General features: G+C 39.7%; 1 protein-coding gene across 1 annotated transcript; it reads right to left on the reverse strand.

Moving 5' to 3' along the window:
- Positions 1 to 5,910: 5,910 nt before the first annotated feature.
- Positions 5,911 to 55,038, reverse strand: ATP6V1H (ATPase, H+ transporting, lysosomal 50/57kDa, V1 subunit H). Its single transcript, XM_014937018.1, has 14 exons — positions 54,900 to 55,038; positions 53,395 to 53,521; positions 43,032 to 43,134; positions 41,926 to 42,015; positions 37,559 to 37,672; positions 33,859 to 33,963; positions 32,741 to 32,785; positions 29,919 to 30,016; positions 28,281 to 28,473; positions 25,380 to 25,558; positions 24,594 to 24,719; positions 22,931 to 23,032; positions 17,523 to 17,636; positions 5,911 to 6,269 (listed from the first exon to the last, which is right to left on the reverse strand). Exons 2-14 carry the CDS (start codon positions 53,496 to 53,498, stop codon positions 6,209 to 6,211), a joined length of 1,434 nt encoding a protein of 477 aa, XP_014792504.1. The 5' UTR covers positions 53,499 to 53,521; positions 54,900 to 55,038; the 3' UTR covers positions 5,911 to 6,208.
- Positions 55,039 to 72,089: the final 17,051 nt, after the last annotated feature.

The raw sequence follows: 72,089 nt of genomic DNA on the forward strand, positions 1-72,089 counted from the left end.
CTTTAGAAATAGTATTTGACAGAATTTGAAGTGGAATGTATACAGAAAACAGGTAAAATAAAATGAGACAGAAGAGATATAAATAACTCTCTCTCACCAGAGAAAGAGACTAAGTTTTTCTAAAATATTTCCCTTATTTTGAGTCTCATCCAGCGTTTACTTGCCATAGTACCACAATGCATTTAAATTGGGAAATACTTCCAATTCTAAGAGGGATTAGACTATAACACGGAAATAATTAGCATTTCAGTTCTTAGTGCCACCTGAGAGAGGAGTGACATTCAGAAATACAATGGAAGGCACAATTTGTGCACTTTGCACTAAGAATTTCTTCTGTAAAAGGACTTCACCAATTGAAGACATCCGAGATGGATGATGGTATCTCCCCAGTGGTCTCATGCCTGTATATATGGATAGGAAAGGATCGGCTCAGTTCACGTGAGCTGGCTGAGGAACAAATACAAAGTGATTCTTTGTAAATGCTTTGAGAGTAAAATATCCTGTGATCTAGTCAAAAGAAAAAAAAAAAATGTTGCAGCACAAAAAAAAAATCTTAAAAGCAAAAAAAAACATTTCTAAAGGTTATTTTTCAACTCAGTAAATGTCACGTCAAAATTATTTCATCTTTTTAATTGATGACCAAAGTCTCTTGCCCTGTGTTTGCGTGCTTCCAAACCCATTCACTGTGATCCCCACACTGCCAGACTCATAATCCCAAACTGTATTTCAGCCACCTGAACCTGACAGAATGGGCTTATTTCACACACCTCCTTTTCATGAAAGTTATCTAGAGAACAAAGACCTCCAAGTCTCCAATTTCTCATGTTTTCTTGCTACAAAATAATCTGTTACTGTAGCAGTTCTGTGATTTCTGAACCAATAGGTTTTAACTGTCATCACCACAACTGGGTACCCAATTTCTTCACCCATTTTTTGGCAGAGCTGCATGTGTTCAGTCTTTTTTAAATAGCTTATGACGACACTGAAAAAAATTATTTAAATTTTCAGCTTGACGCTTTTGTCTCTACACACAATCCAGACAAGGCAAACTGACTGAAGAACCTTGAAAAAAATTATATCATGAATATGCAGATAAAGGCACCAAAGATGACTCATGAAAAACTTAATTGTTCCCTTCTGCTGATTTAGTTTTCACAGAGAAACAAATTGTGCACTTCTGGGAAAATCTGTAAGATTATCAGATTAAAAAAAAAAATATTATTTTCCCACTGCCCACTTTTATATAAAGAAGGCTTTTTTTTTTTTTTTTTCCCCTTTTTAAGTTTTCCCCCAGGAAAATTTAAGTTCCCATAGCACAGAAATATTCTTGGATACAACCAAGTAAGAGAAACAGACACTGTGCATAGCAGTCAGCCATTATTCCATTTCTGGTTTTTATCATGCTCCTTATTATACAGTGATTTAACTTACAAGCAGCAGTAAGACAAGGGGCAGGTCATGACAAATATCCTTAAAGGACACTGACAGTTTTTAGCACATCATTAGTGTTCAGCAATGGCTGATGCACCTCAGAAGCGGCTGTACCGATGCAATACGTACACCCCAAGGTAAGAGGGCTTCCCAGGTAACTCCCCAAATAGAGTCATAGAGTTGTCCAGGCCGGAAGGGACCTCCAAAGGTCATCTACTCCGACCTCCCCGCAGTCAGCAGGGACACCCCCAACTAGACCAGGTTGCCCAGGGCCTCGTCGAGCCTCTCCTTGAATATCTCCAGGGATGGGGCCTCAACCACCTCCCTGGGCAACCTGTTCCAGTGCTCCACCACCCTCACAGTGAAGAACCCTCTCCTAATCTCCAGTCTAAATCTGTTCCCCTCCAGCTTAAAGCCATTGCTACACCTAACATTTGCAAGTGAGACTGCTGCTTTCTGGGGTATTGGAATGATGATACCCTTGGCCATTTGAAAATTTCAGCAGCAGTTCAGATTTTTTGAATAATCGTTTTAGAGTCTAAGGGGAAGGAAATAGAACCATCAGATCAAGTAATAACATACCTGATCATCGTGACAGTGCTGGCTCCATTTCTCAACTTTGATGCACCACCTGGTTCTAAAAAGACAACTCCCAACTACTCTGCAGAAGCCACCGAAGGAGAAATTAAAAGCTTTAGGACACAGATGAGTCCAAAGGATTTCTTTGGACCCTGTCATTTACTGGGCTAAAATTAGCACATCATATTCACCGAAGAAAACATTGACCCAGCAGATCAAGCATTAGAAACTGTTGGCAATCATCATTTGATCGTGCAGGGACACAAAGACACTTCTGCAGCTCTGGTGAGCTACTGAGGAGAGGTTGGATGCAGCATGGTACGTCCAGGGCCCTGGCAGCCCATCTCCAGCTCAGCCCTGGTTTCCTCCTACAGGAGTAGTTCACACTGGCCAAGACCAAGATCTGGGCTCCTCTTCATCCAGCTGCAGGCCTGAAGGTCTCAAATGCCTTGTGGGAATAACAAACAGGGACTAAGCATACCATTAAAGTATTTTCCTGCTTTAGTTCTAGATGTCAGAACTGTTCTTTGTCGCGTTTCCCCTCCATCCCTCCTGCATTAAATTGTGACAGGTTTAAATTCTTTTCACAGTTGCTGCATCTTGCAAACGTATTCAAATTTATTTTCATTTAGATTTCAGACCGAGACCAAAGTTTGAAGGAAATCACTTAAGCAGATGCATCATGAAAAACAAAAGAAACAAAGAAGCCTCAAACACAAAACTTTAGCCAGCTTCAAAAGATTTCAAAGACTCAGTTACTTTCATTACAGGAAAATAAACAGAGTTTGTTTATTCCTGGATGCAGCCAAAGAGTGAAAACAAAAATTAGGAAAAATGAGAAAAAAATCATAAAGATTGATTACCGTAATTTGGAGGAAGGTAACTATCTCCTCACTTTAGAAGGAAGTTAGTCATCATGGCAGCCAGTCTCCAGTCATCTCTCAATCTTCATGTCACCAGAGGGAAGGAAGGAAGCTGCTGGCACACGCTTCTCCTAACACCAAGCTCTGCCCACGCTGTCATCACATGCCCCGAGGCGTTCAATCTGCCACCATGGAACCTGCTCACCTGCCCCATGCCAGATTTTGGGAGAACGAGTAGAAATGGTGCTCAGTTGCAAAAGCTAAAGCTGATTATAACTTGTCAGACAAAAACCAAATGCAGCAAGAAGTTTTATGAAATAGTTCAAATTCAACAAAAGCTTTTGGCTGAGTTTCCCCGATTTCAGAGGTTAAAAGTTCCAGGACAGCTCTGCACCTAGAGGTAGAGACCAGCCATAGGACAGGAGATGGAGAACCTACAGCTACAAACCGGTCTGCAGCTCCCTGCTGTGCCAAGATTCCCCAGGACCTTTCAACTCCTGCAGAATTCTCAGCTCTGGCAACTTCACAGTCCAAATTACCAGCTGCACAGAAAGATCCTTCATAACCCCACCACCCCGAGTTCTTACTGAGGCTTCTTACTGTTCAATTGTTGGCATGAACTCCCTGAGATCACAACCCTTGAGCCACCTGAATGTTACCATCAGGAGCTGGAAATCTCCAGAGTACCAATACTGCAATCTGATATAAGCAAAAAATCATCTTCATTTCTTTAAATAGTTTTTTCCACCTCCAACGGATTTCTATAAAACTGATACAAGCAAAAAATCATCTTCATTTCTTTAAATAGTTTTTTCCACCTCCAACGGATTTCTAACTAAATGGAGGAGAACGCGAGGTATCACATAGCTTGGAAACAGAGCCCATAATGAAGAATTAAACTATGCACAGAGTAATTCTAGCAAAGCAACAGAGAGGAGAATTTATTTGTATAATACACAAACACATTTAGATGTTTTGGGACAACCCAACCCCCGCAAGCAATTTTGATTCGTGTTATGGATAGCTTGGTTATTTCTAGATCCCAAAAAAACTGGAGGGGTTGCCATTGGTAGCATTCGTTGTCTGTACTCATACAACTCAACCCCAAATGCCCTTACCACACACTGCTTCAGTGTTCCCTTCAGAGAAGGAAATACCACCCTGTCATGGTTCTTGTGCCCAACATTACAGCTGTAACCATAGGACCACCCTTTTAGAGCACCTTCAAGATAAGTCAAGTCTTAGGCTATGTCTACATCAGCAAGTGTGATGTGAGAATCTGACTTGTAGGGCAAGACATTTGGCCCACACTGCTTCAGTGTTCCCTTCAGACAAGGAAATACCACATTAAAGCCCTGTCATGGTTCTTGTGCCCAACGTTACAGCCGTAACCATAGGACCAACCTTTTAGAGCACCTTCAAGACAAGTCAAGTCTTAGGCTATGTTCACATCAGCAAGAATCTGACTTGTAGGGCAAGACATTTGGCACTAAGAATCCAGCTGTCACTCTGCTGTGGGGGCCATATTTCAAGCAAAATCTTACCTGGTCCAGCAGACTGAACACTTGCCAAGCAGCCAACACACAGAGGACACATCCTGTGGTTTAGAGAAGAACCTCCCTGCCCATGGCAGGGGGGCTGGAACTTGACACAGAGGACACGTCCTGCAGTTTAGCCTTATCAGAGAAGAACCTCCCTGCCCGTGGCAGGGGGGTTGGAACTTGATGATCTTTAAGATCCCTTCTAACACAAACCATTTTATGATTCATGCACCGACACCACTGTGTGATTCAAACTCAAGTGTGAAAAGCAGGGAAGACTCAGAGATTTACTCCAAGAGCATTCATCTGACCCAAGATAAAAATGGCAGCGTAGGTGCAACTTGTTCTCCCAGCAGCTTCCCACACCACCAGCATCCCTCACCACATGGGGAACGTGCAGCGCTGAGATAAGAGCCATTCAATAACCCTCACTCCAATGAAAGTCAGTTTAATTCTTTTCAGGCTTCAGCATCTATCCTCCCATATGCATAAGTAAGCAACAGTCATTAATTTACACAATCCAATTTTAGTTAAGCAGGCCAAGATATCATCAAACTATCACCCCCTAAAAGGCTTCTCTCTCTCCATTGCAAAAGTAATCAAATTTCAGTTATATATGATGAAAATCCAGACTGGGTAAGAAAAGTTTTCCCTAATTTGTTTTTTCACTTGATGACAAAGTACCCTAAGCTTCCTTGGAGACTTGAACCACACAAGTCTACTGAAGTACTGAAGAGAATAAGCCATGTTTCCTCATTTATTTATTTTTTTTCCATTCTAAAAACGAATCACAAGAATATTAACTGCTTAGTGTTGTACGTGCCTGGAGTCACATTCCTATATATGCAACAAGCCTGTTTTCGCGTGCCAATCCAATATAATCTTAGATTTATTGATGCTTACATCATTTTTACTACCAGCAGCTACAAAACACAGGAAAGATTTATACTAAGCCAAATAATTTGGCTGTTAAGAAAATACAATGGATTTTCGAGTGACACCAGGACCCCAACATTTACAAGCATTTTCAATAATGAAAACACTCCATGAACTTTGAATTTCATAAGTTACTACGCGTTTGTTATTAAAAAAAAAAACTACCACCAAAAAAGATCAACTTGATCTCTGAGCTACAGCCTTAACACTGATGTTATCCAGCTCAACTAATTATCTTAAGTGTATCAACTTTCATTAGAGGACCGTTCATTTTCTTTTCCTCTTCTCATGTCCAGATTTTTTAAAGTAGTCTCTGACAAGAAAGAAGCCCTTCACCTCCCAAGAGAACCACACAATTGCTTTTATAAACACAATTTTAACACTGTTTTGAGACCTGGTATATATTTTAGTACTGATAATCAGCATTTCTCAGGCTATTGCATTTCCCACAGAACACCAAGTCAAAACTTTATTAATTTGTCTGGAGACATATTTGCTTTTCTTGAAAAGCAACAAGACTGATAACTCTCTTAAAGAAAAGAACAATTTTTCTAGGCTAATTATAACATGGAATGAATATCCTTTATTAACATTCTTTATTATGAGAATAAATACATTAAACAAATGCAATATATTAGCCACATTTCCTCATATACATTCAGAATAGAACAGGAAGCTAAGAGCCATAATCATCAGAACTAGTTGAACAAAGAAATTGGTACTAAGCCAACAACACTGGAGGAAAGCTGGAAAGTTTATGCACTAACATCAGGCAAAGAACATGTGATTTCAGTGTTTCCTTGACAGTAATTTAAAGACAAACATACTGTAGTTATAAGTATGAACTGATGGAAGTGTTCAGCTCCGGGCGGTGGCCGTTTGAGGTTGTTCTGACTGCAACTGCTTTCCAAGGTATTCCCTGAAATACAACAAAAAAAATTGGATTGAGAAACACTCTGGAGTGTGGGGAGTAGGACAGCGGTGGGAAGTATGAAGTAGAGAAAGAAGAAAAAGCTTTAAGTTTAAAATTATTCCTTCAAATAATGTCTACTAATAGTTGATAGTCAACTGGAGCTACAAGGAGAGTACCTAAGCTTTAGGTATCTGTCATCTATCTCCCTGAAAATAAAGTATAAACTGAACATCAAACTGTCTGGAAAAAGAAAAAGCCCAGTGGTAATATTTAGAAGTCTTGGCAGCTGTTACAGAACACCCACAAAGTCCACAGATTTTTCTTGCTGAATATACATATTAGGAACTATGGTATTTAAAAGGATCTCTTCCTATAACCCAGCTGCATGAGCACGAGTAATAGCGATGGACACACTGGCAATTCAACCCACAGGCTAAAAAACAGACACTGACTGAAGTTTAAGTTGGAAGAAAGAAAAGATGCCCAAGCCAGGCCCACTGTGCACCAAGGCTTTCTTCTTGAAGTGTTTTCCTCATCTGTATTTTGAAGTGCACTACGTAAATTCTATGGAAAAACAGCACACAATTCTTCTGGATGTTCCCATCGTTCACTGTCTCATGTGGAAGCAGCTCAACACTTCACAGAAACGCAAAGAAGCTGAAAGAGGCCTTTAGTAATAGCTGGGTTGGTGCTTTTTATAGCAAATAAACTTCAAGAATTGTATCAGGGTATCGGGTGAAAGAGGTTTTAGGCCCTGTGAAATATAAACATTCTTTTTCCATTGCTGATCATACACTTAGCACTACAGCTTTTCCTCACTACACAGGTATTTCAGCCTACACAGGTTAAATGTTAGAAGCAGTTCGCAGAAATCATGTTTAGAATGAAGTCTTTTAAAAAAGAAAACCCTAACTCAAGGGCATGCACTTTTGCTTTATTTAGAAAGAAAAAAAATCAGTTCTAATTACACATTTCAAAAATGTGTAAGTTTTCAGCTTAGTATCTTGTTGAACAGCTATTCCCTATGCATTTTATTTCCTATCACACAATGAAGATTAGCATCACAACTGAACCACTCAACAGAACTTTCCTCAATTTTATAGGGAAGTTGCTAAAGAAGCAAAATTCCTATAAAGTATAATGCTAACTTTGAGCTCCACTAGCAAAGAAAATAACAAATCTTTTTATATGCTGAGCTATACATTATGGTTTAGCACCTTCCATTCAGAGCTTTATCAGGTGTTGCTGCAGGATCACAGTATTTTAACACTTGGGCTGCACTCAGTAGGTAAAACTCCTGATTATAATAGGTACATCACCACCCTCAAAGCAGAGACACCTGATGGCAAAGGAGGAAATGAGCTGCTCTCTTGTGGTTTTGCAGGACTCAAAATGTTCCACCAAAATAAACAAGATTTGACAGACATCCAAAAAACAGGCAGCAACTACAGAAAAGCTTCCAAGCTCAAACCTCCTTCTGCTCCCTCAGTGGTTTGTGTTTGGGTTGTTTTTTTTCCCTTGTTTCATGCCTATTTTCATGTACTGATTGTAGGGTTTCTTGTCTAACATCCAGCCTTGAAGGCAACTGATGCTGCATACACAGCTGTGTTCACAGTATCACAAGCCTGCAAAGTTATTCTTAAACCACACGTGAACCATTTTGAATGTGAAATTCCTATGGTATTACTTAGAAGTAGTAAAGTTAATCAAGCCAGCAATCCATAACAGTACAAGTATTGCACAGCTTACACTGGTTCAGACCCATGCTCAAGGCTTACTGAAATCCAACCATAATACAGTGTATTCAGCAAAAATCTGAGAAGGCACAGCTGTAGCATATTTTGTAGGTATAGTGCCTTAACAGATACATTCCACTTCTAAGGTGATACAGGAGATAGGACTGTACCTTCCCTACGAAACCTTTTATTTTAGTCATTCATTTGGAGGTGTGACGTTTAAGTCCAGCTCTTATCCTGATCCCCCCCCGAGTGAGTATCCAGTATTAATAACCAAGATGTAAAGTTCATTGAGCAAAGGCTCAAGTAACTTGGAAGTTCAAATTTGCAAGTTTTGCTCTTCGGAACAAGAAGTTCCACTTTGACCGTCTTCCTCACCCTGGAACAGAAAGACCTTTATAAAGGTCAGTTTTAGCCCCCTTCTGACTTCCTTCAACATAAAACCAGCCTTATTACAAAGCAGACGAAGTTGGTCCAGACAGGTTTGCATTTACAGTTAACTGCATTCAAACATGAAACGACTGATTCAGTGTAAATTTACAGGAGCACAAACTATCACTGCTGTGCTGCGGAAAAGCATCAAAACATGCAAGTGTAGTACATCACTTTGGAGAGTAAATACAAAATCCTCCATTTCTCAGATCAACAAAACTTGAAACACCGCATTTTCTCACTTCCTTCGTCATTTAGAAGTCTGATGGTGAGGCATAAGTAATTTCCATATGCAAATTAATCTTTTCATTCATATTAGAATAATCAAGTGAGATTCCTTCCACACTAGCAATTTCCCCTTTTCAGGCCTAATCTTTAAACACACATTTTCTGTGGTATCCAAAAGGCTTTTTCCAGGAAGAAAAGGAAACTTAGATGTGAATACACAAATTTGTTTCATCTCAAATTCTTATTCCAATTTGTTGCTTCATTCAGTTTAATTTAATTGATTGTGCTGGCATATGAAAGACACTGACACCCCCAAGCTGAGATATACTTAAGTGTCACAGTAATTGCAACAAACGCTTAAAGGTCATTTAGGAAAAGGCACAAGAAACTGATCCAACACACAAGCCATCCAATTTGGCGAGCACGGAATAAGGAGATAATTGCAACCTGGCTCAAGACCCTATCTGAAAACGTTATACTAATTTTCAGCTTGAGCAAAGGACAATTGTAAACAACAATCTATGACAGATGGGAAAGTTTTAAGGTTTCAACAGAATTTCTAGAGGTCATGTACTTAAAGGAACAAGCTTTGCAGTTTAAGCTTTTATTGTTATACTCCGAATTCTAGATTTACCTACCCTTTAAGGAAAACTGAAAATAATTCTTTTTGGCAGGCAAGGGAAGAGAGGTAGATAAAGCATAGAAGAAATAAAGGATGAAATTTTCCTATTCTCTCTTTTCTAAGAACCAGAGGGCAAGGGAAGAGAGGTAGATAAAGCACAGAAGAAAGGACGAAATTTTCCTATTCTCTCTTTTCTAAGAACATTTATCTTAAATCTTGCTTAAATCAAATTTATTAAAGATTTACGTTATCCAAAAAAATATTTGACCATCTTGAACATCCGTAATTTCTAGCTTATTTTAGCAGACTGAAGTTCCCAAGAGACAGAATGCTTTCCTTTGACAAGGAACAATATAAAAGTATTGATTTTATTTTTCTCTATTTAAACATAAACCTAGAGTCCCATGCTTTTGAAAGTGAAAATGAAAAGCTAGTTCTAAAGAAATTCTTCCCTTTATGAAAGAGTACTAAAGTGCAGCACAGCTACAATAAGAAGACTCAAGCAACTCAAAAGACATTGCCAACACACATTGTTACAGACAAATCATAAAGATACAATTTAGATTAGATATTAGGAAGAATTTTTTCACTCTGAGGGCGGTGAGGCACTGGAACAGGTTACTCAGAGAAGTTGTGGATGCCCCATCCCAGGAGGTGTTCAAGGCCAGGCTGGATGGGGCTTTGAGCAACCGTCTTTACGTTGTATTTCGACTATGGGTCTAATAACCTGGATTTGTTGACAGAGACACTGCAAGAACCTCCCTTTTCATTCAGCAGTTTCCCTTCAGAGAGATTTTTGTCCATTTGTTGGAAGATTAATTCTAGTCTTCTAGTTCACAATTTTACATGCAAGCTATAAAGAAACAGCCGATCAATGAGCTCCTATTACAAGGCCATTACTCAAACATTTTATTAGATTTTAAAAGAAAAATCTATAAAATTCAATTCAATATATGCCTTTATATTAGGGAGACAATGTATAAGTCATTTTTGCTTATAAGATGCACTATGAGCTAACACAGCCACTCTATGAATTAAAAAGAACCAACTTGACTGAACCATGCCACTTGGTTTGAAAGTGGTTTTATATTAAATCAGAAGATTTAGTCGCCACAATGAACAGCAAGCAAAAATGCTTTCAACACCTGAGAGCTTTAATTTTGCACAAAATATTTCAGAACGACTGACATCGATCACGATTAACTGCATTCTCTTACCAGGAAATCCAATCTCTAAAGTAACGCTAATCAGAAGTATGAAGTTAATTCTTTGGTGACGTGCATAGCACAAGAAAATGAACAATTCATTTGAAAAAAAAGAAAATGCAGACTGAGCAGGACGTTTGATATTTGCAAAATATTTGCTCCACATTAACAGAAGCTGTAGAAATATTAAAGTGTGTTTTACGAACACTGCAGATCTCAAGACAGATAACATGATCGGAGCGTGGAATCCCGGAGAGCACATGCACGATACAAACCACAGTCCTTACCTGAATGGAATGAAGCCTTACAAGAATACATATTTATGTTCAAATAAAAAGATGGAACGCTCATACTAGATACCAAGCATGCCTATAACTAATTGGATTTTTGCCTAACTTGTCTCATCCTAGCCAGGAACTGTCCTCTTAAAAAGAATATTTTTTTTCAGAGACATACTTTATCTCCTCAGACTTCTCATTTTGTTAACTTCTGTTAAGTACTAAAAAGGAATTGTATTGACGATGGAGGCTAAGAAACAGGATAAATACATACAGTGGACTGCATTATCATGTAGACATTTTTTCCTAGATTTATGTCTACTCTATTAAGCATTACATGTCTGAGTGTTGGGATGGGAAAAAAAAGGCTGGGGGGACAGCAAACTTCATGGGTGCAAGTTAACTTATCATTACACCTTCACTTCCCACTACCAAAAGCAAGCAATATACAGAAGCTATCTTAGGAGATACATGGACACAAATTTGTTTCATCTCAAATTCTTATTCCAATTTGTTGCTTCATTCAGTTTAATTTAATTGATTGTGCTGGCATATGAAAGACACTGACACCCCCAAGCTGAGATATACTTAAGTGTCACAGTAATTGCAACAAACGCTTAAAGGTCATTTAGGAAAAGGCACAAGAAACTGATCCAACACACAAGCCATCCAATTTGGCGAGCACGGAATACGGAGATAATTGCAACCTGGCTCAAGACCCTATCTGAAAACGTTATACTAATTTTCAGCTTGAGCAAAGGACAATTGTAAACAACAATCTATGACAGATGGGAAAGTTTTAAGGTTTCAACAGAATTTCTAGAGGTCATGTACTTAAAGGAACAAGCTTTGCAGTTTAAGCTTTTATTGTTATACTCCGAATTCTAGATTTACCTACCCTTTAAGGAAAACTGAAAATAATTCTTTTCAGAGGGCAAGGGAAGAGAGGTAGATAAAGCACAGAAGAAAGGACGAAATTTTCCTATTCTCTCTTTTCTAAGAACGTTTATCCTAAATCTTGCTTAAATCAAATTTATTAAAGATTTACGTTATCCAAAAAAATATTTGACCATCTTGAACATCTGTAATTTCTAGCTTATTTTAGCAGACTGAAGTTCCCAAGAGGCAGAATGCTTTCCTTTGACAAGGAACAATATAAAAGTATTGATTTTATTTTTCTCTATTTAAACATAAACCTAGAGTCCCATGCTTTTGAAAGTGAAAATGAAAAGCTAGTTCTAAAGAAATTCTTCCCTTTATGAAAGAGTACTAAAGTGCAGCACAGCTACAATAAGAAGACTCAAGCAACTCAAAAGACATTGCCAACACACATTGTTACAGACAAATCATAAAGATACAATTTAGATTAGATATTAGGAAGAATTTTTTCACTCTGAGGGCGGTGAGGCACTGGAACAGGTTACTCAGAGAAGCTGTGGATGCCCCATCCCAGGAGGTGTTCAAGGCCAGGCTGGATGGGGCTTTGAGCAACCGTCTTTACGTTGTATTTCGACTATGGGTCTAATAACCTGGATTTGTTGACAGAGACACTGCAAGAACCTCCCTTTTCATTCAGCAGTTTCCCTTCAGAGAGATTTTTGTCCATTTGTTGGAAGATTAATTCTAGTCTTCTAGTTCACAATTTTACATGCAAGCTATAAAGAAACAGCCGATCAATGAGCTCCTATTACAAGGCCATTACTCAAACATTTTATTAGATTTTAAAAGAAAAATCTATAAAATTCAATTCAATATATGCCTTTATATTAGGGAGACAATGTATAAGTCATTTTTGCTTATAAGATGCACTATGAGCTAACACACAGCCACTCTGAATTAAAAAGAACCAACTTGACTGAACCATGCCACTTGGTTTGAAAGTGGTTTTATATTAAATCAGAAGATTTAGTCGCCACAATGAACAGCAAGCAAAAATGCTTTCAACACCTGAGAGCTTTAATTTTGCACAAAATATTTCAGAACGACTGACATCGATCACGATTAACTGCATTCTCTTATCAGGAAATCCAATCTCTAAAGTAATGCCAATCAGAAGTATGAAGTTAATTCTTTGGTGACGTGCATAGCACAGGAAAATGAACAATTCATTTGAAAAAAAGAAAATGCAGACTGAGCAGGACGTTTGATATTTGCAAAATATTTGCTCCACATTAACAGAAGCTGTAGAAATATTAAAGTGTGTTTTACGAACACTGCAGATCTCAAGACAGATAACATGATCGGAGCGTGGAATCCCGGAGAGCACATGCACGATACAAACCACAGTCCTTACCTGAATGGAATGAAGCCTTACAAGAATACATATTTATGTTCAAATAAAAAGATGGAACGCTCATACTAGATACCAAGCATGCCTATAACTAATTGGATTTTTGCCTAACTTGTCTCATCCTAGCCAGGAACTGTCCTCTTAAAAAGAATATTTTTTTTCAGAGACATACTTTATCTCCTCAGACTTCTCATTTTGTTAACTTCTGTTAAGTACTAAAAAGGAATTGTATTGACGATGGAGGCTAAGAAACGGGATAAATACATACAGTGGACTGCATTATCATGTAGACATTTTTTCCTAGATTTATGTCTACTCTATTAAGCATTACATGTCTGAGTGTTGGGATGGGAAAAAAAAGGCTGGGGGGACAGCAAACTTCATGGGTGCAAGTTAACTTATCATTACACCTTCACTTCCCACTACCAAAAGCAAGCAATATACAGAAGCTATCTTAGGAGATACATGGGCTTTGGAGAACATATTTTATACCAAAGAAGAATAGTGACAAGTGCTGAATATTCCATGCTAACTCTATAGAGCAACAGGTTCTAAATATAGCATACTGCACATCCTAAGCAGTTGCAGATTTTTTTAATGTCTCTCTGCATTACTTGTCATTTTAAGAGACAAAAGACAAGTCATTTTGTCTGGGATGGGCGCTCTGAAAATCATATATGAATCTGTTGCATAATCCAAGCTTATCTGAATGTGTTGCTTCATTCAGTATGCTGTTTATCAATTTTACTTACAATACCATACTTGATTGTGCATCAACGATGCATCCTGACTCCTGACGTTTAGCATCCTCCAACTAGGTGATCTTTAAGGTCCCTTCTAACCCCAACCATTCTATGACTTGTAGAAGGAACTCAGGCTTCTAACTGTGGGTGCTCCGAGTCACAACACCCCACTCCCGAAGTTCAGTAAAATTTTGTGCCATGAAGCACATGAAAGGCATGATTCATCTGCAGAGATTAACATATTGAGTTTCTTTAAATTGATGTAAATGCTGTCAGCTTAGAACTTTGATTTTTTTTATTTTTGATTCTTTTAAAGTCTGCATCATTAAAAACATCACTGGAACCTGCATTACATTCCTAAAACCAATTACTCATATTAAAGTGATATTAAAACGAGGGTATTGCCTCTGAACACCAGCAACGACAAAGAATAAGGAGATGATGTTTCTCATACATAGCTAAGGCACAAATTAAACAGGACACACAAAAATCTGCACCATCACTGCCATGCCAAACTCCCCCATCTGCCAATAACAGATTTTTACCATCAGCACGGGGTGCCACAACTAATACGGTTAGTTCAAGTGAGATTAAAACACCGGATAAATTACCATTTAAAGACTTTAAGTGATACTAAAAAAATACCTTCACTCCCTGCTTCATCAAGTGCATGATCGTTTAACATGCAAATGTTACTGGAATATTTCACCTGAACTTACCTCATCTGAAAAGCTGACAGCAGTAACTGCTTTTGCCAACCTATTTCACCACTGAACGGAATGCCTGACAGTCTGATTCCCCCTCATTTATCCCTGACTTTAAAACCCCTAAGGAGAAGCCAGCGGAGCAGCCTGTAATGAACTATTCAAATTACTTAGGAGTTAATTGTCTCCAAGTTGAGTTATTAGTAGTCTAATGATACAGGTGTGTTTTAAACAGAATACCACTTCAGCTGCCCCGTGGCTCTCCCTCAGTTCGGGTACCAGAAGTTTTCCTTGCTCTGTTGCTTCAGGCACAGCACTTGGACCAAGGAAGCTCTCATCTTCTCACCCTCCTCTCCCTCAGCCTCCAGATCCAGGAAAAGCCTGACTACCTCTGTCATGCACGTGTCACAGATACTAATGCAGAGATGTCAATTAAATTCAAGGGAAAAAAAAAACACAAACAATTGCTTTGAGTGAAATAACTGGAATTCCAGAACACGTGGAAGCAAGGAGGGGAAGTGCTTATTGTTTCTCCAGCTCTGGAGAGCAGCAAAACCTTGAAACAGGTGAGTAATCCATCTTATGGCACAGCAAAGCTAAACAAGCAGGCACTTGAACTGCAGCGTGCAGCAGCCAGGGGACTGCTTTCTCTTCTCCCCACACACACTATGAAACAGAAGAGCTCCTGACACACATCAAAAGCCAGATCCATACAGAGACAAATCGAGCTTCCCACACACAAAGGCTATGTCATTTCCTTAGCTCAAGCTATCTGATGTCCATTCCAGGGGGAACGCTGCTTTGGCAAATACGAGCCAAGGACAATGTGTCCCAGAGGCTTGTTCCAATAAGAATTAAACAGGAACATATTCCCTGAAGACAGTATGAATCTGAAAATGGCACTAACTTAAACAGATCCTTTAAACTGCCATCCCTGAATCTAGATATAATTGCAATCTCTCTCTCAAGTCTAAAGGTTCACAAACTGTGAAAACCAGGCACAGAAACGTTCATGACATTAAAAGAACAAGACAAATCTAGAAGATGTGATGTTTTTAAAATTAGTACACTTAAGTTGAAAATGAGAAAAAGCAAAGTTAGGCATCCAAGAAAACTTTTGCTACCAGTGAGGTTTCTGCTGGAGAAAGACTGGACTTTTATATTTTTATTACCACATTTTCAAGACATCAGAACACACATGAAGTAAGACCTGTCCCCCCAGCAGAATGTAAATTCAGCAACTAAGCCTTCCACACTGTAATCCCTATTTAGCTATAGCCAGTTTATAATACTCAGGATGCTTCAAATATATCAGAACCGCATTGCAAGAAAAGAAGCATATCACCAAACTGAGAAGCAGGGTGAAGCCCAACATACAATACTGCCCCAAAATTAGTTTGCACATCACCACACACTCAGAAATTCAAGTCCAAAGTCCTCCTTACAGGTGGAGAATGTTAACTCTGGATTTGTCACAGCAGGTTATTTAAACATGTAAGTTTTTCTCTGCTATAGAAGGTTTCCACAGTCTGAGAAGGGGAGGAAGCAGGATAAAATTAACATTATAATGTGCACAAGAGTTAAAACCCATATTCTTCAGGAGAAAAGGGAGGAAACCAGATTTGTTTTACAGAAGATACACTGCAGAGAGAGGAGACAGGAGTTTTTTTAATCAGCCTTGCTAGTCTGTCTTTTACAGCAAGTGACTTAAAGAACCTGTAAGCATGATAAACCTTGTTCCCCTACTACTTTCACACTGTTCGCATCAGTACTACTCAGCATTTCAAAAAGATGACAATCTGTCAGAAGCAAAAAAAAACAAAACAAAACAAAAACCCACTGACAAAAGTCACAATCTGTCAGAAGCAAAAAAAACCAAAACAAAACAAAAACCCACTGACAAAAGTTACAGGCACTTCCAAGCACCAAGCTTTTCAGAAATAGAAGGCTGTTTTAAGTTCATAATAAAAGTAGTTGTTTGTACCTCAACATCTACGTTCCAAATTACTCAGATGTAGTACTGTATTTTATCTTTCTCTAATGCCAAATTGGAAACACAAGCTTTAGTGAAATCATCATTAATAATCAGACTAAGAATTCCTAATTAGTATTTTTAGCTCTCCGTGCTTAGCATACCTAATTTGTTCGGCAAATTATACAAACTTGTGTTCACATAACAAGTTTTTTACAACTTCAGCCCTTCAATGCTTCCCTATAAAGACTCTGTCAGAAAGGCAGCATCATCCACCAGCCAGTTCTGTGGCAGAACACACCAGGACTTCAGGGGTTTTGGAACTTTATTAGAGAAATAATTAGAGAGCTGGTCAACAAAAAATGAAAGAAAAAACCTAATTTCAAATGCTATTCTCAGCAATTGATGAAAGAAACACCAGTGAGCAATTTTCAACTTCATCTAACCTGCCAGCCCATAAGCTTCTGCTACTCCAGGAGCAAGAAAAGAAGCTCAAGAAAAATTATACTTGGAACACTTGAAACAGCAACAGAAAAATAACAGCATAGAGTGGGGGAAAGGTCTAAAAGAACAGTGCAAAAGAATGGTCAGGCACACCCTTTGCAAGGCAACTGCCAATTAAATATGTGAAACATCAACTCTTACAGCTCCATCCAGCTACCGATTCCTTCAGCTGAGATTAAGTAAGCTTGCTAAAATACCTACACACATCCTTAGCATTTTGAAGACTGCAGTTTTGCAAGCCCAAATTACAGCTTGTATTAAATACTAAGCAGTCCAAGTAAGTTAAAAATATATTGTTGGAGTGAATTGCTCATGTGACATTCAATCATGTAAGGTCAAGCTGCTCGGTTCAACTGCAACAAGAACATACAGAAAATCCAGCTAAGATCTTACACATCAGCATCATACTGCTCCATCATTTACCAACTGCAGTCTTGCCACATTAAAATATTAATCCCCCCTTAAAGAAATCTACTGCCTTGAATCCTCCCTCCACACCCCAATATTTTTTACTGTTAGTAGTATGTTAAATAATCTTCACATACCAGTTATGAACCATCAGCTTCTGCACAGCCAGTAGTGCATTATAACGAACTTGCTGGTCTTCATGATGCATGTGGTTCATTACCAGCTGTTTACCACCAAGTTGTTCAATCACTCTGAAAGAGAGGAGGGGAGGAGGGGTTTTTTTTGACATTGCTTCAGCTTCTGGGTAGTTATCCTAGCCAACCACTTCACATTCAAGACCATTAGAAGGCTAAGTCAAAGAATATTTATTTGATTGAAAGTCCTTATTTCCTAGCATGTACAGCTTATTTGACATGTTGCAAATGCAAATCTTTCATTCTACCTACTGAATTTATTATTTTTTTTAAATTCACAACATCAGAAAGTGTTTGTACTGGATTCCGCTGTTTGGTACTCACTACCTACTTCCATAAATTTTTAATTAAACAACCATCAAGGAAGGAGTCCTTTTCAGAGAGGGTTATTTGTTTTACGCAGCTCGCTAAAGAACTCAGTATTGGCTTGAGAGGATTAGTAGGGTACAGCACGATCAATTATTACTTAGGAGGTAGTGTCCTCCCCTCCATAAATTGATGATAACCAGGTCACTCCATTTTTTTGCAAGATTAAAGCCCCAATCCAGTCCAGAACAGCAAAAAAATGCTATTAAACCAGCCACTTTGTACTCTTCATTGTGTGTTTTGCTATTCAAACTGTTGTAAAGCCACAGCTATTCTTGCACGGGATGCAGAACTGGCTGCTCAGTTACCATTTACAGAAAAACAGTATGGTTGAGCTGCATCTTTCACTACAAACTTCACCATAGTAGTCAGCCATAGCTTTTAATAGCTATACCAAATCCCACACAAATCTGATGAGATCTTGTATCACGTCATGAATATATAATTTCTTTAAAAAACAAAACAAAAAACTCGAAGGCAACACACTTAAAACAGTATCACCATTCAGATGTGCCTCTACGTGGAGCATTTTGGTCTGTAGGAACAAAGGAAGTTTGGAGAAAAATTGCAAGGAATATATAGATTGATTACTCACTGACTTGCATATGTTTTAGTTTTATTTTTATATCTGTTCTCTCACAGCTCACTGAGTAGTTAAACATAATATTACTTGAAGAGGCCATCGTTTGCATTACTCTTAACCTGCTGCTGTCCCCCCATTAGCTGTCTGACTTTATCACTGTTCTTTTCCTTGCCCCATTAATGCACTGCTGATGCACAACACAACACACTTATGGAAGCTGCAGAACAGTATAAAGACAGAGTGGAGATGAAAAAGAGTATTTCATATTTCATTTTATGACTCAGTCAAAACCATCCTGGAGACCATATGGAATATTATTTCCCCAATAGTATTAAACACATAAGGATGTTACACACAACAGGAATGAGTTCAGAAAAGTGAAATTGTTTGAAGCTGGAAAATCCTTACCAAGAATTCAAGAAGTTATTACTAACGTAACTGATTAAAAAAACCCAACAAACCTTTATCTTTGCCTTAGGTTGCCTCACATTTTTAATCATGAATTAAATATAAAACCACTGCACACAAAGACTATGAAAAACAAACAAGATTTTTTTCCTCATTAGAGGACTACTTAAACACTGAATTTCCAGGAAATGAAAGGAAGTAAAAAAGGCATCATGCTCCTTATGCTAGAAGCACACAAAAAAACAAAATGAGAAGTTAAAATCTAATCACAAATGGAAATACTCTATTTCAGATGACAGTACAGCACTGAAATTATGGCTCAGAATATGAAGAGTCACAGAACTGCGTTAGGGTCCTTGTACAATTCTGTGTACTGGCACAAATCATTTTCCAGTCAACTCTTTTAGACCAAATGGTAAGCAACTGTGAGGAAGGATCACAGTGAATCCCACTCCTTCAAATTCCAAACCTGCTCAAAACACTACTTTTCGTTTTGTTTTCCCTCTCCTCAACTTCTGCTAACTTCACAGCTGTAATAGAGCCCACTGGGCCAGTTATGGTGCATTAACATCTTCTGCATGGTCTGTTCCCTGTAACAACAGTGCACTAACCCAAAACAGTGGCAATTCAAACAAGTCTCTGGATGCTGAAGAGCAAGATTTTAACGACCCATTTAAAAGAGACAAAGAAGAAACAGAAAATGAAGACAAATGAGAACAGTTTAGACCGTTCTAGCACAAAATATTCATACAAAATCCACACTACATATCTAAAAGCAGACCAAGGTGAAAAAGTGAATGCAATTAAGCTGTTTCTGAATCACGAACTAAAGAAAGAAATGGCTCTAGGTGTCAACCTCTTGTATGTGAAAATGTAAAACTCATGTTCACGCCATTCAGGTGCCTGAAAAGCATTGACCTTGCACAGCAGTAACCCTTGGGCCAAGTGGAAGTTTTACTGGAGGCTGATGTTTAGCCAGCGTTTGCTTTCCGTGACAGGAAACATCAATGTTGTACTTTATTTATGCTGTTACATCGTCAGAAAATGCACATTAGTGAGCCTCATTAGATGCCCTTGGTGCTACTGCCTTGAGAACTTGGTCCACAATATGCCATTTTAAAGGCAAGTTAAAATAATTTAAGATGACATTAGAGAACAGCCAAGCAAAAACGTAGTGTTTAGTTTAACAAACTAGTCTAGCAGGAGGTGTCCCTGACCAGGGCAGGGTGGAACTATATGATCTTTAAGGACCCTTCCAACCAAAAACACTCTGATTCTATGAAACACCTTCTGTTTTGTACAAAGGGAAAGGTTAGACAGAACTAGGCCACTGCTGTGCACAGCAGGTAAACTCAAGAAGTTTTAGGTTCTAATTCACCTCTACAAACTTCAAAGGCTGAAGGACAATCTGGTTAAGAGTAGAGGGTAAATACTTTTGTTTCCTTTGTGTTTAAGATATTTGAATTCTCCTATTCTTCTAAACCAACAAATAACATCCATTCTCAAAGTGAGTCATGCAATGAGAGCGTGAAATGACAACCAGGCGTGGGAGCAGTAAATGACTATATATCAAAAACCATCATGGTAAGAAATGGACTATTACATGGAAACTGACACACAGTCCTCAGGTACTTTACGGTTCAATCCTAAAATTGCTGAAGTAATACTTAGTAAGAATACACTGGATTACAAAGGAAATTCGCCTCAGGTATTTTATGGTTCAATCTAAAATTGCATAAGTAATACTTAGTAAGAATACACTGGATTACAAAGGAAATTCTTTGAAACAGAAATTAAAAGAGATTGAGGCATTTTGGTTTGTCCATTAGAACTGAAAGCTAAATAAGTCAAGTCTGTAAGCTGAAAGCAGCTAAAATATTAGAATTTGATATAAGAATGTGGGTTAGAATAGTATCTAGGACCACCAATGCTGATGAAGGCTGACACACTTCTGAATCGGTTTAACAGCCTGGGAGCTGAGCAGAGCTGTGGTCCCTCCAGCAGTACGTTTTCCCAACTGCAGACTAAGAGATACAGGTCCTGTTCATCACCTCATCCAACTTCATAGCTTTGCTCCAGCCACTGCACGGCCATACTAGCCCAAGTATTATGCCACATTTGAGTAGATGTGTGCAAGATGTTTAAAAATCATGGCAAATTGGCAGATCAAAGCAGGAGCAACCGGTATCAGTCCTTCAGCTGTGCCTCTTACAGGCAGCAGTATGAGTTTCCACCTTACTGAAGGCTATCTTGCCTCTCCTCCAAATACCAGTTGTTATAAATCTCTACTGGAAGACACTACTTTACGGTTCAATCCTAAAATTGCTGAAGTAATACTTAGTAAGAATACACTGGATTACAAAGGAAATTCTTTAAAACAGAAATTAATAGAGATTGAGGCATTTTGGTTTGTCCATCAGAACTGAAAGCTAAATAAGTCAAGTCTGTAAGCTGAAAGCAGCTAAAATATTAGAATTTGATATAAGAACGTGGGTTGGAATAGTATCTAGGACCACCGATGCTGATGACCACTCCTTTTGAAGGCTGACACACTTATGAATCGGTTTAACAGGCTGGGAGCTGAGCAGAGCTGTGGTCCCTCCAGCAGTACGTTTTCCCAACTGCAGACTAAGAGATACAGGTCCTGTTCATCACCTCATCCAACTTCATAGCTTTGGTCCAGCCACTGCACGGCCATACTAGCCCAAGTATTATGCCACGTTTGAGTAGATGTGTGCAAGATGTTTAAAAATCATGGCAAATTGGCAGATCAAAGCAGGAGCAACCGGTATCAGTCCTTCAGCTGTGCCTCTTACAGGCAGCAGTATGAGTTTCCACCTTACTGAAGGCTATCTTGCCTCTCCTCCAAATACCAGTTGTTATAAATCTCTACTGGAAGACACAGGAGATGATTAGCAAATAAACAGCGCTGTTAATTACTAGTGGTACACAATGAACACCTCTGACCTTTCTCAGTGGGCCTAGAAAACAGTTAATTTGTTCTAATACTCTAAAAATATCTTCAAGTTGCTTACAAGACTACATGGGCTGTGAATCTTCCTAGAGTGAACAAATCTTTCTAGCACATACATGGTGTAAAGTTTCAGTCTATTTGTTCATGATTCTTCTGTCAAGACAGCAGCCTCCACACAAAGTGTTCACGGAATTCCCAACAAGCCTAGAAGACCATTCTCATCTTCCCCACTAAACCCTACGCAGAAACCAGGAACAGACCACTTCTTTGCTACAAAAATTAAGTCACACGTCCCTTTAGGTGACTGATAAGCATGATTCCTGCAAAAACCAAAGGCCTCTGTCTGCTACAGCGATCTCCTTACCTGCAAGATGCAATTACTCAGCAAACAAACATCTTTACTCACGTTTTTAAAACAAAACAAAGCAAGAAAATACAGCAACATCTGTCTGTATATTTTGACAGGAATTCAGGTTTATTATAAACATTAACACTTTCACTGAAATGTGTATTTGAGCTATGAAAGAGTGATAACTGAATCTGTGACAACATCACTGAAATTACAATAGCAATTTTTTGTGAGAAAAAAACTTGTCTCAGTAACCTTAAGTCACAAAATACTTTATCATTGTTGAAATAGTCCATCCCTACTGTAAGCCAAATAATTATAGCCCAATAGTCATCACAGAGGCTAAAAACATGTTGAATAAATTCTTGGTAGCTCCTCTAATTTCTTCTCCTGCATGTCTTCTGCTTTAGTGTAAACAACTTACTCAAGGCTTCTTCAGGCACAGGTTCCCTTCACTGTTAAGAGACACTATAATTTATTAAGTCAAAGACCTAGTTTGTATTTTCCCATCTGATCTAGTTTGTGCATTCTCACCTTCCCAGTGAATTGAACTTAAGCATAACCTGCTACCCCTATGTAGCATATTTTAATATAAATAAGAAAAAAAGCCGCAGGCAAAATATATATTCAAGCTACTCTCTTGAGTATCAACATATTGGTGTTCTTCTTACCGTTTCCCACGGGGATAGTGTCGTACATACTCTCCCACATCATGAGCAGCTACAGCCAGCACTTGGGGGTCATCAGAAACCTCGAGAAGTTTTGTCAGGATTCTAGGAAAGGATTTGAAACAATCAAGTTCTGGGGTTTGGTTTAGGGTTTTTTTGGTTTGGGTTTTCCTCAGTCTTGTTTTTGTTGTTTGTTTTTTTTTTTTTTTTTAAATCACTGATAACTTAAAATAACAAACCCTGTAACCATAAAAATGTTTTACAAGTCACCCAAAGAGCAACGCTAGAATAGAACTTTTTCCCAATTTGCAGTTGCACTTGAAACAATGGAGATCCTGCCCTATTTAACAGAATTACTAAAAGCATTCAATAGAGTAATTTCAGTGAGCCGCATCTACAAATACCTATAATCAAGGTTGAAAAAAGTATCTCCTCTTTTTTACACATTGGCTTCAAGACCAAGAGTTTTGAGTCCAAGAAAAGCTGTACTAACCAAACATATCAATATTTATAGACTGGGACAAGAGTGGGACACAAGCACAAAGCCTACACAAGGTCAACAGATGCTGTTATACAACAGACCCTAGTGATGCTCACATGCTGTTCCCAGCTCCTGCACTCTGGAATTCAGGGCCACACTGCTCGTGACACAGCAAGGGAGGTAGGACAAGCCTGTTGTCTATCAGCCTTTCACCAACTCTATTCTTCCCCTCACCTTTCAACAGTAGCCTTGCTCAGTGCAAGACAGAAAGACAAAACAGGCAGAATTTTATGCAGAATACTGTTATACAGAGTCATTTAAAAATTAAAAGGCACCCCAGCAGTTGAGAACAAAGCAATACACCACGTTCTTTGGTCTGTACAACTGTGAACTTCTCTCAGTTCAAGACCATCAACTTGATCTCAAAAACATCACTTGTTCAGTCAACTCTTCTGATCTAAAAAGCAGTTCTGTCCTAACTCAAAGACTGAGATGATGAAAGCTATACCTTGTAATTGACTCCAGTTTCATGTACTAGTTATTTTGTTAGCATGAACAGAAATACGGAGCTGTAAGAAAACAGTTTCTCAACTCTTAATATTGCCTGCATTTTTTAATTAAGTAATTTAATCAGTTTTAGTGGAAAACAGCCACCAGCAAAACAGATACAGAGGTGACTGGTGACAGCCAACATGCCTTCACAAAGGGCAAATCATGCTTGACAAATTTGGTGGCCTTCTACGAATGCACTACAGCATCGGTAGACAAGGGAGAGCAACAGATGTCATCTACCTGGATTTATGCAAAGCATTTGACACTGTCCTGCACAACATCCTGGTCTCTAAACTGGAGAGACACGGATGAGGGGAAATGGGTTTAAACTGAAAGAGGGGAGATTTAGATTAGATAGCAGGGAGAAACTCTTTCCTGAGAGGGTGGTGAGACACTGGAACAGGTTGCCCAGAGAAGCTGTGGATGCCCCATCCCTGGAGGTGTTCAAGGCCAGGCTGGATGGGGCTTGGAGCAACCTGGTCTGGTGGGAGGTGTCCCTGCCCATGGCAGGGGGGTTGGAACTCAATGATCTCTAAGGTCCCTTCCAACTCTAACCATTCTTTGATTCTATACAGGTCCAGTTAAACACAGCAAATATTACAGAATTATGTCATTCCAGACTTGAAAACTTACTTGAGTAGTTCATAATTCTTCTCATTTAGTCTTACAGCATTCTCCCTCCAAAACTTCTCAGACTTGTGTACAGGACTCCACTCCAGTCTGCCTGACTTGAGCTCAGAACTGTACTCATCGAAGGAGCTGCAACACAAAACACCTCAATGAAATACTGGCTAAGCATCTACGAGCAAAGTTTGAACCCTGTGCCCAAGCCTGCTCCCAGCAAGACAAAGCTGGAGCACGAGTTGCTATGACGCATGTGGAAGTCAGCTCTCTGCAGAGCATGAGACCTGTTCCCTGCCTTCAAGTTCAACACTTCAAAAATAAGGAAAGGCATGAAAGGAAACAGAAAAACATACCCTTCCATCCACCCCCAAAACACAACTTTTGAAGAAGGGGAAGAAAAAAAATAAAAAAAGAGGAAAAACTCAAGCTACACAGTCACATTTGGAAATTTGGTAAACACTAGCAAAAACTTGAGATAATCTGGACAGCAAAATGTATTCTAATCAGGAAGTTTTCAGCTTCAACTGGAAGTCCTATAAGACCCCTCTGAAGTCCTGTAACAATTTATCAGTTACAAAGATCATATACCCAAAGGTGAAGATTTATTTTCTATTCAGCCTGTAAATACTCAGAATAGGAAAGACTTTTATATAAAACCAGCATTTCTGTGTGCTCTACCTTATCAACTAGCATTTATGTATCATAATTCTGTATATTTAGTCTTAAAAAAGAAAAGAATTTTACCAAGGTTCATATAATTGCATATTTTTTTAAAGTTCACACTGCAAGGCTTACCTAAGGTCCTGCACGCTCTCACCAAGCTTGTCCAGTAGAAATTTGATATCTTCACTTATGTCTTCATCATCGTATTTCTGCTGATCCAAATTCTCTAGCTGCTTTAAAACTTTACACTGAATCATGGCAAGAGCATATTCCTGGCGAGTTTCTCTCTCGGTAGATTTCTCTAACAAATTCTAGGGAAGTAAAAAATTTATTTCATTAGTTTTAAGAACAGACTACTTGGAAAGAAAGTGGTATTTTAAGGAATTCTTATTGGCACATTTTGATTTAGTAAGTGACAGAATTGACCACTTCCTGAAATAATCTCTCCAAAGTAAAGTAAAATGTGCCAAAAAGCATAACCAACACTGCATTCAAGTTTAGGTCACTTAGACCTTTTTCCTTCTAGATGGTATGATACCTTCAATACCAGAAAATATTAATTCACCTGCTTTGATCATACTCCACATCTAATCAGGCTGCCTACAAAGACTATTCAAAGAAAAAGGGCAGGCTTACATCCCAAATCCAGAGACTCTAACATAAACAACTACTTTTATCTGGGATTATCGTTTCAGCTTTCTGTGCAGCAATAGCACAAAGCAGGAAAGTCTTAAAAAGAAAAAAACCCCAAACCAACCAGAAGCCATCTTTCAAACTCAGGAGTTACCATCTAGATTAGATCAACTTCCTTTGAATTTGGGAATACTCCAACTAGACATTTTAATTCAAACAGAAGCTCGTTGGTAAGACTGAAATTATAAGCACCGAATCTAACAGTCCAATTCCAATGTCATTTATTCATTACATTTCTATTCAGTTTAATCAGCTTCCAATTACGTTGTTCAATCAGAACCAGCCACCTGCACTTTTTGATAAAGCTGAAAACAGGAATTCCATATAAAAGACAAAGTCCTTAACAAACAGAACATGTGCTCATAGAAATAAGCCTTAACATCTACCAGAAATAAGCAATGAAACCATAAGAAGGAATTTGACAACATCACTCATTCATGTCACGGAACCATTACATTTAAGGTTCCTAAGACAGACATCATATTAGTGGGGCAGAGCACTGCAAGTAAACATTAAAACTTGCATACTGAAAATAAGACATATTACTACTTTTAATGACCACATACAATTAACTTTAATCAGCAAAAAAAACTTGTTTTTCAACGAGAGAACTGGTAAGTAAAGGATAATTTACAGAAAGTAATGCTAAATTACTTAAGAGTTAAAAGTTCTAGCAAGAGTAAAAGAGCAAATAATGAATCTTAAGACAAAACTCAACAAGTTCAAGAAGCAGGTAGATAAAGTTTCCAAAGAGCTCCCAGTTAAGAAAATTATAGGCAGATGTGGAAGCTACTCCAAACATTATTAGTATCCCATACTATACTGAGACATTCAAGCTTTTCACAGTGAAATTGAAAAGATACATTAGTAAAGTACAAACAGGAACATATGATAAATAGAATGCATCAGTAAACTACTCAGTGCCAAAAAAAAAATCTTAAGGTACAAAATGAGTTACAAAAAAAAAAAAATCTTAAGGTACAAAATGAGTTATAGGCAGGAAACAGACATAAAAGAAGAAAGTATGAACAAATGAGGAAAAAAAAAATTAATAGTTAAAGAGAGAAATTAATTCATTCAAAGTAGACAGAAGTACCCAATATCTGCTACTTTACAGAAAAAAAAATACATTACAATTACATATTTAGAGTGCAGGTAATTAATTTGTCAGAGGTGAAACAGGTCAAATAAGGAGAAATCAAGTATTCAAGAAGATGTATGCAAGTTGTCAAGACTCACAGCATACCTTCAGTAACACACAGGCAGTAGAGATGATCTGGGGAATCACCAAGCCTCATCCTTTATGCAATTCACATATATGTATTTTTTTTTTCCCCATGAACTTACAGTGTGGCCTCTCACGCAGGAAAAGGGGTATTTTGCCTTTGCTACCTATTTTTAATTTTGCTTCAGAACTCACAGCTCTGACGTCTAATTTCTAATCTATTTTTTCCAGGCTGCTAGTTTATCACCTCATTTTCATGCCAACATTACTCTTTAATGTTGGAGAAAGAAAACAACTCATTTTCCCAAAGCCTGTAACAGAACCATCTTTTTCTTTCTTAGCCTTTATTTATTAAAAGAACTTGGCTTCATTTTTGTCTCCTCTGTTTCTAAAATCTACTCCTCCTACTCAGAACACAAATCCTGTTTTAAAACAGGATTATGAGTTGCTATAACATTCCTGTATTACATACAGAATGCTTAGCAAGCATGTCCACAAAACTACGTGCACACGCACAGTTAGTGTCCATGAACACAAATTAACACTCTCACAATGAAGACAAACCTCAGTTATTCCAAATTATCTAGGACCAGTGATCTTCAGGTGAAGCGGACACATCAAGTCAACTAATCACTTTTACATGAATATTCTCATTCATCTTGACACAGCCTCCAAGAAAAGATTTTTGGACCAGTAGATAAAAATAATTTCTAAGTCGGTCAGTTGGACAAACATATGCATGTTTAATATAATATTTTAAAACAAAGCTTCTTAAGGCAAAATTTATCATGTATTAGTAACTACAGTGTTTTACACTAGTACCAGCAGAAAAAAGAATCTCGAACTGAAGAAGGGAGATCTCTAGTGCCTGTGCTAACATAGCTTTTTTTAGTCAACCTTATTTTAAGACGACATTGAATAGCAGAACTCTATTATTTATAATAGCATGTCTATTACCTGTAGCAAAACTCAGTTCACAAAAAGAAAAAAGGAGAATTAAGCTTTCAATCCAGTTTACTGATACACTCTAGCAGAAACAGCTGTGCATCACCAATATTTGAGACCTCCTCATCTGAGAGAGAAGCACAACACGATTGCAGTCAACAAACACTTACCCGAAATGCTGCAAGGATGATTCTAGTTACTTTCTCTTTGACGGATTCCTGAAGAATATCTGACAGCACTGGAACAATATTATACCGACGGAGGTATTCACACATTTGAGGACTGAATGCCAGCAGCCACACACAGAAAATCATCTGATACTGAAGCTGGAAGCCACATTTGTTGCTCAAGACCCCCATGATACTGAAAAATAAAGACAGTATACATCTAGTTTTTAAATAATGACTGCATCGATTGCATTTATCCACCCTGAAACATTGAAAGAAAGGGTTAACAGGAACTTATTGGAAAGAGCAGCTGAGGATGAGTATACACCACAGTATCCTGCACCAGTATTTATCACTGTACAAGCAGCTTGTTCAGAAAGCCATCTTTTAAAGATGTAGTTATTTCCTCCTTAGCCTTACAGCCATAAAGCAGCTTCTCTCATGTGAGCTGATGTGGTACTGAATCCATCTCTAGGCTCACTGAGACTCTTTTTCTACTGACATGCTTGGAGCATTATTTGTCATTCTAGGAGAAACAGAAACACAGAGCTACTCCTTCAGAGTTAAGAAAAAGGAGGAGTAAACAGACAGAGCAAAATCTACACAAATTGAACTCATTTCCTTAATTTTATCTCTCCCCAGGAGCGTCTGAAATGAGCTGAAGTAGTCATTATTTAACAAGAGAGTTCTCAGAAAACAGCTTATACATATAACACACCACAGATATACAAAGAACTGCTAGAGAAAAAATAAAAGTCACAAGGTCTCCAAGAAGAAGTCACACAGAAGCTTTGTTCAGCTGAAGCTTTGAAAATCTAATAAGCCATTTACAAGTCCATTCCAAAAAAGCTAACGCAGTTTAAAAAAAAAATTAACTACTTCGAAGATTGTTGCTATCAAAATTAAGACAAATTCAAACTTCTTGAAATGCAGGCTTATTGTAATGCTTTAATAGTTTATTGAAAAGCTTGATGAAAAAGTTTGTTTCAACAGTGGTATCTTGACACACGTGAACATCTTTTGAACTTTCACTGACTTTTCTCCATTTCAGAGTACAGGGGTATTTTTTCCTAAACTGCAAACCATATTGTCACCATCCCCAATAGAGGCACACATGGCAGAAAAGCCACTATAGACAAGCATTTTTTAAAGAATGAGTGACAACATCCTAACCTCACGTAAAGCTATTTCTGAAGAGAAGCTGGATAAAAGAATGACCTACTTGAAGTCATATGTAGAAAAAAAAAAATGAGCTTAGCTCTAGAACCTGCTTCTCCTTTCACTAATATTTTCAGACTGAGCAACTCCAAGCTGAAAGACAAGGAATATTAGCAGAAACTCATTTTGTTAGTCCTTGATCTATTAAATAAAAACCAGAGCATCTTCAGCTGAAGACAAATGGCTTTATTCCCCTTTGGATACTTATTCAAGCAGTTCTTCATGAAGAGTAAAGTAGCATTAAAGCCTCAACATTGGTACTTATATCTGCAAGTTTCAGTTGTCTATTTGACTGCGTTAATATTTTTGCACTCAAATTGAGCAGCTGTCTTTTGCAAAAGAGTTCTATTCCAAAACAGGTCAGTGGAGAACGTGCTATTGGTAAGTGCAAGCATATCCATATAAATTGAAATAAATGCTCACCAATTTACTCCATCTGCTTCTACCCACGCAAAGCGATATTCATTGACCCTGAGCATCAGCTGCAGACATCCAGCAACACATTGTACATACTGGGAACTCTGGGTGAAAAGAAGAACACATCACTTCTTAAAAGAAGAGTTAGGTAGCAAGTACTGAAGTTCAGTTTTCCAAACCAGGCTTTACTGGCATACTTCAACACATTTTTCTTCAGCATCACTTCCAGGTTAAACAGGCTCACTCTTATAATGCCTTATAGCCCTCTACTTAAAAAAAAAAAAAAAAAAAAAAAAAAGTCTTACAAGAAAAGGTGAGAAGCAAATTATAAATTGAGAAGAGTTCTGAATAGGAAGGTGTTATGCAAGTAATACCATTTTACATTACCATAACAGATTTTTATAGCCCATTTGAACATGCCAACTTTCAGCATCTATGAACGAAGGCTGCCTTCTGTTTGATTATAGTGCCAGAGCCCTGCCGTCCACAGAGTCAATTGTTATTCCACTGAGTAAACTTTGGGAAATAAATCAGCAAACGGGTTACCAAGCTTGAAGAAGTTTGCTAGTGGTCATTGTAGAAAAAGGAATCTTGAGCTCAGGGTCTTCCTACTCCCATTTTCCAACTCAGAACAGCAGTGGTGTCATTACAATTGTATTTTCCTAAGCATGTGCCACACAGTAAGTACCATGCTTATCATAATGAGATGTATATTTATACCAAAAAAAATTACCATTAGACAAATAAGTATGCAAAACCATCCTCAAAGTTTAGCTCTGCATTTTAATTTTTTTTTCTTCCTTTCATTAAAAGCTCAGCACAGCATACTGTGCTAAGAAAAGAATAGTAAGACTAAAAGTTTCCCATAAGGAAAACACTGAAAAATGCACCACTGAATTCTATTTTCATTCAGACTCCTCTATCACAAAAACAGAATCATTTAAACAGCTTTTCATCTCTAAAAGCACGTATTTTCTGTGCAGTAACACATATGATGGGCTGCAGTTCAAAAATGAGGTTTGGTCAACACATCATCACTTCCACTACACCAACAGAAAGATCCCAAAGTACAACAGAAGCGACATTTTTTTCCTCTCTTCTTGTTCAACTACTGGCATTATCTTCAGTAATAAAATGTTGGGTTTTTTTTTCCTATAAGCCTTTCTTTACTAAGTGCCTTGAAAGTTTTAAGGTAGATTGCTCACATAATACGAGGTCAAACCTTTCAAACATGTAATAAAGAAATTAGGGAATGCCACATGAAAAGAGACAATAAACAGAATTAAAAATAAAGATTAATTCATTCTGTCTCTCTCAGAGATTACGACCTTGATGTAAAAACTGAATATCTAGGCCCAAAACATCATACAGAACATTCATTTCCCTGGGTAGGTATTAACTCTCATACAACATGCAAATAAAACAGCTATAAACACACAGACAGCCCTCCCACCCCAAATAATGCATTCATTTATCTGCATCACCAACCTGTGTACTACTGAACTTGGAGTTTTCTTTTTAAAGAATCTGTCATAAAAGTATTCTATTCCAACACTATTATAATTGAAATTTCATAATAGCTCCCAGCCCTCATTTCCTGTGTAAAATGCTACAACTGCCTCTCTAATTTACTCTGAAATAAATTAGTCTGGACCTGCTTGGAAATCCTGCGCAAGCTGGATCTGAAATCAGAACACTAACGAAGTCAAGGCAATGCTTACCCAACTTAATTATCCTAGCCCAGATCTGCACTACCAGTTCAGCTGCTTTGGGACCCTGCAGCAGTTCGGCGGTACATCCACGTAGTGCTACAGTACAAAGACTGATTTCTAAGCAAGTTAAAAGAGCTCACAGCTCCATAACAAGTTGTGTTGTGTGCTGTAAACTATTTACTCTTTTACAGCTGTATGACTGAGGGCTGTCAGCCTGACAAAACCTAACAGTATAGCACACAGAACTGCACATGGAATACTGAAATATTTCAACTTCTCTGCTCAGTCTGTCATTTTACCCCCATCCATGGTCACACATAAGTCTTACACCTTTTCTTTTGCAAAGCCCAGTCAGGTTTTTTTTTCAGAGGCTTTTCTCTAAAGCCGTGACTACATTTAGAAGAAAAAAAAAGAAATCCAAATTCATATTTAAGTCTTCTGAAAAACTGTAAACATTTTCAGGTTGGAAAAGGAACAAAAGATCAAACTGAATCCTACTCCACATTCAAAAGCTCTGATAAACCACCCCATTGTGCCACAACAAAACAGAAAATCCAGTTCTGATGATCACTTGTGTTTGCTGTACTGCCCCAGTTCATCTCCAAGCTCAACAGCCGTTATAGGGACATGAAATTCAGCATAAGTAAATACTGACAAGGCAAAAAGGACAATCCATTTTGCCCTGAATTCAAGCTATTCAAATATTAAAAGCTTACAGCTTGCTCTTGTAATTTCATGCTACAGAGACTGAGGGGCGATCTCAGGTTTCTTCTACAAATCCAACAGTTCAGTGCTAAACCGAGAGCATTGTTCAAATATTAAATTTATTGCACACAGTTTTTTCCAAGTTTTAACAGAGAGAATGCTAGATACATCTACAATTTTGACCAAAACCAATTTGTAAAATACATACTTCCACTGTCAAGATTTTCTGCAAAATCAGTGTTTTTAAAATACTTTTGTTTCTTGGCGCCATCACCTGGCCCTCTGTTGTCGTACAGTTCTGACTCCAAGTACTTTCTCTTACTGGCACCAGAACAGCTCTGCACCTCAACCCAAGGAGTGGGTATCACCTGCCCAAACCACCAAATTGACCAACTTCAAACATATACTCACATCACTTGTGGAGACTGCTCCTGCTTCCACAGAACCACGTAGTTTCTAGGGGGGAAAGTAAAAAAAAAAAAAAAAAGTCTCAAATCAGAGTTGTCCTTCACCCCTACAGAATAGTTGTTACCAAGTTTCTTTTAATTGTCCAATCTCTCTACTTATAAAAAGAAAATATTAAAATCCAATAGAATCTTTTCCTGGCCAATATATTATAATATATTGTATTTATTTCACACACAATCATGTCTAGAAGAACATGCTTGGAGCCAGTCCTGGTAAATCAAGATTTAAATTTATTTCTTTATTTTAAGTGTGTATTTACTCAAGACTTTTATCCAGCTTCATCTCAGAATTTGAAAACTGTTCTCTTGAATCTTTCTGAAAGAAATTCCAGCTTTAAGATTCTTCCTTCAAAGAAAACAAAGAATTCCTTTTTAATAAACCCAGTTCGGAAATCTACGAAAAAGATACTGTTAATAAACCTACTGAATGATTTTTAGCTCTCCAGAATCCACTTTTGCTGCAACACCACTGGGTTTTGATAAGGGTTGAAGGAAAAATCTCCAAAAATGAATACAAAGGAGAACGATTCATCTTTCACAGACAAGCCAGTGTTAGGCAGATCATACTGAGCCAATGCCTTAAAAAAACCTGTCCAAATAAGCCAGGTTTTATTTAATTGCAAGAGACAGGACTAAAAATAAGTACTTTGTACTATGGTAACCTGGAAAAAAGTTTTGATATCCACTTCCTGCTGCCATGTGACTTTTCATCCCAGCAAAAAGCTCTGAGAAACAGAACAATCCAAGGAGACAAAAAAACCCAAAACTGTCATCACATGTTTTCTCAGTGTCCAGAAGAAAAAAACCAATGTTAACCAACAGAAAAGGCAAAAAGCCCATTTTTGTTTAATTTACATTTCAAGGACTAGAACAGAAAAAATATTAAGTTAAAAACTGTGTGTTTGAATAAAGGATATTTAGCTTTAAAAATGACAAAGTAAAATTTTAGTTTTGTTTTTTTTTAAAATGAAAATATACCTCTTGCTTCCACATCTGTATATTCATATTCTCGAAAAAAGTTTCCAAAATCAGTGTAATGTTGAAACAGAAATAGCTTTTTACCTGTGAACTGAGCTGAGTTTTAATCCAGTTGAAATAGTAATTCAAGTCACTGCCTTCCATAAGCTCCCTCCCCCAGGCAGCCAGTTTGGCAATAATTCTTGCTGCCTGAAAAAAAAAAATGCAATAAACAGATTTTTCAAATGCAGCATTCAGAATTTCAGAATTCAGTGTAAAGTCCTACGAGCTCTGGAAACCAAGTTGAGGTAGAAGATGGCACGTTACAGAAATCTGCCTGTTTTCTATGTAGGGGACTCCTCATGCCTAGTAATTTTGTTTCTTCGGTGTTCTGCTACTTCTACTTCCTAGGAACTGGCATATTTTCATACTGTTATCAGACACCTGTAGCTGATGAAGCTTACAAGACATCAACGAAGAACTTGGAAGGGAGCTATCAATGGGCTACTGCTGTAAGACACCATTTCAGTCAGAAATCCATCAACAGTAAGACACTTAATGGCCTAACACACACATGAGCAGGCTTAAAGGAACTCTGGCATACACCAACACAAATGACTGCAAAGTATTAAAGTTTTTTGTACTTAAACTGAAACAAGTCACCTTCAAGAAGGGAGAAACCCAGAAAAAGAAGAGCAGAAAACCAAAAGGGAAGGTAGAATTTAAGAATGAAGTTGAGGAGTAAAAAAGGTAGTCGGCTAAAGAATTTTCATGATGCCCATGACACAAGAACATACATAATGAGTATATTTCATAGAAACATAGGACAGTTTGGGTTGGAAGGGACCTAAAGATCACCGAGTTCCAAACCCGCCCAGTGCCATGGGCAGGGACACCTCCCACTAGACCAGGTATAGCAGACCATATTTCTGGTGTCAGCCTTTCCAAATGTTTGAAGTAACTGCATTGCAGCCTGCAGCTTATTTGCAGGAAGATTTGAGCCAGTTTATACATAAAGAGGCACTCTGAGCAAGAAACTACTGAAGGAGGAGTTTGCTTTCCCAGCTCCGTGATGCAGCGTGGAGACTATTCCATACACCTTTCCACTCCACTGAATTTAGATGTGCAACACCACCACCACTGATTTCTAGAGGGATTACAAGAGCCTGCAACAAAAATCTCTACGCTGAAATGCATCAAATGCACTTCCAAATACAGCCAAGTAATCCTATAAAAATCCCTGCAGCTTTAAATCATGAGATATTAGATCTCCAGTCTACCATGCTCCTGTGTTAAAACTGCTGCCTGGCCCCTGAAGGAGACACCATTCATGGCAAGCAGAATTTGAGCCTGGACACAGGGGACAAGTATTTTTATCTGTCTACACGTATGCAGTGATGTGGGCATCAAAAGTCTCCCAGTGTGCATAGGAAGGAAAAAAAAAAAAAAGAAAAAAGCAACACAACAAAACCCCCACAAACCTAAAGCTTTGATTTGAAAACATTCATGTGCTTGAAAGGAAAAAAAAATATATGCACAAAGAGTACTAAAAAGGCATAATTAGCACCCTGCAGTGCTAAGGGACATGGTGTAGGGGAGGACTTTGTAGAGTAGGGTAGATGGTTGGACTCGATGATCCCAAGGGTCTCTTCCAACCTAGACGATTCTATGATTCTATGATAATAAGGGAGCAAACTTAGTGTTTTAAAGTGGATTTGTGTCACATGAGGTTCTCTGTGACTTGTATAATCATTTGTGTATTTTTGCAGTACCTAAACACATCTGTGAGCACAGAAATACTGCACATAGAGATTTCTATACTATACATTTGAAAGCCACCATTCCAAGGAGACTAATTAGTTTGCCCTGCAAAGGTCTAAAAATCACACTTTGCCTGAACACTTGACAAGTCACTACTGTCCGAGTTTGCTTAGACTGCAATTTTGCAGAAAACCACACACCCCAACCTAAAATCCCCCAATAGCTTCCTCTGTCACCCGCACCAAGTAAAACCTGATTCCACAGCCCTGCCATGAATCAGTCCAATTTAGAAGAAAAAATACACCACAATCAAGCCTGACATTTTTCTTGAAAATGAGCCAGCTGACTATTCAGGTGACAGCACAGCCACACACACAGTTGCACTGGCCACACCTAAGGGCAAACAGCATGACTTGCCTGGAATTCCTTGTACCACCAGTACTGCCACCACAGCACAACGCAGCCCTGATTTGATTCTACCACGCTGTGCCAGCATCAACATATGCAGTGAAGAACAATTCGTAGCCATGCACTCTTCTCCCTTTTCAAGCCATAATACAAGTTTGATTGGGAGAAACTATGGTCTCCACTAGGAATTTACAGTAACACAACCGTATTTTTCATCCCACAAGGAAAAAAAATTGCTGGGATGAAATGGCCGATTCTCACCACAGATGACAGCAGAACATTAAGAATTCCAGAAAAGTTACTCCATATACACCAGCAGCACTCAGTGGCTCAAAGCAGGCACCACAGCAGATACCATACAATGCACGTAGTTATACTCAGTTTGGCTGGAAGAGATTTAATTTTCTTCACAGCAGCCCATATGATGCTGTGGTTTAGACTGGTGACCAAAACCAGTGCTGATAACACAGCAGTGGTTTAGCTGTGCTCACACAACATCAAGGACTTCTCTGTTTCTCACTCTACACTTGCAGTGAGTAGGCAGGAGGGGGCAGGGGGAACAAGAGGCTGGGAGGGACACAGACAGGACAACTTGACCAAAGAGATATACTGGCTAGGCATTGGTCTACTGTTGTGTGATTGCTTTTGCATCGCTTCTTTTTTGGTGGATTTATTTTGGGTTCCTACCCTCCTCCCTTCCTCCCCCCGCTTCTCTTATTAAACTGTCTTTATCTCAACCTATGAGTTTTCTCACTTCTGGCCTCCCAGTTCTCTCCCCAGTCCCGCTGTGGGGAATTGTGCAAGCAACTGGGTGGGAGCTTTCATAGAATCACAGAATTGCCTGGGTTGGAAAGGACCTTTCAGATCATACAGTCCAACCATCAGCCTAACACTGGCAAAAACCATCACTAAACCATATCTTTAAGCTCTATGTCAACCCGTCTTTTAAATACCTCCAGGAACTGTGGCTCAACCACTTCCCTGGGGAGCCCATTCCAATGCTTAATAACCCTTTCAGTGTAAAAAATTTTTCCTAATATCCAATCTGAACCTCCCTTGGTGCAATTTGAGGCCACTTCCTCTTGTCCTATAACCTGTGAGTTGTGAGAAGAGACCGACCCCCACATCTCCACAACCTTCTTTTCCTGTCAGCCAGGATCAACCCACCACAACAGCAAAGTTATTTCTTCCCCAGTATGCTTACAAACCATTTTAAGCAGATTTCAAGTGGCATTATAGTAATTTGAGAATATGAGAGAATAATGTTCATCAAGGTAAAGCTATTTCCCTTTCACAGTATGAGAATTCAAATTCTAATATTTGTACAGCATGGCAGTTGTGACAAAAGTTATTTTTCTAGTTATGTCTTACTGCGCTTAAACAATTCTAAAATCCTTGCTTTTCTGAGCCTTTAAAACCTGCTCAAATCTCCCAGAGAAAACAAAGTCAATAAACAATGTAACTTTTCTTTCTTAAATGTGGTCAAGTGAAGTTTGTATTAAGAATTACTGGTCTAGACTGCAAGAGGAAAGCTGTCCTGGCAGTAGTTTAGCTTCAAACTCCAAATTCTTCTAAAGAAAGACAAAACCAGCATTTTTCTCTACCATCTTCGGAGACAGGTTCATTTAAAACTTACCATATGAACAGTGAAAAGATCTTGTCGATTCAACATGGGCAGAAAATAGGACCATGCGGTGTTTTTACCACGTTTTGCATAATCGAAAAAGATACAAACACGCTGGTGATTTTCCTGTAAATATTGGGAGAAGGGAAAAGATCAGAGACTTGTAAAAGCATTCAACATAAAGTAGGTATTTGCTCCTCATTATGCTGGCATACATTATCAGAGCATATCCTGATATTGTAACAGCTTATGAAAATTTGTTTTGACAGTTACTTGTGGATACAGTTCATTTCAGCATTCCAACATTAAGACTAGAGATTCGGACCAGGGGGAGGCAAACTTTGGCACCCTAATTATATCTCAGTAGTCCAACATCTGCTTGAGTAAAACTGGATATATCCTTCTGATGAAGCAAGCAAAATGAGAGAAATGAGAGAAATGAGAAACTAGCTAAATACTGCCACTTTCCAGAGGAACACTACTCCTCACCCAATCAATTCTGCTTGAATGAAGTTCATACAAAGTTTTCCACATGTTGCTACTTCCACACAAAAGCCTATTGTTCAACAAAGTGGAACTTCAGAGAGAGGTAAGCTAGTCCTGTCTCTCCACTCCTCTCAATGAGGAGAGAGCTTTTATCTCCCAGATGAGGCTGCAACTGGTTAAGCTGTTATCTCGGGCAACCTGCATACCTCAGAGAGGACACAGTCACCAGAACTCTGTTCTCCATGGCTTCTAGGCTGAAGAAGAGACCACAAGTACCTGAACAAGTGCCACGCACAGTTTCTTCAAGTATTTCACCTAATAACCACTGTGAAAAGCAGCTGTTACAGTTTCTTCAAGCATTTCACCTAATAACCACTGTGAAAAGCAGCTATTATGGTTCTCCTTAAAGCAGACCAGAGAAAAGGTCATGCAAACCTGAAGCAGAAAGAGGAGCTCTGCTCTTTCCTAATAGCCTACAATATAGACAGTCTTCCAGAAAAATCAAATACCTAGATTCTTGCTTTTCCCCAGCATTTCCATATAATTACTAGCCTGGTGGATAGCAAGCTTTCATTCTAAAGAGAAGCCTCCCATTGAAGTCAAGCTATTACAACAAAGTATACAACTCCTGTCAAGGATGGTAAAACTGTTTGAAACACAAACTCCAATGAGAACACTGTCTCCACTACCCAAGGAATTTAATTTTCAAACTCCCCTGGCTGAAGGGCTTTCCTCCATCAATTCAGCACCCTATTAGTGATTTTACGGACCAAGAACCAGCTAGGCAAGCCTACTTGCTGGAATATGATCTATTATGCACAGAATGACCCAGATGTAGCCATGATCCAAACACTGGCATCTCACCAAGCATCAGAGTTGCAACCAACCCTTTGCTGAAATGATCAGTTACTGCACCACATTGGCTGGAAATTGCTGTCCTCATCACTGACTGGAGAAGGGCAGGTGTCACTAGTGATCTGACAGTCATAACCCTTACAATGATCAATGTTCTATATGGCATGTGTCAAAAAGCACTCAAAAATCCTCTTAAAATGTGCTGTTCAAACTATGAAATAAAAAAATAAAATAAGATCTGTGGAACACAGTACCTTGTTAGAGAGCCTCCACTCCGTGAAGGCTTGTTTGAAGAAAAATGGCAGTGTGATCAAATAAATCACTGTTAGCATCTACAGATACGCTATACAGAGTCTAGCTAAAAAGATCAAAAATAACTAGATAAATGAGTTCAGTTTACAGTATAAGTAAGGAAGAGACAGCTCTGGAAGCAGAAAAGCTGAAACAACTTCAACAGGCTGTTAATCAGAAAACTAATCTGGTTTGCTGTTAAGGTGCGGGGAAGGAGTGAAAAACTGCCTTTGGCCCTGAAATACATAGTGCTGCACCTTCCTAGGCAGCTACTGACTACACTGATAAACTGGAAATCCTGAAGATCTCGTGTCAACGTGTGAATAATTTAGCATCTGTCATTTCTGAAGAAGCATAATGAAGCTGACTTGGGTGCTATTGCTACCAGCACCATCTACAGTGCAGGGTCTTAAAAGATTTCACAAGCAACAGACCGTGCAGTGTGACAGGGTCACTAATCCAGAGAATCTGTTCCATGTATTTATCATATGAATAGATTAAGAAATATTTCCTCAGGGATTCCAGTATGTTAACACCCAGGAATAGGCAGTACAGTGATATTCTTCTAAGGCAATCGCCATATTAATTTCACTTCTGACAGCCTCCAAAAGAAATCTTTCTTAGAACAATGATTAAACCTGTAAGTTGTACTGCTGGAATAATCCTAAACACCCAGGTAGGCTTTCGGTGTGCTCAAAACACAGCTGATATGACATTTACAACTTCACAAGAAAAGCTCCGAAATGTAATGGCAGAACCACAGATAGTCATTAACAACACAGACAAAAGCTGGATGATGTTACCTACGATAATTTCTCAAGTATCAGCTATCAAAGGTAGTGACCATCCTTCCTCAAAACACTTTTACTCAGAGTCAGTGGCACCATGAGAGGCAATTGTTCAATCCTTGAATAATTTCTCACTTAAAATCTTCTTTGCATGTACTAAATTAAGACTACTTAGGCAAAGACAGGAGACTTCTTATCATCTGTTGTGGATTCTTCTGCTTGTGCACTAAACTCACAGTCATGGAGTCAATGGCCAATAATGCTGCTTTCTGGAAAGAATCTTACACCTTGAAAAGCTGCAACCGAGGGTTCGTAAAACATGACTGACAGCATATTCTACCCTCTGAACACAACCAAAGGAAAACAGAAGTCCTGTTCCAGCCTTGCATGGAGAGTTAGGAAGCCCTGGGATGATGCCAGGCAGATGCCTGCACACAAGACACCCCTGGATAACGAAGTCACATAGAGCAATGCAGCCTTTCAGACACTGAAGCAGAATTTTTAAAGTGAAAAAGGCATCCAATTTCAAACAAAAGCAAAAATATACTGTGCAGCGACATCTCTGTTCTCCTGTATCACTATAAAGCCTGGACAATTTAAAGTCATTATGTTTAACATTAAGAATTCCGCATATGCCACTTCTGCGGCAGGGTAAGGCCCTAAATAGAGAAATGTCAGTGCACAACCATAAAGTCAAAAAACATGTTTATCAAGACATTGATATTTGGGCCACACTTGATGAAAAGTATATCGAAAGAAGAGATGAGAGGGTCAGAGTGACAAAACTGCAGATGGGCACGAATAAACTGCCACCACCAGTATTATTCTAGCAGTCAGGGCACACACTCAGGGCTCTAATGTGCAGACAGGCACCTGAAAGAACACCATAATCCCCATCTTATACATATTGCTGGAAGGAAAACTCACATGGTTCATCTCCTACAGCAATGCCCTAAATGGTTAAGTTATCACCAGACACACAGCAATGCCCTAAAGTTAAGTTATCACCAGACACCTTTCACTGTAACCTCATATTCAATGTAACATAAAATAGCAGAAGAAACTGTCAAACAGCCAGACATTCTATGTGAACGCCAGGAGAAAAACTTGAACAACTCAACCCATCTTGTTAAATTATTACCTCAACCACTTTCTCTTAGCCCATTAGAGAGTGAAGAAATGCAAAAGCAAACATAAAACAGAAGAAAAGAAACTGTCAAACAGACAGACATTCTATGTGAACACCTGGAGAAAAACTTGCACAACTCAACCCATCTTGTTAAATCATTACCTCAACCACTTTCTCTTACCCATTAGAGAGTGAAGAAATGCAAAAGCAGGATCATGTGATTGAGCAAAGACTCCACTTGACTTGCCCAGGTCAGCACAGAAGTCCTGACACCAAATTTAATAGCCTACTCTTCTAAGTCACTGTATCCCATAGCTACAACGAACTACATATTTCATTGAAACAAAAGTTCCCATTTTATAAATAAACCATGGAGAACTTCAGAACATACTGTCCTAAACAGTCTAACTTATGTTGGATACCTGAAGCTGCACAAACTACACCTTTTTGCTGAGGGTGGCCAAACAAACACCTTTGCAGGAAAAGCTTCAACAACTTCAAGTTCGAAGTTGTACCCTATCTACACAGCAGGAAACAACAGATATCACAAATCATCCCTTAGCATCCAAGTCTTGCATCAAACATGGTTGAGAGCCAACAGACACCCATACAGGTCTGTTTTATTTCCAGAATATGAACGTATTTACACAAGTCTAAATTACCCATACAACTTTAGTCTTAACATTTAACTTCTGAAGACAAGATCTGAAAATTTAAAAGAATATTTTTTAATACAGTATGACAAACACCTGAAGAGACCTGAATTAGGCTAAGACAATATTAAAGCATGCATTTAAAGACTTAAAAAATAAGACAGGTTATTGACCTACTTGCAGCATATCATCAACCATAGTCAGAATGTACTGAACCGTCTGTTCCTTGGAGATATGAGTCATCAAGTTTATAAATGTTTTAGCACACTAGAAAAATAAGAAAGGCATTAAAATTAATATTAGAAATTATCTTCATTGCTTTTGATAATATAAAACAGGACCTCATTAATTCACAGTTAGGTCTTACATAAGAATTGAACATCCCAACATCTTATTCAATTGCAATAAGAGATGAATGCATTTGGCATTACATGACAAAGAAAATTTTCTGTCACATGGATCGTTAGCTCTTTACAAATTGTTTTATGGCTTTCAAATGAAATAACAAGTACTTGCTAGTGAAAGTCAGCAAGATGCTTTGTTGAAAGACTGATTAGAAAAATCTTTTGTGGCAGTGAGGAGAATCAGCGAGGAAACTGACAAAACATCAACAAATTTCAACACAGTACAAGACAGTTTCAGCAAGGTGAATGGAAGGGGTGAGGGGAAGTCAGGTCACTCTTACCTGTTCACTGCCTATACCTTGTAGACAAATCTTTGTTCATATTTGGGCTGTTTTCTGGCTCCTGAACAACTCTACAATTTCAGGAACAGTCACAATACTACTTTTTACACTTCCTCCTTCCCCTTCACCCCATTCAACAAAGACAGAAAGAAAAATGGAACTCTTGAGCTGCTACACTGTAATTATATAGTGGCATATAATGTTCACCATATATGTTTTTTGCCACTATGCAAACTATGGTCCATTCAACAGCTGTCACACAAGACAATTTGGGGGGGGGGGGGGGGGTGTACAAACAGCTCAAAAAAAAAAAGTGATTCAAGTATAACTCTGCACGATTAAATAAATTGGGATGAGGAAAGATTAGAGCTAGCTTGTCCCACAAAATCCTTCAAAGTCAAATGACATTTAATAATTATTTAATAGGTTTTTAAAATAATGTCCAACCTATATCTAGGGAAAAAAAATGGTTATAGCAAGTTTAATACTTTGTCCATAACATCTTAAGCATATATAGCCAACATTAAAATACAGTTGGTACAAGAATTTCCTTCCATCCTCCTACTCAAAAGATAGATTAAAAAAAAAGGAAAGTTACTTGATTGCCTTCTGTTTGCAACAACTCCTGTTTTTCTTCTGGATTTCTCTTCTGTTCAAATCTTTGAATAAATTCACAGTCTTCACCTGAAATCATCTGCCCTCTGAAAAGCAAAAGATAAAAATCATAAGCACCACAAACAGTAAGTTATTTCAAACTGTATTAGGTTTACATGGCAAGAGTTGGGTAGCGGGGTGGCTGCAGGGGCAGCTTCTAGGAGAAGACACCAGAAGGAGCCCTCAGACTGATACGGGGGACCCCTATCAGACCCCCATGGGCCGATAGAGCTAACGCCAGTTGGCTCCAAGCTGGACCCACTGCTGGCCAAGGCTGAGCCACTCAGCAAGGGTGGTAGCACCTCTGTGAGAACATGTTTAAGAAGGGGAAAAAGTTGTTGTGCAACAGCAACTGCAGCCAGAGAGAAGAGTGAGAATACGTGAGAGCAACAACTCTGCAGTCAGTGAAGAATGAGGGGGAGGAAGTGCTCCAGGCCCCGGAGCAGAGATTCCCCTGCAGCCCATGGTGAAGACCATGGTGAGGCAAGGTGTCCCCCTGCAGCCCAAGGAGGACCACATGCTGTAGCAGGTAGGTATGCCCTACAGGAAGCTTCAGCAGGTTCCTGGCGGGAACCGTGACCCTGTAGAGAAGAGCCCACTCTGGAGCAGGTTTTCTTGCAGGACCTGTGACCCCATGGGAGGACCTACATTGAAGCAGTCCATTCCTGAAGGACTGCACCCATGGGACAGGACCCACACTGGTGCAGTTTGTGAAGGACTGTAACCTGTGGGCAAGACCCTGTAGTGGAGCAAGGGAACAGAACGAGAAGGAAGGAGTGGCAAAAACAAAGCACTATGAACGGACCACAACCCCCATTCCCCATCCCCCAGCATCACTCAGGCGGGAACCGTGACCCTGTAGAGAAGAGCCCACTCTGGAGCAGGTTTTCTTGCAGGACCTGTGACCCCATGGGAGGACCTACACTGGAGCAGTCCATTCCTGAAGGACTGCACCTATGGGACAGGACCCACACTGGTGCAGTTGGTGAAGGACTGTAACCTGTGGGCAAGACCCTGTAGTGGAGCAGGGGAACAGCATGAGAAGGAAGGAGTGGCAAAAACAAAGCACTATGAACAGACCACAACCCCCATTCCCCATCCCCCAGCATCACTCAGGTAGAGGTGGTAGAGAAGTCGGGAGTGAAGTTGAGCCTGAGAACAAGGGAGGTGTAGGGGAAAGGTGTTTTTCAAGATTTGTTCTTATTTCTCCTTATCCTACTCTGTTTAATTGGTAATAAATTAATTTCACCAAGGAGAGTCTGTTTTGCCCATGATGGTAATTGCTGAGTGATTTCCCTGTCCTTATCTCGACCCAAGAACTTTCATCACTCAGGTAGAGGAGGTAGGTAAGTCGGGAGTGAAGTTGAGCCTGAGAACAAGGGAGGTGTAGGGGAAAGGTGTTTTTCAAGATTTGTTCTTATTTCTCCTTATCCTACTCTGTTTAATTGGCAATAAATTAATTTCACCGAGGAGAGTCTGTTTTGCCCATGATGGTAATTGCTGAGTGATTTCCCTGTCCTTATCTCGACCCAAGAACTTTTTGTCCTATTTCTTCCCCTGTCCTTTTGATGAAGAGAGAGTAATAAACCTGCCTGGTAGGCATGTGGTAGCCAGCCAAGGTCAACGCACCAAACCAACCTTATTTTCTTCAAGCTGGTATCTCAACAGTATCACTTTACCAATCCTATATCCCACAGCAGAAGGTAAAGAGCTCCTTTCTGCAAATGGTCTCACATACAAAGAATCTGTAACTAGTGACAGAATCACAGAATCACAGAATTGTAGAAGGTAAAGAGCTCCTTTCTGCAAATGGTCTCACATACAAAGAATTTGTAACTAGTGACAGAATAACCTCTCTTAAGTCCTCCCCGTGCATCGCCTCTGCTAGACAGCATTCTCTAAACACTTCCTAAACTTCCAGAGGCTGACCATAATGGTCAGTGGAAATAGCTGTAAGAACTGAAATACATACAGCTAGCACATCATGCCAAAGTTATAACACATAACATAAATAATAGTCTAGTCCTAGCTGAAAGAAGTGCTGAAAAATAAAATTAATTGTTACCTTAACCCCTGAAGAGAATTTTAAGGACTACAGAGAACCTGATTCCAAATACATTTTTAGTTTTCATTAATTACAACTTGAAGCAGTCCATTCCTGAAGGACTGCACCCATGGGACAGGACCCACACTGGTGCAGTTTGTGAAGGACTGTAACCTGTGGGCAAGACCCTGTAGTGGAGCAAGGGAACAGAACGAGAAGGAAGGAGTGGCAAAAACAAAGCACTATGAACGGACCACAACCCCCATTCCCCATCCCCCAGCATCACTCAGGTAGAGGAGGTAGGTAAGTCGGGAGTGAAGTTGAGCCTGAGAACAAGGGAGGTGTAGGGGAAAGGTGTTTTTTAAGATTTGTTCTTATTTCTCCTTATCCTACTCTGTTTAATTGGCAATAAATTAATTTCACCGAGGAGAGTCTGTTTTGCCCATGATGGTAATTGCTGAGTGATTTCCCTGTCCTTATCTCGACCCAAGAACTTTTTGTCCTATTTCTTCCCCTGTCCTTTAGATGAAGGGAGAGTAATAAACCTGCCTTCTGGTAGGCATCTGGTAGCCAGCCAAGGTCAACGCACCAAACCAACCTTATTTTCTTCAAGCTGGTTTCTCAACAGTATCGCTTTACCAATCCTATACCCCACAGCAGAAGGTAAAGAGCTCCTTTCTGCAAATGGTCTCACATACAAAGAATTTGTAACTAGTGACAGAATAACCTCTCTTAAGTCCTCCCCGTGCATCGCCTCTGCTAGACAGCATTCTCTAAACACTTCCTAAACTTCCAGAGGCTGACCATAATGGTCAGTGGAAATAGCTGTAAGAACTGAAATACATACAGCTAGCACATCATGCCAAAGTTATAACACATAACATAAATAATAGTCTAGTCCTAGCTGAAAGAAGTGCTGAAAAATAAAATTAATTGTTACCGTGTTTTTCAAGATTTGTTCTTATTTCTCCTTATCCTACTCTGTTTAATTGGTAATAAATTAATTTCACCAAGGAGAGTCTGTTTTGCCCATGATGGTAATTGCTGAGTGATTTCCCTGTCTTTCACCGAGGAGAGTCTGTTTTGCCCATGATGGTAATTGCTGAGTGATTTCCCTGTCCTTATCTCGACCCAAGAACTTTTTGTCCTATTTCTTCCCCTGTCCTTTTGATGAAGAGAGAGTAATAAACCTGCCTGGTAGGCATGTGGTAGCCAGCCAAGGTCAACGCACCAAACCAACCTTATTTTCTTCAAGCTGGTATCTCAACAGTATCACTTTACCAATCCTATATCCCACAGCAGAAGGTAAAGAGCTCCTTTCTGCAAATGGTCTCACATACAAAGAATCTGTAACTAGTGACAGAATCACAGAATCATCGCCTCTGCTAGACAGCATTCTCTAAACACTTCCTAAACTTCCAGAGGCTGACCATAATGGTCAGTGGAAATAGCTGTAAGAACTGAAATACATACAGCTAGCACATCATGCCAAAGTTATAACACATAACATAAATAATAGTCTAGTCCTAGCTGAAAGAAGTGCTGAAAAATAAAATTAATTGTTACCTTAACCCCTGAAGAGAATTTTAAGGACTACAGAGAACCTGATTCCAAATACATTTTTAGTTTTCATTAATTACAACATCTCAGCTTTTCCTGGTACTTTAAAAATGGATATACATGTAAGCTTATCCAAACACAGAGCAAGGGGGCTTGATATAGGAAATTTAAGTTTGCCATAACCACTGAAGAGAATTTTAAGGACTACAGAGAACTTGATTCCAAATACATTTTTAGTTTTCACTAATTACAACATCTCAGCTTTTCCTGGTAGTTTAAAATGGTAGCCAGCCAAGGTCAACGCACCAAACCAACCTTATTTTCTTCAAGCTGGTATCTCAACAGTATCACTTTACCAATCCTATATCCCACAGCAGAAGGTAAAGAGCTCCTTTCTGCAAATGGTCTCACATACAAAGAATCTGTAACTAGTGACAGAATCACAGAATCACAGAATTGTAGTGGTTGGAAGGGACCTCAGAGATCATCGAGTCCAACCACAAAAAAAAAAAAAAAAACAAAATCTAAATAACTCCTAAACTTCCAGAGGCTGACCACAATGGTCAGTGGAAATAGCTGTAAGAACTGAAATACATACAGCTAGCACATCATGCCAAAGTTATAACACATAACATGAATAATAGTCTAGTCCTAGCTGAAAGAAGTGCTGAAAAATAAAATTAATTGTTACTTTAAGTTTGCCATAACCACTGAAGAGAATTTTAAGGACTACAGAGAACTTGATTCCAAATACATTTTTAGTTTTCACTAATTACAACATCTCAGCTTTTCCTGGTAGTTTAAAAATGGATATACATGTAAGCTTATCCAAACACAGAGCAAGGGGGCTTGATATAGGAAACTGCTGTGGACACCTATAAGCTAACAAATCTCTACTTGATCTTCTCTTTAACCCAAAATTCAAGGGGTTACTGCCATCATCAGTGCTATTTCAGAAAGCTGTTGACTCAGCTGGAGAGCTGGCAGGATATACATATATATAAAATATATAATAAACCAGGAGGTTGTTATAATATAAAACTTACCATCACAACAAATAACAAACTTGTCAAAATGGTACAATCAGGTACTGTTCAGGTAAGAAAATGAATTTTAAATCAAGTAGTCCTGAAAATATGCAAGACTTTAATAGGTGACTAGTTAATACCAGGAGTGCTTCAGGAAAGAAGAAAACTCTGTACATCATCAACACAAAAGTCACAGGAGATGAAAGCATTAGACACTGCTCTGTTTCATCAGTTATTTCCAAGACTCATCTCCTCTTACATTTCCACTGAGTCAAATGCCTCTTCTGCTTCGCAAAGCTATGTAGCACAGATTCCTTTAATCCATCTTTTCCACATTCCAAGTCAGTTTCCAGACCATCCACAACGAGGTGGTCCTTTAAAATCCTTGTAAACTTATGGGAAATATTCACTTTTTAATAAACAGAAACAAATAAATAAAACTTACAATGGATTCTTATCTTTCCTTTTACTTAAATGGTTATGTCTTGAGGACGGCCTCACCAGAGAGTCATCTTTTACCTATTAACTTTTCAAGCAAAGAACATAAGCAGTCCAGTACCATATGCACTACTGTATTGTGGTTCCTTTGTGTGAAATATCCTCACATGCACTGAGGAAAGGCAATTAAGACTTACTGGATGGAAGATTCATAAAGCCAGTGATAGTCCTCGACTAATTTCTAGTAAAAAATAATTATAGATGAAAAAGTAATTAGCCAGTGATGACCATGCTGCTACCACATGCCTTTTAGATTGACTTGTGTTCTTTCTTGCCTATTAAGGATGGACTTAGGTAGTTGTTGAAAGATCAGAACAATCCATCCACCACAAATACTGGGCTTAACGACCCAAAACTAGAAGCCTCTCATGTTTCAATCAATACTGGCCAAGCCAGGGACTCGTGGATGATATCGATATAAAGTAATCAGATCTGCTTGTTTATAAGACTATTGTCATTTAGGATGCACTTCAAAGATGACATAAGGTGAACCCCTAAGTTTTAGCTTTAATGCTCGGAAAAGGTCTCAGCCTAGGAAGAGATATGCTTCTTTATAGCCAGGCTATTAGAAGAGCTCTGCCAACTGTCAAGGAAAAAAAAGCTTTCAAGCTTTTGCTTTGATCGTACATTAGACCACAAAAAAAAAAAAAAAGGATAAAGAAGAAAGTGCACGGATTAATGTTGCCTTGAGAAGAAAAGAAGTTAGAGTTTACTCTATATTGCTTTTTAAGTGCACATTGGATACTTTCCAACCCGTACAAAACGGTACAAGGGATTTGTCAGTTTTGTGAACAAGCTGTTAATATGTTATCAAGGATCTCATACATCTGATCAATAGAAATGGATGAATTTGAAATTAATAAAACTTTTGATCTCATTTTAAAATTCAAATAACTGACTATGTAGTAAACATTAGCAACCAGTGCAAAACAAACACATACAAAAATGCAGATCAGCCTCAGACAGCGGGTTCTGGCTACCGTGATGCTGTTACCACATTTTCCTTGCCCCGTCTTCAAAGAGGCAGGAATTTCTCAGCACCTTTAAGGAAGCAATTCAAGTAACCAAAGGTTCCCTCCATCCCTCTTTCTAACAGCCATTTAATTTCTTATTTTCCAGGATCTGTCTATACAGCCTTTTGTCAACAGGTAAGAGTCACTTTGAGCTTCAGTTGTCTGGATATATCAGGTTTAGACCAGGAGTCCTGTAACCACATTTTAAAATGCTTGAGATACTAAGGCCTGCCAGTGAAAGCACTAGCTACAGGAGAGTAAACTGAAGCTGTGTAAGATTTAGAAAGCATGAATTTGTAAGACCACCATTTTTTAAAACCTCTTGGTCTCTCAAGATGATTCAGAAACTCGTGATTTGTTCTTTTTATTATGCACTTCCTCCATCAGCTCTTGTTCCTTTTTAGTGTTAGAATGACTTAACAGAAGTCATTCCAGAGATTAGTTGGAGTTTTTTCGTTTGGTTTTTAATTTTGGAGGGTGATTGGTGTTTGGGTTGTTTTTTTAAAAAAATCTGCAGCAAACATGAAGTTCATGAGAGGCCATCATGTCAAGGCATAATTTCTTTTATCCAAGTATCTACAGTACTTTCCATGTACCTAAAGGACACTCATTTGATCCAATTGCTCAACAGCTTTAACATTACAAAATTAAAACAGTGAAACAAACTGAATGTACCCCGCAAGACTGGAACAAAATTTAAAACACAATACAAGCCAAAACCCACACAAGTTAGGAAACTCCTATCTTTCTTCTAAGACAAGATTTGTTTTTAAAGTCCGAGACGTTTAACCTGCTTTAGAACGTTCCCCCAGAAACTAAAATAGATGTTTTAACATCAGAATTCACAAACATATATGTAAAGTACTTAAAGAGACATGGGAAGCCATGTACAAATGAGCCATCAGGTATCTCAGCTGATGAAATATGACACATTGTCAAATGCTGCATACCTAGAAAACCTAAGGTGCAGTAAGATGCAAGTTAAAAGTCTGAAACGAGTTTGCTTTTCCACAGAAGTAATTTACTACCCTTAGAAAGCAAAATCAAACTTGCATTAAGCAAAATAACACACCCTCCAAAGGCATTCTGACACCCCGAGGCAAACGCTGAAAGCAACCACATGGTACACAAGAGCGATGCACCGTATTTTTCAGATGGCATCAACACCTCTAAACTACTACAAACCCAAAGGTCCAAAGGCAGGAAAGTCTCTACAGAGCTAATGGCCTAAACAACGTTTAGTTTCCAGAAGGTAGCTAGATCCTACACATCACCTTCCACTGTTCCAAGTTGTGTTACTTTCTTCTCCCTCAGACACAGGCCATAGCTGGAACTCAACGTAAATGTAAACTTTAAGATTTAAATTTTTTTTTCCACAGCCTAATTTTGAAGTAACCAGTGAACACAGTGGGAAACCAGTACTGCGTGCAGCTGTAATAGCTAAATATTTCACTTTTGTGCCAACAGTATACACAGAAAACATCAGAAGTCAGCAGTTGTGTGTAGTTGTATGTCAGCATAGTTTGACATTTAGTTTACAGTTATAACCTTCAGAGATGGAATAAACAATATACCAGTTAATCTTTAGCTTAAATGACTCTTCAAGAGAAGTCAGGCTACTAGAGTCTGACTAACTATTAGTAGGTCATTTTACTTTTGAACTGATGAATAGAGAGCAGAAAACTTCAGAAAGCCTTCCTGTGTGAGCAAGACTCAAATGCTGTTGCAACTGATGCAATCTTTAAAGCATCTTTATACACGTACAACTGTCACAGATTTGAAAAAAAACAAAATTCATGAGAATTTCGTGTGAAGTTCTTTAATTCAACTACACAAATGCTATCAATAGTTTAAGGAACACAAATTATGTCATGCTTGAGTTGATGTGTTAGCTTAGGGAAAACAAACAAAAATCCTTCCTCTAATACAAAAACGCCTGATGACTTGAAGTACGCCTCCATATATTTATACTCAAGTTTAATGCAGACTGCCAGAACAGGAGCTCAGAAGAAAGCAAGAGAAGTGTCCTTCAAAACCATCAGCACCCTATCTCCCTTCTACTCTAAAGACCAGAACAAGCCACCTGACCTGCCTCTGACAGCTGCATCAGAAGCAAGCAGTTTCCATTCATTAATAGTGTGCTTCACTCCAGAAATGAGTCAATATAGCTGCACTGACTTTTCAACAAATCCTCAAAAACACCATCACGTCCAAATGAGCCTGTTGTAAAAGTTCATCCTTGAAGCTCCCTTAACCAGACAGCCAGGCTGTTATCAGTAAATACAAGGCACAAAGATTACATTCATTTCAGAGCAATAATAAACAGGACACACTGTCATTGACACACAGAAGGCACCAGGCATTGAGCAGACTCACAACGGGGTGACAAACACTAGCCAGATGTACTACAGTAGTCTCCGAAATCCAGCTAATCTATCAAAAAGAGAAAATAAGTAGTACATTCTTCTTTCATAGATTCCAGAAATAGAGCAGAGTCCAATTCTACATCTAGAATCTGAAAAAGAACCATCAACACTGCCTCCTGGTCAAGAGAAGTTACATAGAAATCTGCTGACAAAGAAAACTCCCCCATCATTATTCAGCACCAGAGAGACAACACCCCAAGAATGAAGGCAAATTATAAATGCTAGACCATATAAAGCCCAATCAAGCAATTAATACTATGTATGTATTCAAAATACAACTCCTTGCCAAACAGAACCATCTCCTATACTAAGAAAAGCAACAGATGAAATCTTACAGCATTATAGGCTGAAACACTAGAGATGCTGTAAAAAAAGACTATCCCATATTCATTTAGATTAACAGCAAACTATTGTACACCCAATTCTTGTTGTCAAGTTACCACACCAACCTCGCTCTTTCCCTGCAAAGCCACTGTAATGTCATACTGCAAATTTAACAAGGAACTGATATATCTGAAAAAATAGCCTAGAGAAAGAAAGCTTCCTCAGCAGATCAGTTCCCTAATCCAATTTACCATGTAGATATACAACCACAGAGAATAAAAATAACACAACTGAATGAATGGAATAGGCAAGACTGAGCTACCTTGCACAGGGAAAAGCAGGTGGTCATTAATGAGATTCTTCCATGCTAGCATTTCTCAGCGTGCACGTGTACAGTTTTGCAATCTTATTTTAACATAAATATATACTTAAATATAAAGGTATCACAGCTATCTGAAAAAAACTTATCTTTTGCAAAGCGGTGTAACATTGATGATCACAAAGCATCATCAGCATGGCTTGTACCTCTAGAATCATCAAGATTTCTGCTACTTCAGTTACAAAGCAACTAACACCGAAGTAATATGTGGACCCTCAAGATACTAATTTACACTTTGCCAATATTCTTCATAGGTATCTGTCATGAGGAATGTAGGGATACAAGAATCCTGCATTACACTTCAGAGTACAGAGAACTAGTAAAAGTCTTCTAGTAAAAGTCTCTTCTCCTTGTTCCCTACTTCATACACAAATCCATTTTCCTCAGTGTGTCCCTATAAGCTTTCTGGACAACATTTCTTTCACTGTTTCCAGTGCCATTATATACCTTCCAAAGTAAACTCTGAGCTTGTCCGAAATGGCAAGCCCAGCTCTCGCCACACTGGAGATGTTTCAACCTACTCCCCAATTTACTTGTTTCAACTGCTCTCCATCACTGTTCTTCCTTTAGCTGAGGTGCAGCTTATTTTCCTGGACTACCCCTCAGTTTTGCTAGTACAACTTGTATTCACACAGAAGGCACTTCAGCAATAGAGACAACATACCCACGTATAAGACAACTCTTACTGTAAACTTCTCTTATATCAGTACTTGTCCAATAAGCAAAAAATTGAGAATAGTGTTTGAATGATAAGGAGAAAAAAATGGAGAGTTTTGCCACACATTCACACAAACTTGTATTACTCGTTATTACAGCATTCAGTTCACAAAAGGAGAGTTCCCTTTTTTGTAATAAGTCATTAGAAAATTTTCCCCAACCATTTCCACTTAATGTAGACTTTTTCCAACTGTTTCCATGGGACCAAGACAGATTGTTCCTCATTATAACCTAATGCTCCAATGTAAACCAAAATCCCCAAAAGTCTAACACCTAAGAGGAAAGAAAAAAAAAAAGTGTGGAAAGGTTTTTACTTACTGGAGATATGACTGCCAGTTTACTTTGTTTGCCCGAACTTCAGCAGCTTTGGCAGCAATGATGTTTGTTGGGACAGCAGCATCTACAGCACCTCGGATATCCATCTTAATTGAGAATTAAAGTGTACCTAGAAACACAAGTCAGATTTGAGACCTCTTATTAAAATGTTAAAGAGATGAGTATCTGTCCAATATTTTAAAGAAATAAAAAGGAAAATCTAATTTCACATATTCTATTCCCTAAAACTGTACTCAGTGCTTTCTGAGAAATCAAAGTTTTGTAAAACATCTAAAACACAACTTCCCTGCAACAAACTAAAGGAACCGATATTTACATGCCAAACTGAAACAAATCACAAGTCTGCTAAAATGAAAGATACATACCATTCCTAAATAACTCCCAGTCTTTTAAACTCTTAAACAATCAAAGTTATTTGAATAAAAACTACCCTTCTGCAATGTCCAAGTAGCCCTACAGATAACAGAAGCTGTCTTTCTTCCAAATTAGGGTTAAAATCCAGTGCCTCTCCCACACATTAGGACTGACTTTGTTCAGGTATTTACCTGAAGACATTAGAAACACACGAACAACTTCAGAAAAGAGCAACTTATATAAATTAACAACCAAGTTACACACACTAACAAGAAAATTCAAATTATCATTGTCCAGAAAGCAAACTCAGAAATAAATACAAAAGCTATTCCTCTGAACATACCACATTACCATAGACTGTGACCTTCACCACTTCTCCTTTCTCCTTCCTTTATGGTTTAATCTCCACCTGACTGTGATGCCAAAACAAGAAGTGTGTTTGCAGAAGCTTGAGGCCCAACCGGAGCTGGAATTCCTTACAACCTAAACTGCATCAAGCCGCTCCACGCAGCCTGTTTCTGGCCCTTTTTGGCTCCTTTTACAGAAGCAAGAGCAAACCGGCACGTTCTGCCCCATCCCTAACGAGCACACCTCGTATGACTGAATGAAAACATGCTTCAAACAAAAGAAAAAGAAAAAAAAAGGGGAAAAAAAGGAACTCTCCCGAGGAAATGGAGCAGCAGAACTGCCCTCCCTTTGAAACTACGTCTGTCAGCAGACACTCACTAAGACGACACCATTTAACGATGGCTTTCAATGACCACTGAAGGCTTCCGAGCTCTGACATGACCCGGACCGCGCCCTCTAAGCACTGTTGGAGGCGCAGAGGAGGGCAGGGTGGGTGGCAGGGTTTCAGCAGCACACACAAGCCGCAGAAGCCGAGAGGCGCCTGGGGCAGTTGAGGAAGGAGAAGGAACACGGCCCCTCTTCCCGCCACTCCCCGCACTGACTCAAAGACCCGGCCGCCTCATGAGGGGCCCAGCGGGGCCCAAACCCTGGGGGGGAAGCTACGGGGCCCTTCAGGCGGGCAGGCCACAGCCCCCCGTGAGAGGCCCCGACCACCCCGGGACGACCCCCCGTGAAAGGCCCCGACGACCCCCCGCCCGCCCCCGCGGAGGGCAGCTCTCACTCACCCCAGGGGCACGCCGGCGGGTGTGGGCTGTGGAAGGGAAAGGCCCGGCAGGCCCCGGTAGCCCGGGCACCCGAAGGCCGCCGCCGTTACACTGCGCTGCTCTCCGCTCCGCTCCCCCGCCCTCCGCCACCGCCGTCACGTGACGCCGCTCACCTGACCGCCACGGCGGCCTCCGAGGGACAATTCACCCTCCCCTCCCTGCCTCCGCGCGCTGGACGGGGCGCGCGCGCGGCCGCGAGGGCGGGGCGGCCGTGAGGGCGGGAGCTGCGGCGCACCACCAGCCACCAAGCTGGTGAGGGGTCTAGAGAGCAAGTCCTGTGAGGAGAGGCTGAGGGAACTGGGCATGTTTAGTTTGGAGAAGAGGCGGCTGAGGGCAGACCTCATTGCCCTCTACAACTACCTGAAAGGAGGGTGTAGAGAGGTGGGTGTTGGCCTCTTCTCCCAAGGGAATAATGACAGGAGCAGAGGAAATGGTCTGAAGTTGCGGCAGGGGAGGTTTAGATGAGATATTAGGAAGAATTACTTTACTGAGAGGGTGGTCAGGCACTGGAACAGCCTGCCCAGGGAGGTGGTGGAGTCACCATCCCTGGAGGTATTTAAGAAACATGTAGACATGGCACTTCAGGGCATGCTCTAGTGCCCGAGGTTGTTGGTTTGTGTCTGTTTGGGGTTTTTTTTGTGGTTGGAGTCGATCTCTTAGGTCCCATCCAACCATGAAGATTCTGTGATTCTGTAATAAGGAGGAAAGGCAGAGAAAAGAGAAATAGGCCAGAGAGTTTTGTTTGTGAGCGGATCAAGACAGCCAATGTAGACACTGGCTTAGAGATGTCTACAGTGAAGATCTTATTTTGCTAGGATCTCTGTATTTTCCATTTAGAGGGTAGCGTGTTCTTTAAATTATACCTGGCCATTACTTTTATTAGTGCATTTTAACTCAAGAATCACATAATTGTAGGGGTTGGAAGGGACCTCTGGAGATCTTCTAGTCCAACCCTCTGTGTTCCTGTGTTCCAGTTTGTGCCTGTTGTCCTTTGTTGTGTTGCTGGGCACCACTGAAAAGAGCCTGGCCTCATCCTCTTGACACCCACCTTTTACATATTGATAAGCATTGATAAGTTCCCTTCTCAGTCTTCTCTTCTCCAGGCTAAACCCTCAAGCATGGCCTTCATTACTGTGCCACTGATTAAGTATACTTCCACAGTAAGACTTATTTCCTTTAAAATTGATCTTTCTTCATACCACAGAAACACTGTTGATTCCTTGATAACGTGGCCACTGAGCTTAGACCCCAGGCGTAGTCCAAGTAACAGAATTTGCATTTCTTTACGCTTTAGCAAAAGGAAGCTCTCTAAGCTGTGTGCACACCATGTGTCGTCTAGGCTGTAGTAAACACAGCCATTAATGTGATTCTGTGGATTACCCAGCACATGGCGCCTTGAGGTTTAATCTAACAGGTTTGTGTTCTTACGGGTTGCTTACATGCATGGGCAAGAAACGCTTGCACAACTACTGATCTCTAGCATAGAAATCTCCACACAGTCTTGAAGAGAAATCTGTCACTTCGAGAGCTTATTTGAATCTGATTTTTATTTTTATTTCAGGGCTGAGAGACAGAATATGGCCTTATTTTAGCCAGTTCCCCTTTTATAAGTGTTTTTAACTTCTGTCCCGTGGCATTTCTGCATTTCCTCCGTCTGCTCTGCCTTTTCATGGCATGTCTCACTCGCCACTTTTCTGAGTTTTGGCATCAGGCACCTGGAATAAACATATTCACCTTTTCCACAGTCATTTCAAATCACATTACCGTTGGTGATACATATGACTACCCATCTTAAAAAGAAACCAAAGCACAAAGGGTTTACAAAGTAATCTGAACAAGGGTTGAAGCTTTTTACATGGGACTTGCAGAAGGAAGGCATCAAAGGCCTGTACAGCAATCCTATAAGCTACCATTCAGCCCTTATCTAAGCTTTGAGGCACATCGGGCTTCCCTTCTGTGAAATTTAGTCAGTTGTCCACATCGATACTTCTGCCCAAACCCCAAAATGTCCCGGCACTGAAAAGACTGAAGACTTAGTGCCTTCTCTTACCTAAGCCACATATGGCATTCTTCCACCTTCACCCTTCAAAGCTCAGTCCAACAGCCGTTCCCAGAATTTAGGAAACCCATTGAAACTGGGTCAGCACCTCTGAAAGTGTAGTCCCAACTACCGGTTTTAAGACACAAATATTATAATTAATATTAGGTTTATTAAGCATTGGAATGGGCTGCCCAGGGAAGTGGTTGAGGCACCATCCCTGGAGGTATTTAAAAGACAGGCAGACATAGCGCTTAGAGACATGGTTTAGTGATCAGAGTTATGTTGATGGTTGGACTAGATGATCTTGAAGGTCCCTTCCCAACCTAGACAATCCTATCATTCTGTATGTGTCCCCATCATGTGCCCATCCCTACGTCTGGCAGGGTATTGGCCTAGGCATGCAAAGCCATTCCTTCTGCTGAGGATCACCCATTTCCTGGAAATCATCCAAAACTCTGGATGGTGGTCTACTTTGCACAGTGTATTTCCCCCACCGCTTTAGCACCTTTCTGCCTTAACCCGAGCACCAGTACCCAAATACTCTGTCTGAATGGGAGTACAAGTATATCCAGCCCCTATTCCCAGGATTGTTCAGTACCTTATAGTACGCAGTGTTCATGTGAGAAAAAAAAAATCATGTTTTCAATTTGATGGAGCACGCATTAGGTCATTAGTGGTCTTTTTTTTTCGCAGCAGACTTTTTTTGCCTAATTGCACCACCTGTAAGAGTCTAGCATCATCCATTCAGCCTGGCTAAAAGAAGACGGTTTGCTCTTTGCAGTTGAAACTTTGATACTGTGGCAACACAGTCTTTTTTCTATAGAAAATAATTTTGAAAAGCTGTGATTTGGCATGTTGACTTCGTCATGAGTGGCAGACTCTGGCTCTGTTATTCATTTCACAGCCCATTGAGAGGCTACAATAAAAACATTTTCCTGTAACCTTGGAGTGAGGTGCAATGGCTGAAAGTATGCATCTACTGCATTAGCAGAGAGAGAAATGCAAAGAGAGGAGAAATAATTGTAATAGCAACTAATTACATGGATTTTTTTTAACAGCAATTCCAAGGGGTATTTAAGGAACTACCAAAGAGTGAACATGGCATCTATGCCAGTCAAGTTAATAGAGTCTCTAGCAGAGGAATCACATTAGTGAACACAACGTACCATATTAGAGAATGCAAACAATATATTGCTCCTGAATATACCTGTATAATAATAATATACTTAATTTGTGGGGTTTTGCCACAGCATGTAAGGGAATAAATGCAAAACATTAACAAAAGGTCACCACATCTCTGTAAGGGGCAGTCATGTCTCACACCTCTGCTGGAGTTCTTCATGCATGTGGACAAGGTTGGTGCAGGTAGACTCCATCCACTTGGTTTTCCGAGAGGCATTCAGTGAGATGCATCTGCAGGTGCTCTTAGGAAAAAGAAACTCTACTGTGTTAAAAGGAAAGGTCTGTGCATTGAACGAGATGTGTACAATAGAGGACAGGAAGGGATGATCAGCTTTCACAGTGCAGAAGGGTCTTCCCCAGAGGGCAAAAGTCATCCGGCCGGAGTCTGTGCTGTTCAGCACACTCACAAATGTTTGAGAAAGGAGGTAAATAGCGAAGTCAAAACTTGGCTGATGGTAGCGCTACTCCTGTGACAAGCACACAGTTAAGCTGTGAAGCACCTTGCCACATGGGGACGAGGATGGGGATGGGGGATGCTACAGATTTACCTGGGCTCTTGTCCCCCGGCTGCCAAACACTTGGGCACATCTGAAAGTTTTCACTCAGTGTGAGTCCCATGAGGTGCTCTCCGCATTAAGGAACTTCATTGCATTGCAAGGGTAGGCTTTGAGAAACGAAAGCGTTGCATAGTCATTCCAGGAACCTGTCTCCTGTATGCCTGTCATCACTGTGACAGCAAGAGGCCATCCTCAGCAACCAGTGCAAACCCATCACATGCCATCAAGCTTGAGAGAGCACCTCATGGTGCCTCATTCGTGCTGGTTGATTCTCTGAACTGGATCTTGCTAAGGGGTAAAGACTGGAAAAGTGCTGTGCTCCAATTTTTTGGTGAGCATCTCTCCTTTAGGATTCAGGTGCTGCAAAACAATGCTCGTTTAGGTAATTTTGGTCACATCAGTGCTTGTCCATTAACTCCTGGCAGCGCAGCTTCACTTGAAGTTGCTATATTTAGATGACTTTACTGATGGGTGAACCACAGAGAGAAAAATGAAATGCATATCAGCGTGCAGGGATAAAAGTCACCAGCTGCCTGGATCACAAAGAATAAAAATGTTCAACAGTTTAATGATAAAAAATGAATGCAGATGAGTCATCCTCACAGTAAGACTACAGACAATTGGATCGTGAGAGTATTTTCCTGTTCTCCTTTACTTCTTGTAGTAAGAACAATGTATGATTGTCTCTCATATATTCTGCAAATCACAGAAGTGTTTTGCACACCTGCCATTTAACCTTTCAGCATTCTGTACATCACCTGCCTGTCTCCCGCATGTCTCTTCAAGTTTTTAACGTGTAGAAGAAACAGCTTGGAAAGTTTATCCAAGCAAAACATACTTAAAAGGTCAGGAAAAGTGAACGCGCTTCTGTAATTCACAGAATTTTCTTGACAAATAAAAAATCAAACATGGCAAAATTTGTAAAGGAGGATATGTACACCATACACCAGAGAAACACAGAGACTAACCTCACCTTTAAGAGCTACCATTCCTAAAACAAGTACCTCATTTTACCCTAAGGTTATTCATCCAGGGATTGGGATCAGATCTTCTGAGTGCTCAAGCTTCTGCTTTTCCAAAACTTAAAACCCATCATCCCAGGGCAATGTGGAAAGGAGCAGGATGTACATCACGTGACGAGAGATGGATGCGAGCTGTAAACATGGGCTTCTTAGCATCACTTCTCTCAGCATGAAGCCCCCATGGGTGCATTGCAAGAGTAGGATGCGTTTCTTCTGTCACAGAACTCAGCAAATCCTAAGTAGAACCTGTTATTTTTTGGCAAAGGGGATTCTATTGTAGGAGAGAGGCAGCAGCAGAGAAGAAGAAATAACTACAGTCTAGGTCTGCTTGGCTGTTCAGAGAGGGAAATATTAGAGTGAATCTAGCAGGTTTTGTAACGTATGAAACTTGAAGCTTTTTTGAGCATCTGTGGCTAATTCCATGCAACACTAACATAAAGTACATCTTTGTTTTCTAGATAAACCAAGGCAGAGAAATATGAAGGAACTATCTCAAGGTCACATGAATGGGGAAAACCAAAGAACATGTTGTTGTAAATCTAAAATACTCCTTTCCCCAAAGCACTGCTCTGCAGTATGGAAGAAGACAATACTGCAAAGTAGCAATGAACCTACAATAATCTGTCTCTAATGCAAGGCGAGAAGAAATATATCAGAATGTGTCCATCTTTGCCTCTTCCAGCACGTTATCTCGTACACTATGTCTTAAGGCCTGAAGAGAAAGACTGCTTGTTGTCTCCCAGAAGGTACGATTTGCTCTTCTTTTCCACTGGTGGAAATCATGTATGCTATGTCTAAATTTCAGAATAAAACATATAGAGCTAATTATTTAAATATTTTAATACTTTGTATTTTGTATATTTATTTATAATTTTAAAACTATATATAACTATATATTTCAACTACAGATAAGAAAAATACAGTCACTGACTTTCTTAGCCCTTTTGATGCATTTTTGCTTAAAAAACTTCACACCCAGGGCTTTTTAGTTGTATGGAACAAAGGAGCACAATGGCTTTTGAAAAATCTCATTGGACATCTAGATATGTCTTTAGGTACCCAATTTATCTGAAAAAAAAATCTAGCATGAATTGATACTGCAAGGAAGTATGAAGATTACTCACATACTGGAGCAAATCCAAATGATTTCTGATGACCCACTGATACACAACTAACTTCTTACCCAGGAGAGAAAACGCTGTGACGTATGTAATTTTTGAATGGACTTATTTTATAGTTCTGGTTTCTCCTTATTTTCATCTTATGGGTTTCCCATTTAATCTGTCTCTTGTGGCAGATTTCATGATCTGTCTTTCAGGCATCATGGAGGACCCGTGGGACAGCAAATGAGGGCCACCAGATTCTTTTCTGTCTTGTCTAGGGGTGGAGGGTTGTCACAGAAGAGGCTTCCTGAAACAGACAGGAAGGGAGGAGGGAGATGTGGGGTGCTTCACTGGACATTTTTTTCTGAGTAATTATAGCAAGATTGGCCACTGTGAATATGATTTTTACTGCTTCACCTGTCTGTCTTTTCTCCTCTTACTTTATCTTCATTTTAGTGTCTATGTCATTGTGGGAGATCATTATTCTGCGAATATCTTTTTAAACAAGGAAATCCTGCTTGCTGCAACCGATATAGAATTATCTGGTTTCTAGGTCTTAGAACTTGGCTCATTTTTCCTTTAAATTAATCAGATCCTGGCCTAAAGGATCTGGTAAAGCTAATTCACCACAATTTTGCAAATGTTGTACCAGGCAATCCTCTGATTGCTTCACCACATCTTTGAAATTAAATTTTGTGTGCTCAGTTAAGGAACCACATATATCTTACCCTCAGTAGAAGTGGTGTTTTCAAAAGAAAAATAAACTAACATTTTATTGGAATAAATACATCTTCAATTTTTCCCCCAGAAGAATGGAATAATACTATATTGTCAGAAAACTGAAAGTGAAGTACTGTGGAAAAACAGGAACAGAAAGGCCAGAACAAAACTAACTATTTATAGCTGGGGTTAAAATAGTAGACTACATTATTTTAGGGAGCAGGGACAAGTGTTTGTCTCATGAACACGCGCTTCTATATTGAAAACTGGAGGGTCTCAGAGCCTCCAGCCCATCTTTGCAGCCTACAGCATCTCTCTTCCCCTCATCTTCAGTCTCTGCTGCTTTGAGCTCTTTGCTGGACAAGGGGTTCAGCACCTGAACATGTAGAATGAGCAACCTTCTCTGGGAAATTGCTGCAGTACCAGGTGAAATAATGCCCACCTCTGGGTTAAAATAATAATAATTAAAAAATTAAAAATAAAAATAGATCCTCTAACTTCTAGCTTCATCCTCTCTCACAAAATAAGAGGGGGTCAGAGCAGTAGGTTCTTGGAGGAAGAAGGAAATGCTGAGCAGAGAGACAGCCTGGCCAGAGGACAGAAAAGAAGGTGGTTACCTAAACCTCAGCAGTAACTCTGCCAAAGATGGACTTATTACCAGAGCTTATTGCAACAGCTTTCTTTCTATATGATGACTTCTAGTGCAATTCAGCTCGTCAAGCCAGGTCCTGGAAAAAAGTGTTCTCTCATTTTTCATTATTTTTCTCCTCAGCACTTCCTGGATTTCTCTGAAAAAAAGACAGAGATGCGAACAAGGCACCTCTACTCACAACGGGTGCTATGGGGGCAGGTGATGTTACCCCTACCTTGTATCTACAATGCTGACTTGTCAAAACTTTTGACACTTGGCAGAAAAAAATGTTGGTTTAGACATATCGTTCAACTAGGAAAAAGACAAACTTTCAAAATAGATAGAATATCCCATCAGACACTTTCAAAATGGGAACTCTTTTTTGTCTCCCCATTTAGAATAACTTTTCATTTAGATGTTTTAGCTAATTCTAATAAAAATACTAATTTAAAATATAGAATTATTAAAACTGGCAGCATTTTGAATTTATGAATAAATTAAAAGGTTGAGTCTTTCCTGTGAATGCTGACAAACATATGAGCTTGACTTTCTGCTCTAAGATGAGATTTTTTTAGAAGACTCCTGAATGCTTTCTCACAGAAGGAACACTATTATTTGCATAGCTCTCATTACAACAGCATTGCTAACGTCCAGAACTATAAACGATGTTTAAACAATTATTTGAATAAAAAAATTCACAACCATTTAATATTCCTCCTAATTTTTCCGTGATTCTCCTATCTGTATTTTGCACGGCACAAAAAATGAATAGCGATTGAATGTTGACAAACAGAAGGCAAAAGCCTGGCAGCCCTCTGTAAAGCTAAGAGAAATAATCTATTAATAATCTACCTGGAGTCTTAGTTCTTTATATTTAGCTTGTCTCTATCCGCAGACGTGGCTGCTGCTCGTGTGGTGTTTTCGCTGGGGCTGGAGGGATTACCGGGAGACCATCTGTTCAGTCGGCGAGAAAAAACGTGATTGACAGGTGCCACTGACCCTTTAAGACAGACATCTCCATTTGGTGCTGCCTGCAGAATACAACCTCCTGCTGAGTTGCTTCTTCCTTCCAAGTTTTAAGCGAAATACGTTCACTCCGAGGTGACAAAGTGCGTTTCATGATCGTTACAGCCTGTCTCTCTGACACGTATTCAACCGCTCCTTCCTCCTTTTCAATTTACCAAAACCTATGAAGTCCTAAATCTAATCTCTAAGCTGGCACGATGCTGAGGGGATGAGGCACTGCAGATATCTGAGGGCAGATAATCCTGTTTGTCTCCAGAACTGTGGAGGCTGCAGGGAGAACTGGCAAGCTGCGAGAGGCCCTGACGTTTGCCCATCGGTGTAAGGACGAGCCATCTCTATGTTGTTGTCATTCAGCCCCATCTCTGGGATCTGGTTTTGTTTCATCGTTAAATAAAAGTCGTGCTTTTCCAAGGAAGGCTATTGTAAAGTTGGATTCGGGAACAGCCTTTTCATCTCTCAATGTGGAGGCAAGTTTTACTCTACTTCAGGACGCACAGCTACCGTGCAGACAACTGTCAAGCAAAGGAGACCCTCCAAAATGAAGATGAAGAGGATATTAAAGCAGGACAGTGGATTTTCAAGGTAAGACGAAATCCAGGGTTATCCAAATGTCCTGAAGGATGGGGGAAATAGTGTATCTGGAAAGAAGCAAAAAGAGTTAATGTCATGTATAACAACCATAGACTATTTGTCACCCAGACGTCCATATTCCTGTAGTTTTCCTTTATTCCTGAGCATCATCCTCTGCACCCTGTTCTTCAGTGTGTTACAGCCCCAGTGACAAAGGAGGTGGTGATCCGCCTTCCTGTTAAGTGTCTGCTTTCAAACAACATACTAACCACATCCATCTAACTCATAAAAATGATTCATAGCTTGCGGAGCTAATTGTGGTTAAAAGGGTGAGGGAAAACACGTTGCTTCATGATGTTTAAACGCTGAAGAGGTCTGCATTTTTTACTGATTGTTTTTATTGGTAATTAAGAAAAGAATATATCCCAAAGAAATCAAACACAGCAGAATACTAAAATCTATTAGGGTGTTGCAGTAAATCCCCTCTAGGGAACCTATAGAGCTAAACCATTTTCCTTAGTTGAAAACAGTCATCTATCCTCTAGATTTTGCCCAAAGCCTGGAAGTTGCCTGAACCAATGTTGTTTATGGTGAGGAGCATGCTCCTGCACAGCTCAACAGAGCAAGAGAGACAGGTGTAAGAAACTGTATCTTATTAAAGCTTTGGTGCAGAAATGCACCCTGGTGCATGGTACGGAAACAAAGTGACAGCAAAGTCAGGCTCTCTTGGACTCACAAATTTTGGGTTTTTTTCAGGCTAACTTAGCACCAGAGTGGAGAAGGACTAAGGCACCCAGTCAGGGTTGTTGGCAGGGTTGGTGAAAGGCAAAATTGAGGAAGGAGCCGTTCCACATCTGCCCTACAGACATTCAAGTGAAAACAAGAACTAGCTTCTCCATCCCATCTCCTTAGCCAATGCACATCCGTTTCCAGGAGGCCATTTCATTTGAATTACAGGAATACACTTATCAGAAATCCTAAATTATTTTTGCTGAGAGGAAATACTCAGCCTGCTTTGCTACTATCAGGAGACTGTTTCTGATAATGAACCAAGTACACTCCATTCAGAATTTCAGCTCATTCTGTCTCGTTATCTGTCCATTTAGCACACAAGCCTGGGGACTTCTTGGCCCTCTTGAAGCCAGAGGAGGTTTTGTCACAGGCACAGCTCCTGGATTTAACCATTGGGAGTCATACCTCCTGAAAACCATATACTGAGTTCTTCACAAATCCATTCATCCTGGGTGAATCGTTCCTTTCCCCTTGGTGATCGTTTTTACGGCTCTCGCATGAAGTCGTAGTTTGTTGATGAGTCTCTGAGAACATGCTGCACAGGACTGAGTCAGGGCCTCACAGAGGACAACATATTATTTCTCTGCTCTGTGAAAGGATTTATCTGGAGAGGGACCTAGATGACACGGCAAGGTTCAGGGCCACTTACTGTTCATAGTTCCTTAAACACCAGTGCTGCCAGCTTCCTTTCTCCTGCTGGCTATCTGTCCCATTTACTTTGTTCTGTGCTTATGTTTCTAAATGCTGATGTGACTCTTATCTCTGGTCGCAGGGACAGCGGGTAGGGACAGCCCAGGAGATGCTCTGTAGCCACTTCATGAGCTCAGCTGAGGTGAAATTGCTGACATGTGGAAGCTCTTGTAAGAGTCTATACGCTCTGGGGGAACGTGTCTCCAGAACTTCATAAACCCTATCAGCAAATGATCCTTTCACACATGTAACGTAAGCAACGTTACTAGTAGTTAATGAGTCTACAAGGACTGTGTTACCAGTAGGAAGTTAGAAAACTCACCCGTCTAGAAATGTGTACAGCCCTGAGCCTGGGGAACTAAAACAAATTGCAAGCTTTACTTCACATAGGAAAGACATACTTTTCTTTTTTACTGATGGGGCACCAAGGCACAGAGTTCACATGATTTCCCAGGTCTTAGGAAATAAACTTGAAGTTTGTAAGGTTCAAGACCAGTTTGTCACTTACGCTCCCGGAATAGACAAGATCACATTAAAACTTCTTTTTTCTTTTTTTTTTTTTTTTCCTGGTAACATTGAAGCCTGCAGAAAGTCCAGATTCTTTCCGTTACAATTTTTCTATGTGTGACACTGATCACTCTAGACAAACTATGTCTTCAGACTGATAAATTTGCTTGGCTGACAGGGACTTTAATCAGACTGATTCCCCAGTATTCAGTAATTCCCATGTTCCCTTCCACCTTTGATAAGGTTTTGAATTTGATGCTTCTGAATGTGGGCGGTGGCTGCTTCTGAGAGCAAGTTGCCATCTCATTCAGTGTGCCAAAATGGAAACATTACATAAAATGGGATTAAAAAAAAATAAAAACCAAAACCAAATCTTTTAACAGAACACTTGAATTAGGTTTATTTATTCTTTAACATGCTTTCAAGGAGAAACTGAATTACAAGAGAAGTGTTTTTGAAAAGTGGTAGGCAGAATTTAAAGGCCTTTTAAATTCTTTTCATGACATTTAAATTAACACAGTGAGTTATTTCTAATCTCCATTTGCATTGCTTAAAAAGCCTTTCCCTCTGACATGTTTGCACCTTGATTTATAAACGTGCTAAAAAGCAAAAGTGAATAAACTTTTTATGAGTCTCAACACAAAGATGCAAGGACTTGCTTACCAGCTTACTTACCCAGAACTAACCCAGGCCTCTTCTCATCTGCTCCCAATGTACATTTTGCTAATTAACAAAGTTAACACCCCAGAAACATTACACTACACAGGGAGATAATGAGAGGCTGCAAATAGATCCTGGTATTTTTCTAATGACAAAATTCACCAAAATCCTGTTACACAGAGCTCATTGCCATCGTTTCCTCAGAAGAGAATGAAAATGTTCTCCACGAAGATGCAACATTTTAGTTGACATCCATGTTACATCTAGATGAAACCCATTTCTCTTCTATAATGTAATTATGGTTTCTAAGGGCAGGTAGGACAGCAATGTCAGACCTCTGAGGATACTAATAAGTGTAAATGGCCCTGACCAGCCTCAGCTGGGGCCTCCACGCTCACCCAAGGGCCCAGCAGCTCTATTTAAGCTCAGTCCTGGCAACATATTCCTTCTCTGCCTGAGATTGCTGAAGGGCTTTCTGTCCTCTGCTCCCCAAGGTATGGAGCAGAGGTGAAGAAAGTCATAGCATGAAGTGAGAAGGTGTGTGGCCAAGGAAAGGCAGAGAGCAGCTGTTAAGCTTCCTTTAACATCAACCTGTAAGCTGAGGCCTAATGAGACCCCAGTTACACCAGCATTACCTTTCTGCTTGCCAAGTCCTCTCTGTTTGGGTTCTGTGTGGGAGACCAGTCAGAAACTAAAATGGATACAAGCGTGGTGCCTGGAGGAGCAGCTCAGGGGAAGTATGGCATCCTTTTTCCTTCATCTAGCTAATCTCAGCTCCGCAGAAATCCTTTGGGTTTGCAGATGTCAAACATTATTCCATGAAGTGCATGTAATGTGGAAGTCACTCGTGACCACGCATAGCTCATCTAAATTATTTGGCAACTGCTGTGAATCATGAGTTGTTGGATAAAATGAGGATCCATTCACAAATAACTCAAGAAAGGTCAAAAATCATAAAATGTGTTATTTGCAAAGGACAGCCTGTCAGTTGAATGATTGTGCTGTTCTGCCAAGTACTATAGTGTCTTCAGGTGATGCGTGCTGTCAGTCCTTAATTAGTATTGCTGTTAACAGTCCCTCTGAAATCAGATATTTTCTTTATCTTTTGTAAGAGTAGCAGAAGTCCTGATTATGAGTAAATAAACTCACCTTCTTAAGTCAATATAATCTCTCCCAAGGACATTTTCATGTCAGGAGTGTTTATTTGGTGAAGTTTGTTTTTCATACTTAGTACAGTAGCATTTGTATGTCTTAAAGCTTGTGATTGTGTCGTAGGGTGTTAGGAGCAAACCTAGCAGTAACTTACTTAAACCAAGAACACGTTCTCTCTCTGTTCTTTTGAACAGGTGTTGTGCTTAGTTAAATAAGCTGTAGCATAGTTTAATAGTCACACTTTATCTAATTCTTATGTTTGAGATGGGCAGGGGATGCAAACTGTATGGCTGTGGGTTGAATCACTTGGCAGCTGACATTCTTCATCTTTGCCAAGACAGTTACTCTTATGCAGCAGATGTAAAATTTGAGACATGTTTGATGGTCTGTTTTATTCAGGAGCAATGTTTTGGAGACAGGAGTATTACAGGGTATTTAGGAGACCATTTATGAGCCTCTAGTCATATTGACAATTTCTTTGATAATACAGTATACTTTTAGGTAGGGAAAAGAGTGGGTATTTTGCTGAATAGTTATAAATTAAGATAATGAGGTGAAATCATATGCAGTTGGTTTTAAAGGTAAGCAAAGTTATTTCTAGGACGAGCTGGAGAACATTATCTCCCTGTGGTCTTCTGTGCTGGTTAATTTTGTTTTCTTTATATGTATCCTTTATAACAAGGGTTTATCTTGTTCCTGAAGTGTTTTTACTGGTTAAGAGAGGGCTACTCCTGCATATTTTTTGCAGACTGTATCAGTCCTTTTGAGACCTGCAGTGTCCAGCAAAATACTGGTGCCCAGATATATTAGGAGGATTAAGACTCATCAGCCCCTAACCCTGCAGGAGGGGTCAGGTAGAAACTGGAAGTGCTTTCCCTTGTTTGCAACAGAATTCCTCCAAGGAAAAACTTGTTTCATGTACTGCTGCTTTCAGAAGTCACAAAGCACTCCCAGGGCACAGGAGGCAACATTTTGGGGTTACTCTATACCCAGTTCTATATAGCACTTATTAGTGTCAGGTCATCCATGCTGTGAGAAAACCTGTACTAGTCATTTGGGGGGTTAGAGTCCTCCCTTTCAGCTGGTCATCTGACGCAGGAGATCTGTTAGCTTAACTGTAGTACTTGTAACTATGGTAAAGATATTTCATCTTTGCAGGATTTACATTCATCAGGGTACAAATCTGCTGGTTGGGTAAAGTGGCTACAGTTTTCTGTATTGGGTGAGGGAAATAAAACAAGTCAGTAAGTTGAAAGTAGAAAGTACAGGCTTGGAATCCAAAACAAACATTAACAAATATTTAATAATTATAGCTTAAAAAAGTACAATACATACCAGGCTATGGTCAACCCAGTGACCAGCATCGCTGTGTGCTGGTGTCCCCTAGAGCCCACATGTCTGAGCTGGGGACTAGGTGTCTGCGTACATATGAGCAGAACTGAGTTACCTAGGGATAAGAGTCAAAAAGCCACCCTTTTGGAGAGGTGGCCCTCAGCAGAAACACCAAATGACATTGAAGATAGGCTTCTCTTTGTATTTGTGAATCACAGACCCGGACACACTCCTGAAATTACACCTTCCTGTCCTGACACAGGACAGAGCAGTGCTTTCTCACTACCATTGCCCAAATTATGAGAAGTCCAGGTTCAAAACCTTGCCCTGAGGTGACTTGAAACCACATGCTCCAGACAAATAACCTACCTACTTACTGCAGTGTGTCTGTGATAAGGATAGCAGGTGTCCCTTCCTTCCCTTGTGTTGAAAGTATTCTTTGTTGTATAATAATTTACTACTCCTTGTATAGAAGAGGTGGTGATGCTTTATTATGTTTTAAGGCACTTACCCCACAAGGGTCTGAGATTCAATGAGAAATACATCAATTTTTCTTTTTAGCAGGTATTCAGTGAGGCCCAGACCCCCAGCTAGATTGGAATGTCATCCTCCTTCCCCCCTTTCTAGTTAGACAACCCAGTGACCAGCATCACTGTGTGCTGTCCCCTAGAGCCCACATGTCCGAGCTGGGGACTAGGTGTCTGTGTACATATAAGCAGAACTGAGTTACCTAGGGATAAAATTCAAAAAGCCACCATTTTGGAGAGGTGGCCCTCAGCAGAAACACCAAATGACATTAAAGATAGGCTTCTCTTTGTATTTGTGAATCACAGACCCGGACACAGTCCTGAAATTACACCTTCCTGTCCTGACAGGACAGAGCAGTGCTTTCTCACTGCCGTTGCCCAAATTATGAGAAGTCCAGGTTCAAAACCTTCCCCTGAGGTGACTTGAAACCACATGCTCCAGACGAATAACCTACCTACTTACTGCAATGTGTCTGTGATAAGGATAGCAGGTGTCCCTTCCTTCCCTTGTGTTGAAACCATTCTTTGTTGTATAATAATTTACTATTCCTTGTATAGAAGGGGTGGTGATCCTTTACTATGTTTAAGGCACCCCACAGAGGTCTGAGATTCAATGAGAAATACTTCAGTTTTCCTTTTTAGCAGGTATTCAGTGAGGCCCAGACCCCCAGCTAGATTGGAATGTCATCCTCCTTCCCCTCCTTCTGGTTAGACAGGTCTGAGCCAGGGAAGGCACTTCTGAAAGCTGAGGCTGACAGACCCCCTCCAATGGCCGGGCCACCAGTCTGGGAGATAAATTCCTGGAAATTTCAGAGTGGAAGAGCCTGTATTTCCAACAAATGCACTACCAGCAGCATTCAGACATGTCTGTAGGAGGGGACTGGGTGGTGTCGGTAGCTGTGGCTCCCAAATGAAGGGTGATGCACATACAGTGCCAAATCAGGCCCATAACTTCCTTTGAAAGGTGCACATGAATGCTTCCTTCTACAATCGAGGTTTCCTCTGTCCCTGTGAGGCAGCTCCCTGTGCAGTGCATTGGCATTTTTTGGATGGCAGGATGAGGGAGCAGGTGCTGGTGCCCAGTTCAGCTCTGTAGGTCCTGCTGGGAGCTGTGGAGGAGCACCGTGTGGTGGGAATGGAGCACCCTTTAGCAGGTGTAGCCCTGAAAGACACATAATGAGCCACTGGCTTAACTGATATTGATGGATAGGACTCATTTTCACCACTTGCTTGCTACCCCTGGGCAGCCTTGCAGAGACCTTTTGTGTTTGGTTTGGGGTTTTCTTCTCCTCGTGTTTCCTCTGAGCATCCTTCCTACACTAGTCTGTTCCAGGTGTCTCACACCATTAAATACAACTCCTTTAAAAACTAATATGCTTTAATCTTTACCATAACACACGAAGGTAAGAACAGGTGAATGTGGCTTATACAGGAATTATTCTATCAGGCAGAAAAAGTTGTTTGTTGTTTTTTTTTTTTTACTGTGGGGGTGGTTAAACAGTGGGACAGATTGCCCAGAGAGGTTGTGAAGTCTCCATCCTCAGAAGTGTTCAAACCTTCCTTGGTATGGTCCTAGGAGACTTGCGAGCAGGAGGTTGGACTAGACAATCTTCAGAGGCCCCTTCCAACCTCAACCGTTCTGTGAAACAAAGAGCTCTTCACAGCATCTTTCTTTTTTAGACTGTTCTGTAATTACATGGCATAATAATATTTTTTAATTCATAAAAGATTTTTCTTTTGCATCCAGAAACACTGTTCTGAGAATAGCTGCCTGTATTGCTCAGCGTTGTCTATGAGCCAATAATAGCTGCGCAGACAGCGATCAGAGGGCATTCTTTTGTAAATGTTGTCAAAATAATAATGTACTACACATTAATGGGTGGATTACTTGCATATTAATGATTTGCAAATTTTCTAGTCCTCAGAGATAATTTGTACTCATTTGCAATCATGTGTTTTTCCAATTTAGTGATTAACATATTTTACCTTTGGAGTAGGTCTAAAATTTCCTCTTTAGCTGTGCACCTTTGAAATGGAAAAATGCAGAATCCTGGGCTGATTAGGATACTACAGTCAGAAAGAATTTATTGACTACAAAAACCAAAAGATGAACTGTTTTAACACTAGTTCTGAAAATTTTTCAGCGAAACAATCCTAGACTGACCTGAATTACAGAGACTGTTTTCATTAGTGTAAGATGACCTTCTTTAAGTGGAACAAAATGTCATGCTGGTTAATAAATAACCCACTCAGCCTAAATCTAAATCAACTAATTTGAGATATGAGTAACTTGAGATTTACAAATATAGTAATTTAGAATATACTTCCACCGGCAAGGATCAACAGTTTAGATAAAGGATACTGGGTAAAAGCGACATTTCTCTGGAAGACCACGGAGATCTTCTTAAAAAGGCATCTAGTTTGGGTGAGTCAGGAGGAACTGAATTCACCTTTATTCTGTGATATGTCTCTCACCCTCAGACTGATGAAAGTAAATGATTTCCAGTAAAATACAAAACTAAAATGAAGTACATTTGTGCATCACCAGCGCACAATACAGTTGATGTTGCTCTCATTTATGATTTCTCCTAGAGGTCATCATATGGTAGCGATCACCTGAGCACAGAGTTCCCATCATA

This window comes from Calidris pugnax, unplaced genomic scaffold (assembly GCF_001431845.1).
Source record: "Calidris pugnax isolate Ruff unplaced genomic scaffold, ASM143184v1 scaffold51, whole genome shotgun sequence".
Taxonomy (NCBI): domain Eukaryota; kingdom Metazoa; phylum Chordata; class Aves; order Charadriiformes; family Scolopacidae; genus Calidris; species Calidris pugnax.

What these genes read in the sequence shown, in the direction of transcription:
- ATP6V1H (XM_014937018.1), bottom strand. Translation starts at nt 53,498, where the DNA reads ATGGATATCCGAGGTGCTGTAGATGCTGCTGTCCCAACAAACATCATT. An exon ending in TGGTTGATGATATGCTGCAA is followed by an intron (nt 37,673 to 41,925) that starts GTAGGTCAATAA and finishes CAATATTTACAG; the next exon opens with GAAAATCACCAGCGTGTTTG. An exon ending in CACTATCCCCGTGGGAAACG is followed by an intron (nt 17,637 to 22,930) that starts GTAAGAAGAACA and finishes CCTCTCTTTCAG; the next exon opens with AGTGATTGAACAACTTGGTG.